At 43.5% G+C, this 66,138-nt stretch overlaps 1 protein-coding gene across 4 annotated transcripts; it reads right to left on the bottom strand.

The window, feature by feature from the left end:
• Nucleotides 1-13,071: 13,071 nt before the first annotated feature.
• LOC146191200 (uncharacterized) lies at nt 13,072-64,797 on the bottom strand. Of its 4 annotated transcripts, XM_084601686.1 has the most exons (26): nt 64,566-64,796; nt 64,476-64,507; nt 64,246-64,400; nt 64,034-64,117; nt 63,490-63,540; nt 63,340-63,386; nt 62,323-62,395; nt 62,177-62,258; nt 61,963-62,098; nt 57,671-57,716; nt 57,487-57,616; nt 56,527-56,585; nt 54,972-55,084; nt 54,611-54,663; nt 51,206-51,283; nt 45,968-46,020; nt 45,384-45,520; nt 40,378-40,515; nt 38,767-38,872; nt 36,996-37,062; nt 35,733-35,779; nt 33,540-33,734; nt 24,936-25,224; nt 22,815-22,855; nt 19,988-20,165; nt 13,072-15,750 (listed from the first exon to the last, which is right to left on the bottom strand). In XM_084601686.1, exons 3-26 carry the CDS (start codon nt 64,360-64,362, stop codon nt 15,626-15,628), a joined length of 2,445 nt encoding a protein of 814 aa, XP_084457812.1. In that variant the 5' UTR covers nt 64,363-64,400; nt 64,476-64,507; nt 64,566-64,796; the 3' UTR covers nt 13,072-15,625. The 4 variants fall into 4 exon arrangements, with proteins under 4 accessions (XP_084457812.1, XP_084457813.1, XP_084457811.1 ...); XM_084601687.1 differs by lacking the exon at nt 64,476-64,507 and having other exon boundaries at nt 19,994-20,165; nt 64,566-64,797; XM_084601685.1 differs by lacking the exon at nt 64,476-64,507.
• Between the last annotated feature and the right edge of the window lie 1,341 nt (nt 64,798-66,138).

Raw genomic sequence — 66,138 nt, 5'->3', positions numbered from 1 at the left:
GACCTCTTCTCCTAGACGGGGCCGTGTGGCCGGGTGTCCTCCGGCCGCGGTGCGACAGACTGCCTCCACGGACGCCTGAGTGCGGACCGGGAGGTGGCTGCCGCGCTATATTCGGCGGAAATAAATGTTCTTCCTCCTCCTCTTCCTTTTTGCGTTTAGCTTATTTTATTTCAAGTCAGGAAGTAACTTGAAGAAAAAATGCGCATAAATGTATACATAAAAAATGGGCAAGAAAGAGGTGAACAGAGAAAAGAAAAGTAATGATAATAACATTAGTAAATACTGTATGACAGATTTAAAAAGAAAGAAGAAAAATGTTATGCAATTGATCTCATATCAGAAAATAGTCCAATGCTGCACAAGCAAGAGCCAAGTGTAAAATATGGATGAGGAAGGCAGCAGATGCGCTGTAAAGGGCATGCCCATTAGTAGCCTGTACCTATCCCTCGGGCTCCATAGCCTTGATGAAGAAAGGTGCATGGTGTCGGTGTGACTCTGCCACAATCAAGCAAATTCGCCAGGCGGGAATGGCTAAGATCTCCACACCGTAGTCATGAATTGCTCAGGCAAGTAAACACAGTGCCTTATACATATCCGTTCGGCAGAATTGCCTGAAAGCTCCACACCGTAGTCATGTTGCACCTCAAGGCGAGCAGATCGGGCATGCCCAACGCACTCATGCTCAAAAAAAGGAGCACGAAGCCCTCCCCTGAGCAGAGCGTGGTAGGTGGTCTGCAGGACCCTCCGGCGAGATCCTCGCCCCTTCCACAGTCGGGCTTAAGCACAGGATCAACGAGCCTCCGCTGGTGCTAATGGAAAACAGAAGCGGAAAGTTGGCTGCAGCAAAATATGCCAGCCACGACGTGGATAATGTCCAAAGTGCTTGCCAGACGAAGCAAGCAGAGAGGTCGCACAACAAATTCTATGAGGGCCTGGGTGGCGCAGTAGTTACGGCGCTCGACTGCTGTTCCCAAAAATACGGGATCGAATCCCGGCCTCGGCGGCTGCTTTTCGATGGAGGCGAAAAGAATTGCGCTCGTGTGCTGTGCGATGTCAGTGTACGTTGTACGTTAAAGAACCCCAGGTGGTCAAAATTTCCGGAGTCCTCCACTACGGCGTCTCTCATATCCTGAGTTGCTTTGGGACGTTAAACCCTACAAACCAAATCAAACCAAATTCGATGAGGAACAAGGGCTGGATCCGATAAAAATAATAACAGAAGACAGGCAACCCTAAAACAAACACCAAACGTATATACATAAACCACATTTTCCAATAAAATATTTCTTAATTATTTAAATTACAAATGGAAGATCAAAATTGAGGGTGTAGTACAAATTACAAACAAAACTATTAACATAAATAGAATATTTCTAAGATAGCGAAGAATGTTCACAAAAGACTCGGAACAAAAAAAAAGGGGGGGGGGGGGGTATAAAATCAACGTGTATAGTGTAAGAAGTGTCTGAGGAGTGAGTCAAGCCGTTCTGGAGCATTTGGTACATTTTTGTTTTCTTAAATACCCTGGCGCTTGGTTACAAACACACGACACTGGTGCGCGTAGGGTGTAGATGCGAGGGCCTATATGTGTCGATGTGATGTGTGATAATAGAAGTTTTGCCCGGGGAATTTCTATAGGAGTCGAAAACGAAGTGGAAGTGGCGAAGTTGACAAGCTACGTCGAAGCAGAAAAGATCAACGTTGGCTGAACGGGGAATGGGCCTCTAGAGTAGGAAAGAGGCGCAGAAAACAGAGGACTGAACGCAGTTGTGACGAGACGCGAAGTATCGTCAGGCTCCTCATGGATGAGAAGACACAAGAGGGCTGGATGCTGCTGAGACATGGAGTCCAGTAGAAATAGTGAGCACAGCGTAAGGAAATGCACTTGCGGCGCATAAAAGTATAGACCGGAGTGGAGATGAGGATAACTGATAGCCGAGTCACAAGAGAGGCGTATACAATAACGGAATAGTATATATGGACGAAAGTCGATGACTTCGGCGACAAGGGTTTTAACAAAGAGACTAGAAGGAGCAGCGTCTGGCAATGAATCTGGCAGAGCAGAGAACCTGACTCCAGTGCGACAGCAATCAATCATAGCGGCATGACGTGATAGGCGGTCCCAGCCTAAGATCACAGCATGTGAGCGAGAAGGCAGCACGGCGAAATCGGCAGTATAGAGTGAGTCGTGGATCAAAACTCTACACGCTGCTAAAGGTTTTATGTACTGAGCTCTGGCGATGTGCAGTGAATCTTCCAATTGGCATCTTGAATTTCTTTAAAGAGAGATAATGTTTTGAGTCCATTACCGAAACTGCGGTGCCGGTGTCCATAAGAGCTATGCCGTGTCCTCGACCGAAATTTGAATAAGGTTGGCAGGTGACATATGAGGTCTTTGAAAGTTCAACGGGGGCGTGTTTTCGCCTTCGGAAATGTGCCACATATAGTGTACTATCGCGCTCACTATGGCATATACCACACGATCACGTGGGCCGAGCGCTCTTCAAGGTAGTACAGTAGCACTGATAGTGCCGTGTTTTATAGTTATATGGAGAGGGTGCAGCTGTTTCATCAAGCGCGCTGGAACCCCTCGTTCCCCTTTATCTGAAGGACACGTCATTTGTTTCTTGTTCACTCTGCTTTCATCGAAGCAGAAATTGCAAGGCCATGCAGCACGTTTGCCTCCATCAAGACATGGCATGCGAAAGTTATCAAAGAGAGAACTTTCTTTGCCCAAGTAGGGCTATGCGTTTAGACACGATTTCCGCACTGATTGAGCGTGTTGGTGCCCTGCGCAAAATCAGAAGCAGTCACGACGTGATCCATGTAATGTTTTCAACAGTGTTAGCATCTACACCTATGCAAGCATCCACTTTGACGCATATAAATCTTCACCGCTCCCATCCAGCCTCCCCCGTTCATTAGCACGACATGAAGCGTAAAGTGGCATACCAGATAACACCTAGGGCGCGGACCGAGACGGGCCCATTCGCATAAAATTTGGGCGTCAACCGGTGGCTACAGTTATCGTTTTAGAAACTGATATCTAAACAAGACTAAACGAGCGTTAAGGTGGAAGCAAAAAAGTAGAGGTGATGTCAGCTTGCTGGAACAGCTACACCCTCTTCAGATAGCCCGAAAACAAGGCACAATCGACGCCACTATACAACCATGCCTAGCGCTCGGCCCCATGCTCGTGCGGTGTAGCTCATACTGATCGCGATAGTTCCTCTTTAGAAGTATTACGGCAGAGCTGAATTGGAGAGAGAAAGCGGCATGGCATCGAAAGTGAACGGCGGCTGGAGATGGGCGGAGCGGTTGAGGGGGAAGGGGGAAGGGTCATTTGACGGTTACTCAAGAGAAGTGAAGTATTTTTGAGTAGGCGGCTAGTGTTCGGAAGCTTGAGAAGGTGGCGCTGATACTGAACCACGGAGGCGGAATGGCGGGTAACATGACCAGATACTCCGTAAGGTTAGCAATATGACGGTTATCAGTTGTGCTCCAGGAAGTTTTTGCTCCTGCAACCGGTTTACGGTCGGTCGGTCGGTCGGTCGGTCGGTCGGTCGGTCGGTCGGTCGGTCGGTCGGTCGGTCGGTCGGTCGGTCGGTCGGTCGGTCGGTCGGTCGGTCGGTCGGTCGGTCGGTCGGTCGGTCGGTCGGTCGGTCGGTCGGTCGGTCGGTCGGTCGGTCGGTCGGTCGGTCGGTCGGTCGGTCGGTCGGTCGGTCGGTCGGTCGGTCGGTCGGTCGGTCGGTCGGTCGGTCGGTCGGTCGGTCGGTCGGTCGGTCGGTCGGTCGGTCGGTCGGTCGGTCGGTCGGTCGGTCGGTCGGTCGGTCGGTCGGTCGGTCGGTCGGTCGGTCGGTCGGTCGGTCGGTCGGTCGGTCGGTCGGTCGGTCGGTCGGTCGGTCGGTCGGTCGGTCGGTCGGTCGGTCGGTCGGTCGGTCGGTCGGTCGGTCGGTCGGTCGGTCGGTCGGTCGGTCGGTCGGTCGGTCGGTCGGTCGGTCGGTCGGTCGGTCCACAGGCTGCCACAAGAAGCACAAGAGGTTTGTCGACGGATTTATTGGTGTTCATAAGATCCCGATGTCACGTGGCCATTTTTACATCGGCGAGACGGGACGCTGCACCGATGATCGACTACGTGAACATGCGACAGATACAGAGAACGGATCACCCCGAAGTCAGCTTGTAATGCATTGCGCAGAGTGCAAAGACTATGAAGCGCGTCTCAATCATACCACTATATCCACACAATATAAATATGAAACCTCGAGGCTCATTTCTGAGGATTTCAGTGCAAAAAAGCTGCGTCACCTGCGTCAGCAGCCCATCGATAACTTTAATCCTTAAGAAGCATGCATATTTTAATCAATGATATTACACCATTTCAATTGGTGATACGGTTGTGCGGTTTCCTTTCTTGTTTTTCTCATGTTGTTTTTTTTATATGCTGCCTCACATCCAGCAATGAACCATTTGGTTGCTAGTGAGCGCGTGTATCTGTACTTCACTCGTCCCGCCTTGCCTCACACTGTTTTATTCTCTTACTCAGCCTAATCCTGCCAGCGACGGGGGCCAGCACAGATAACAGCGGGGTCCGCTAGCATGACTTGGTGTTGAAAGCCCTCAGGCATCGTAGGCTTCGAGAAAAAACGCGGCTAAGGAGCTGTATGGCCGATGTACCCTTCACTTCCACCAGATATTATATGGCAGTTTACAGATAGTACTGAGACCACCGGCAACACGGCGAGAACCATCCATGGTCAGCGAGGTCGAGCACACGCGGCGATACCGTGATGATAATGATGATGTCCCAAAGTCGTAACGGCACATACGCATAGAGGAGTATTGGTCAGGGTGCATTGCCGCGGTAGAGAATGTTCAGAATGTTCTTCCTTTTTGCATTTAGTTTATTTTATTTCAGATCAAGAAGGTTTCAGGCACCATCACGCCTGAATGGCTGAGTGGAAGCTCTAGTAACATTTCCTTTCTTTTTTTTTTTCAAGAACCAGACCTTATTAGCACGTTCGCAAAGTACGCCTAGAGGTGATACTTCAATTACGAATAAAGACCGCCAGCTGTACGAGCAAGTGATTGCAATACGCATTGTGCATCCTTCTCTGTCATATATGGCGCACTGCTCGCTGTTTTCGCACCAGATCTGACGCAAACAGCCGAGCAACTTCGAGAATTTTTAGGGAATTAAGTAGATAACAATTTAATTTCTGTGTGACTTTAGGGAGGGGCTGGAGGTTGGACGGCAGCCAGCTCCTGTTCCACGGCATCCTCCATAGCCCAGGTGATCGTCCTCGTTTTAGCGGCGGCTTTCCAGGACCAGTGCCTCCCGCTGTTATAATTTGTTTTACATGAACGGATGCGCGCAGTACATGTCACACTTTTTTCTGCGGACACCTAAACCGCGCTGTAAGAGAAGGAAGGTTGGAGTGAAGTGGAAAAAGAAAGAGAAGCCGTAGTGGAGAGCTACGGAGTAATTTCGACCATCTGTGAATCTCAAACGTGCACTGTCAACGCACAGCACTCGGACGCATCTCCATTTCTCCTCAATGGAAAGCAGCAGCCGACAGTCGGGTTCTAACCCATGTACTCATGCACAGTGGTCGAGCATCTTAACCACTGCACCACCGCAGTGGGGCTCCCGCTGTTCAGTTGTTGTGATTCTTGGGAATGTAAAGAGTAGGAATTAATACTGTCAGATGGAGTGTGATACTGGGGCTTGTTGTGAGCACAGGGTTCATGTTAGTGGGTGTATTCAAGCGAGTGCACGTGAGTGCTTGTGCGTGCGTGGACACAGGGTGCGCAACAGTCAGTATACTGATGTAAGTTCATTGTAAATTTAAGCTTTATCGTTGTGTTAAGACGCCATTTTTTTCCCAGTAATTGAGACTGTCAGTTTGGGAGGGGGGGGGGGGGGGGGGGTGACTTGATAGGCACGGTTCTCTATTTCCCTCGCCCAGTAGGCCAAGTCTAGGGCTAAGTTAAAAACGGTTTAGATTATTCGCCAAAGCTGGCTTTCCCACAAATGCCTTCTTAGTGTGGCGAAAACACCTTTTCAAATCTTTAGATTTCAGGTTTACTGAAGTCTTTTGTTATTGGCGCTGTAACTTTTCACTCGAACAACAAAAGGCTGAAACAAGCCATTGTGGCAGAAAAACAATGGAGGAGCGGAAAACACGCTTAAGCTCCGCTTTTAAGGTTATAGGCTTCGTCTGCTGGCTCCTATTGTAGATCCTAGCTAGCATATATATACACTTTGCTACTCCCCTATCATAATGCATTATACCACTCATACTGAGTAGCACACACTTGTAGGCTACAAAATTATATGAACAAGCACAAGACGTAGATTTAAATCCGAGCTTTAACCAGGACATACGAAGGTAGCCGAGTAGCCTTGAAGCAGCAAGTGTAACTCGGGATCCGGGGTCCTGAAGAGCTGCTTTCCGATCTCACCAATATATCTCAAAAGGCGGAACCCGAGCTGGCATAGCCTGCCAACCATAAACCCTGCTTTGGTCAAGCCGTACGAGCGTGCCTGCGCGATGTAGGGGCAGGGGCACCCTGTCTAACTCAGGATCCATGGGTCCTGGAGGGATGCATTTTGATTTCACCCTCCCATCTCAAAACCGAAAGCCGAACTGTTAGAGCCTGCCAACTCAGATATGCCATATGGTCTCGAGGAATCGCACAGCGGTGAGTACTGGATAGTTATTGCACAGCCATGTCACTTGCGGACTATCACCTGCCAGAGCCCTGTCCGTGATGTTTCGCTCCTTACGTCGACAACGCCGATACCGTTTTTTTAATCGGGAATCGAACATTTAATGCTGTCGCAGTAGTATTTGCATGTTATTTTATCTTATCTCATCTTATGTATAACTTTAATGAAATGCCGGCAAACGACGGCTTAATGCACCGTGACGCTGGCCAAGCGTCGAGCCAGCGTTATGCCCTACTCTGCATTACCTCATTTTGGCCCGTCTGTGGTGGGCCGCGAGGCTGGCGCTTTTCAAGCGCACCCCGGGCCTACTGGACGGCCCAAAAGTCAGTCGGTTGGTCGGTCGTCGGTCGGTCGGTCGGTTCACAGGCTGCCACAAGAAGCACAAGAGGTCTGTCGACGGATTTATTGGTGTTCATAAGATCCCGATCTCACGTGGCCATTTTGCATCGGCGAGACGGGACGCTGCACCGATGATCGACTATGTGAACATGCGACAGATACAGAGAACGGATCACCCCGAAGTCAGCTTGTAATGCATTGTGCAGAGTGCAAAGACTGTGAAGCGCGTCTCAATCATACCACTATCTACACCCAATATAAATATGAAACCTCGAGGCTCATTTCTGAGGCTTTCAGTGCAGAAAGGCTAGGAGACACCTGCGTCAGCAGCCCATCGATAACTTTAATCCTTAAGAAGCATGCATATTTTAATCAATGATATTACACCATTTCAATTGGTGATACGGTTGTGCGGTTTCCTTTCTTGTTTTTCTCATGTTGTTTTTTTTATATGCTGCCTCACATCCAGCAATGAACCATTTGGTTGCTAGTGAGCGCGTGTATCTGTACTTCACTCGTCCCGCCTTGCCTCACACTGTTTTATTCTCTTACTCAGCCTAATCCTGCCAGCGACGGGGGCCAGCACAGATGACAGCGGGGTCCGCTAGCATGACTTGGTGTTGAAAGTCCTCAGGCATCGTAGGCTTCGAGAAAAAACGCGGCTAAGGAGCTGTATGGCCGATGTACCCTTCACTTCCACCAGATATTATATGGCAGTTTACAGATAGTACTGATACCACCGGCAACACGGCGAGAACCATCCATGGTCAGCGAGGTCGAGCACACGCGGCGATACCGTGATGATAATGATGATGTCCCAAAGTCGTAATGGCACATACGCATAGAGGAGTATTGATCAGGGTGCATTGCCGCGGTAGAGAATGTTCAGAATGTTCTTCCTTTTTGCATTTAGTTTATTTTATTTCAGATCAGGAAGGTTTCAGGCACCATCACGCCTGAATGGCTGAGTGGAAGCTCTAGTAACATTTCCTTTCTTTTTTTTTTTTTTCAAGAAACAGACCTTATTAGCACGTTCGCAAAGTACGCCTAGAGGTGATACTTCAATCCCGAATATCGACCGCCAGCTGTACGAGCAAGTGATTGCAATACGCATTGTGCATCCTTCTTTGTCATATATGGCGCACTGCTCGCTGTTTTCGCACCAGACCTGACGCAAACAGCCGAGAAATTCGAGAATTTTTAGGGAATTAAGTAGATAACAATTTAATTTCTGTGTGACTTTAGGGAGGGGCTGGAGGTTGGACGGCAGCCAGCTCCTGTTCCACGGCATCCTCCATAGCCCAGGTGATCGTCCTCGTTTTAGCGGCGGCTTTCCAGGACCAGTGCCTCCCGCTGTTATAATTTGTTTTACAGGAACGGATGCGCGCAGTACATGTCATACTTTTTTCTGCGGACACCTAAACCGCGCTGTAAGAGAAGGAAGGTTGGAGTGAAGTGGAAAAAGAAAGAGAAGCCGTAGTGGAGAGCTACGGAGTAATTTCGACCATCTGTGAATCTTAAACGTGCACTGTCAACGCACAGCACTCGGACGCCTCTCCATTTCTCCTCAATGGAAAGCAGCAGCCGGCAGTTGGGTTCTAACCCGTGTGCTCCGGCACAGTAGTCGAGCATCTTAACCACTGCACCACCGCAGTGGGGCTGCCGCTGTTCAGTTGTTGTGATTCTTGGGAATGTAAAGAGTAGGAATTAACACTGCCAGATGGAGCGTGATAGCGGGGCTTGTTGTGAGCACAGGGTTCATGTTCATGGGTGTATTCAATCGAGTGCGAGTGAGTGCTTGTGCTTGCATGGACACAGGGTCCGCAACAGTCAGTATACTGATGTAATTTCATTGTAAAATTAAGGTTTATCGTTGTGTTGAGACGCCATTTTTCTCCCAGTAATTGAGACTGTAAGTTAAAGAGGGGGGGGGGGGGGGGGGTGACTTGATAGGCACGGTTCAGTATTTCCCTCGGCCAGTAGGCCAAGTCTAGGGCTAGGTTAGAGACGGTTTAGATTATTCGCCAAAGCTGGCTTTCCCACAGATGCCTTCTTAGTGTGGCGAAAACACCTTTTTAAATCTTTAGATTTCAGGTTTACTGAAGTCTTTTGTTAATTGGCGCCATAACTTGTCACTCGAACAACAAAAGGCTGAAACAAGCCATTGTGGCAGAAAATAATGGAGCAGAGGGAAAAACGCTTAAGCTCCGCATTTAAGGTTATAGGCTTCGTCTGCTAGCTCCTATAGTAGATCCTAGCTAGCATATATATATATACATTTTGCTACTCCCCTATCATAATTCATTATACCACTCATACTGAGTAGCACACACTTGTAGGCTACGAAATTATATGAACGAGCACTAGACGTAGATTTAAATCCAAGCTTTAACCAAGACATGCGAAGGTAGCCCAGTAACCTTGAAGCAGCACGTGTAACTCGGGATCCGGGGTCCTGAAGAGCTGCTTTCCGATCTCACCAATATACCTCAAAAGGCGGAACCCGAGTTGGCACAGCCTGCAACCATAAAACCCCGCTTTGGTCAAGCCGTACAAGCGTGCCTGCGCGATGTATGGGCAGGGGCACACTGTCTAACTCAGGATCCAAGGGTCCTGGAGGGATGCATTTTGATTTTACCCTCCCATCTCAAAACCGAAACCCGAACTGTTAGGGCCTGCCAACTCAGATATGCCATATGGTCTCGTGGAATCGCACAGCGGGACTACTGCACAGTTATTGCAGAGCCATGTCACTTGCGGACTACCACTTGCCAAAGCCCTGTCCGTGATTTTTCGCTCCTTACGTCGACAACGCCGACGCCGTTTTTTTTTTTTTTGTTTTTTTTTTTTTGTACTCGGCAATGGAGCATTTATCTCTGTTGCAGTAGTATTTGCATGTTATCTTATCTTATCTTATGTATATATTTAATAAAATGCGGGCAAACGACGGCTTAATGCGCCGTGACGCTGGCCAAGCGTCGACCCGGGGTCATGCCCTACTCTGCATTACCTCATTTTGGCCCGTTTGTGGTGGGCCGTGTCGCTTGTGCTTTTCGAGCGCATCCCAGGCCTACTGGACGGCCCATAGTTGACTGTCCTTGTCTGTACTTCGCACAGCACTTTGAAGTTCGGGCGGGTATGTCTTGGATGTAGCTTCGGTAGGGAACCTGGCACAGTCCCACATGATGTGCCACTGGTCCGTCGTACCCACTTGACATACACTGCACATATCACTCGTGTAGATGTCTGGGTGAAGAACGTGTAGCACTGTCGGGCCAAACACCGCGAAAAAAGAATTCGTGATGATCTTTACCAAGCGCTTTTACAAGGTCAATTTGAAAATAATTGGCTAATCTCGTTTTATCCAAGTAAAAATGTTCACGGAACAAGTGTGATAGATACTGCACCTTACATTCCTGTGAACCAAAAAATGTTATTATTATTATTATTATTATTATTATTATTATTATTATTATTATTATTATTATTATTATTATTATTATTATTATTATTATTGATAATAATAACAATAATAATAATAATAATAATAATATTATTGTGTCCCGCCGCGGAGGCTCAGTGGTTAAACGCCCGACCGCTGGCGGCTGCGTTTCGATGGAGGCAAACGGAGAGGCGTTGGCGTGCACTGTGCGATGTCAGTGCGAACTTCAGTTGGTCGAAATTTCCAGAGACCTCTAATGCGGTGTTTTTCGTAGCCTGAGTCACTTTGGGACATTAAAGCCCACAAACCAAACCATCACCCGTAGCCGAATCAGGTCAGTGACCGTGTACGTGTGAAGGCGGATAATGCCCGAAAGCGCGGTCGGCAATTCCCGCTTTCGACACTCTCAAACTTCTACACTTTGTCAAAATTGCCGTTTTTCGTAATAGTGGTAAATGGCCCTTGTACAGACGTCCGCAAACCTGTCTAAAGCAAACTGTTCGTGCGCTCTAAATTCTATTTGCGGACGTCGGTACACCAGTTTTCAGTGCTCTTCCATTCTCGTGATTACATTGATGGCATCTTCCCAACGGCATTGCGGCTAATGTGCGTCGGACGGACCGTGTACATTTTTTTTTTTTTTTTTTTTTTTTTTTTTTTTTTCAGATACGTCGGTCGAATCCGCCCGCTGCGTTTTCGTGCTGTGGCTAAATATAGTCGGACGGACCCGGTACTTTCTTTTCTTTTTTTTTTTTTTCCCAGGTATGTCGTTCTTGAAAGTTCAACGTATCCACGAAGCTTTCGCATAAATTCGGTACCACGGCGGTGTTGTTGATCCACTATTTGTCGTAACTACATGGCAAATCCAGGTTAACTGACACAATTGCACAATTAAGTATGTGTCGCGTTTTGATAGCTTCAGCTACTATTTTTCTCGTGTTACGCACAGTCCGAAATGGGACGATTGGTGTCCGATGACAAAATAAACTGTTAGTTTGTGCACGTATATGGGTGTGAAAAACAAGCGCGTCTTTTGGTTGCGATTTTCCACCAGAAAATCTGGATCCGCATCTCTTTCGCTCGTGCGTGACGAAGCGGCTAATGACGGGGCGGTTCGATCGGCGCATGCTAATTAACTACGAACCTAAAGAGGTTTAAATTCCATACGAAAACGAAATTTATCAAGATCATAAAGCTGCATGCTGAGCACTTGTCTTCCCATACCTTCTAATACCCATGAGGCCTTCCCTAAACACTAGTGAACTACAATAATTTATTAAACAGCCAAAGAGCATCGCTGTTCGTACGGAAAGGGATCATTCGCGCTTCCAGTTGTACGGTCGTGCACTGCGGTGCAGAGCCTTCTTAGCATCGACAGGCTCGGCGACCTGATGCATGGTCATTTAATGAGAAATATCGCCTTCTCTCTGTCTGCATCCTGAGAAGTACTAGCATATAGCATATTTCATGCCTATTGCAACGCACTTACGGTCAGCCGGACGTGTTCTCAAAGTACGGTGTAGTGCATACCTTTTATATGCCGACGCCCGATCTTCGGAGGTCGGTGTAGGACCGAAGCCAGCGCAAATGCTAGAAGTACCTAGCTCGCTTATATTAGCAGATAGAAGTGACAGTATAGTGCAAGGCGAACTGCCCATGAATGAGCGGGTATCTGTGCTGGCGTATGTCGCGTCGCCAAGCCGCCGCTTGCATGCAATATGGCATCATGAAATGTATACCTTGCACCGATTTTTAACCGTCACCACCGACATTCAGACATTTGTCATATCGTGAAAAGAGTTTTAGGAACCCACTCTGGTAAAAGTCTGTGCCCTGTAATGATACAACAAAGCTACACGCAGCAAGGCTCACACAAGATCAAATTAATCGCCTGGGATTAGAGAGACAAGATCCCCCGGCCTACAGCCCAGATCTTGCCCCACAAGACTTTAACCTGTTTCCTGCATTGAAAGCCGTACTGTCTTGAAACTTCCGAAACAGTGCTGAGGTGGAACAGGCTGTGCGACAATTCCTTGCATCACAATTGGCACGGACTTTTACCAGAGGGGGTTCTTCAAACTCATTGCATGCTATGACAAATGTCTGATAGTCGGTGCCGACTGTAGAAAAATTGTTCCAAGATATACATTTCATGATGCTAGCCTATATTTGGGGGCAATAAAGTTTCCGCATGAAAATAATTGACAAAACTTACTTTCAGAACATTCTTAGTATATTGGTTTACAGGAAAGGAAGGGCACAGCAGGCGTCACATTTTCTTCGTGGACACTTGAGCCACATAGCAACTCCCACCACTCCTCCGCTTGAAGGTCAAATCTGGCCAGCCTATGACCTTGGCTCTCGCTAGGCCAGTAAAGCTTTTACTTTAATACATACTATCTAGAGGCAGCTATTCTTGTTTCTAGCTTAATTTTATTGCTTAATTTGCAAGAGCAAGTACTGAAAGGCTATATCGAGCTCATTTTTTTTAATGCATAAAAGCTCTAATGGACAATAAAAAAAGTTGTACAACCAAATAAAATACATTTCAAATATCTAATGTTTCAAGTATGTTTATTTCCAGAAATGTGGCATAGAAAACCTGAATACTGAAAGTAAGGCAATCTTTCACAGGGAACAAGATGCTTTTGCAGGCAGTGGAGCTACTTTGCTTCTCTCTGAATAGAAGTCTGGACACCCCCAGGCACCACAGGTTGCAAAGCTTCAGTGCCAGAGATGAGAAATGCAATAACAGATCACAAGATATAATTAATGAGAAGTGTATACAAATAAGGGGTAATGACATTTAAGCCTCTATGCCTGAGGAGTGTAAAAAAAGACAGAACAAGAACAGTTATGTAATTATTGCCTCAAAAACAAGGCCACACCTTAGGCCTGTGACAGAAAAGATATAACGTGAGGAAAAACACAAGTACAGTATGCAGGACATGAGGAAAATGTGCACTCACAGTGCGGCCAAGATCACAGAATAATTTGAAAGGAGTCTTATTCCCTTTTTCGATGCACAGGCAAGTGAAAAACACCATTTCGACCAGCTAAACATGACATCCTCAGTATGAGCACTGAAGCACAGTTGCACAACACAAAGCAAAAAGCTCTTGTTCAATGAACCCCAAGTACCAGCCACCACACAAGCAAAATCATAAAGAAAATTAATAAGGTGGTTTTAAAGTGTAGCAACATGTCAGAACTAGCCAATGTGAACATTAATGTAATACAAAGACCATTAGACCACAAAAAGAAAAAAGAAAATTCCTGAATGCAGCTGCTACTCTACACAAGATATGAAAAATAACCCAGGTGTCACGGAGGAAAAAACATTTTCATGCAAATCTAAGATTGCTATGAGGTGTGCACATGAGTTCTGAATCAGCTGTGAGTATGCAATGTCCCAATGAATAAGCTGTGAGTGCTCAACGTTCAAGTATACATAAAACATCAATAAAAAAAAAATATGCCACAAGTGAAATGAGCACAGACAGATGGACTAGATTTCAGTAGCTGGTCTACCCAACAATCAAGCTGCCATTTCTAGAACTTGATACTTATATTATACATGCTAGGTTCAATTTTGGCCACTTCTTTCACCAGCATATATAATCACTCACGTCAAAACTGCACTTTTCTCTGCTTCAAATCGAAACATTATTTTTGACTAATGAAGCTAGGTAAATAAGCTGTAGTGTGCTCAATGTTAAAGTAGAAACGAAGCATCTATAAAAAAAAAAAAAAAAAATCCATGATTGAAATGAGCACAGATGAATGGACTAGATTTTTGTAGCTGGTATGCCTAACCATCAAGCCATCACTTCTAGTATAACTTAAGGCTGATATCATGCAAGTCAGCTTCAATTTTGGCCATACATTTCACCACCATACATATACACTCAGTTCAAAATTTCCTTTTCTGTTTGAAACCAAAAACACCATTTTTGACTAGCGAAGCTAGGTGGTAATGCAATAAAACTGTGCACTCAATGTTCAAGCTACATGAAACAACAAAAAAAGACACCACGATTAGAATGAGCACAGATGAATGGACTAGATTTCAGTAACTGGTCTGCCCAACAATCAAGCTGCATATTTAGCAGAACTTGAGGCAGATATCATGGATGTCAGCTTCAATTTTGGCCATACATTTCACCACCATTATAATCACTCGAAGACTCTACGACCAAAATGAGCACAGATGGACGGACTAGATTTGTGTAGCTGGCCTGCCTAACAATCAAGCCGCCATTTCTATTAAAACTTGAGACAGCTATTATGCACGTCAGCTTACAATTTGGCCGCGCATTTCACCAGCATATATAATCACTCAGTTCAAAATTGCACTGTTTTCTGTTTGAGATCGAAAACGCCATTTTTTATTAATGAGACTAGGTGGCAAGGCAAATGCTGAGGTTCTTTAGAGAAGGAGATTCAAGCATTTAATGTTTACATCAGCATTGACGACTAGAAGCTTGCTTTACTAGAAAACTCAAAATGAGCAGCAGTGCTATAAAGGCACAATGAAATTCGACTAGGCTACAGCCTGTCAAGGCACACACAACTTTGGACTCTGTAACAGCGTGAAAGTAGATGCCAGTAGTATCACAGGAAACTTGATTGCACTCACACAAACTAGTGGTCCCCCTCCCCCCCTCCCTCCTCTCCCACTGAAAGCTTAAGCTCCCAGTTGGAGATTTTAACACATGGCCAAAAATTTAAAAAAAAAAGCAGGAAGCCTTAGCGCTAGGCCCAGGGAAGAGTATTTCTTTTTTTGTTCCTCTCCAAAGCAAAAGAAGAAAACATTAAAATTAGGTCCTGAACGATTTTCTGAGACAGACCACTGCTTGTCAAATCAGAAATGTAATAATCACTGATGCACATCACAATAAGCAGTGTATAAGACCTTATTGAATGTGGTGTTCGGACCACAATCAGCTGCATCTGATAACTCACCACAGACTGAGTTTACAATGTGTTACGTCATGAGCTAAATAAATGCAAGCTGGCATGGCTGACTAGGGTGCGAGAGGTTATGCGGCAACCTACTGGCCTTAAACCAGAGATTAATGCCAGCAAGATGCCACGCACGGCACTTGCAGTCAATTCTGGGGCTGTGCGACAGTGGGTGGTGCCATGTTGTAGCCATGAGGTGGTGAAGGACCAAAGGAGCCGTTGTTCACTGGAGTCCCAAAGTTGTGTGGTGAGGAGGTCATGCAGCCGTTTCCTAAAGGAAAAAAACAAGCAGACACGGGCAACTTTTACTTCATTTCAGTCCTTTCAAAATGCTATGCATACAACTGCGCAATACCGCTTAAGTCGCATGAAGAACGTGCCATTAACTAAGATGCACACATTTTGTTAAAAGCTATAAATGAGAATACCGAAATAGCTTCAAACAGAGAAATAAATCTGGTGATGTCTGCTGCAGGTACCAACAACCGTTTTTGCTTACAGCAGTGCTCCTGACAGCAGCGCAGCTTTAACCCTTTGACTGTTGAATGCTACGGAAAAAAAAACTCACCCCCAGTGTCGGATTTCAGTGTTTAGCGTAGTACCCATACGGCAAAAAATGCTGTGGGACGGAATGCGGCCGCAGTACCAGTACAGCAAAAACAGTGAAAGGGTTAAGTATGGTGACATCTTTGGTTGTGAGGTTTTCTGTTTTGAACGCATTTTAAAAGCAAATCAAATAATATTGAAGAATAAACGTAGCTGTAATTTACTGAAAGAGAAAAAAAAAGGCTTTGAGTTGATATGAACACAAATGCTAGTACTTGTCTATAGACGCTGTGGCATAGTCATAAAATGTAGTATATTCACTTCAGACGCTCCGAACAGATGAGATGTTAGTAGCAGCGAAAGGACACAGGATGGCAGCATCATCTGCTACAACTTTCCTGCTCAATTTAAAATATAAATTCCTGATTAATCAGCGAGTTCTTCCCTCAATACAGTAGACTCTCGATGCGTTCCTGGTTCATACGATTTCCCGTTTCATGCGCACGAAATTGCAGGCAGTAAAGCCTCTCCCATAGAGTTACACTATTTTTCTCCCGGTTAATATGTTCCTGGATAACACCAATTCCGAGTTACTGTGTTCCAAATTTCGACAAATTGTGGTCGTATAATACGTTTTGCGATCAACCGGACATGTGCTAGCATGCGTTTTGAGACATGGAAAGCTTATCGACAGTGTTCACCCGCCACAGTTGCTTTCCTGCAGTGGCCAGGTGCAGAGGGGCGAAGCACCAAAGAAAGCCGACATGTGAGGTGTTAGTTCCCGCGGAAACGCGATATCATGAGGAGGAATGCGGTGGCTTCTTTGTGGTGCCTTAGGGGAATAGGAGTGAACCATTTGATAATTACAACTATTCACTTGCATACAAGCGGCTGTGTCTGGGGGATGCAGCATGAGCAAAAACATGGCAGCTGCAAGCTATCACGATGGCTTCTCCACACGTAAATGTTGTAAGGAGGTGAAGCATCCGGAAACGATCCCAACTCTGCTTTGCCTTCTACGAACCGGATTTGTTACTAAATCTCTCCCGCGCTTAAGACAACGCGATTACGGACAGAGTTCTGCGAGAGATAAAAAAGAGGCTATGAATACTGGGTGTCTATCAATGCTAATCTATACTTCTATGGAGTGAAAGCTTCAATGCCTTTCTTTGTACCTCAGTCAGCAGTAAAAAATTTTCAAAATCAGGCGGTTCAGATCAGACGTTTCAGAAACGTATCAACGAGGTTTTGCTGTATTGCCATCAAGTGGTAAGATCTATTAGAATAAGCCAATATGCTAATACTCGTCTCCGGCAGTAGACTGCCTCTTTAAAGGACAAAACAATTCCACCTTAGCAGAGATCTCACAAAGAAAGAAATTAGCATAAATCCTCGTTCTTGTATTTTAAAGTTATGGTCAGTTCTTTTAGACGCTCAGTGCTGTTGTTAACATATCTGAACTAACAATTTCAAGTGCAGTTTTCTTTGCCGTGAGGGGAGTGCTTCCCATCCCCTGCTCACTTTTCATCTTAGAGCAGCTCTCCCCTCGCTTCTACCGCCTTAGAACAAACTTTGCCACTCTATTTTGTACACTTTCGGTCTGGTCAGTTAAAGATTTTTGGTGGGGGTCTCACACACAATGAGCTGTGAACTTTAATAGGACAAGCTGTCTGGCTAGTTGGTGCTGATTTACTGTGGTTGGCAGTGCTCAGTTACACGGACAGAGCACAGAAAACAGAAATGACGACATAGGCGCTGAACTTCTAACTTTATTCCAGAACCACCTCACCAAAACACTGTTTATATACCCGAAAAAGTGCCGGCTAGAGGCAATTTTCGACGCTCATGGTGACAATAAGTGACTTCACAATTGGAAAAGTAAAAAATCTAAGAAAAAAAAAACAAAAAGATCCGGAAGGAACAAAACCCGAAGAAGGTGAGAACGACATAGGCAAGTCATTTCTAAGATGCCAACACGTGAAGCAGTGGAGTAATTTGACCAAAAGAATTTTTAAGAACTGGTCCGAGAACATGTAACTAAAATCATACATACACACAGATCAGGAAGGAGCACTGGCAGTAATGTACAATGGGAACAAAATGGGGAACAAAAAAATGAGCAACAAATGAAGCCAACAGCCAAATTCAAAGATGAAGAACACTAAAAACAAAAGATGAAGAAGAATTGTCAATTGTTGGCTTCATCTTTGTTGCTCATGGGAGTTTTCTTTTTTATATTTCATTTTTTTGTGCTCTTGACGTGCACTTTCTTCATTTTAGCTTCTCATTTTTATATTTTTGCCTTGTTTGGAAGTTGGTTTGTTCCATTGCGCATTATTTCCTGCCATTACTTATATGTGTATGCATGATTTTAGTCACATGTTCTCGGAACAGTTCTTAAAAATTCTTTTGGTCAAATTACTCCGTTGTTTCACATGTAGACGGCTTAAAGATGACTTGCCTATTTTGTTTTCACCTTGTTCAGGTTTTGTGCTTTCAGGTTTTATCTTTTGGTCTTAACTTTTCCACTTGTCATGTCACTTTTTGTCGTCGAGTGTCAAAAATCACCGCTAGTCGGCGCTTTTTGGATATATAAGAGATGTGTCAGTGGTTCTGGAATAAAGTTAAAGTTCATCGCCTGTGTCATCATTTCTGTTTTCTATGCTCTGTCCAGCATACTCCAGGATTTGCTCAGCAAATGAAACATAAGCAGTATTCTTTAGAGCAAGAGGCGAGTATTTCAGATGTCATTGAATGAAACAATGCCCTCTGGAAGCCTCTACAACAAACATCATTGACATAGGCAGTACAGGAACGATCACTTGAGTAGTGACACTTAAATATTTATACTATACGATATTGCTGGTTAATATCACCATTCAAAAAATAATATGTTCGTATTTTTTTCTTTCTTTTCATGAAGGACCGATGGATATATTTTTTTATTTAGTTGCATTTTCCACTTCTCTCACCGTGAGACAATGCCATTAAAGTCAGCCTGTAAATCAAACACATTCCCATTCATTGCTTATTGTTTCGTACACAATGCAATCTATGGCAAACAAATATAAACTTGAAAATATCTTAGCAGGAATGTCGTTAATAAAAACTTAAATTTGCATCCACCCAAACGCAACCATATGGCTACAAAGGAAAGTGATGACCAGCATTAGGATAGTTATATAGCATTAGCATAGCCATAAGATATGCTAATCAATAATCTCTCCCTTATTATAAGCCTACCCTATCTTGGGGGATTCCTCTAAACTTTGGACTAACTAGCAGAGCCGTCTAGCAGCATGTTTTGACTATAATCAGGTAAGCCTCAGCTCCGCAGTGAAGCTGTGCCCTTGTTCAGGACTGCCACACACAATTTCTATTGTGATTAAAAAAAAAAAAAGCCAGTTTTCAACGTGTTTAAATAGGCTTAAGTTGTCAAGCTGACTCTAGGGAACAAGGTCCATCTTGCTGTAAACTGATGTCATTTCAGCTGGATTTATGGTTTCCAGCTGGAAAGCTGAGATTTCCAGTTAAATAATCCAGCTGGATACGTTTTTTTTCTTTCACCTGGTCGGCACTTGCGGCATCACAAAAGACCGAAGGCACTATCTTCCAGTGGTGACTTTGTTGTCAGCCTATCAGTTTGTTGGTGGATAACATGGCACTGCACAAATCAGCACGGACAAAAAACGAAAAGTGCCTCATAGTGAGACGACATGCAACTAAAAGAGCCACTACCCAATCTATACATGAATTGAGCTTCCCACCCACATGCATACCACCTAAGTTGACGCCCTCCCACCCGATCTGCTTATGCTTCTTTTCCACTCTGACACTGGTTTGCAGGGCACAACAATTCTGAGCACCTTTTCCATCACCTCTCTCAAGCCAAGCAACAACTTAGCAGGCTAGGCTTAGGAAATGGCCACCCAGCAAGGAAGACAAAAAAAGAGGATCAAGACCTTCACCGAAGCCATTTGTAGGCACGCCGGCATCTGGCACACTGCATCTAACATCAGGCACAACAGTGCTGGAATCGGGCATGTATGGCACACAGGCCACGCTGAAGTTGCCATTGTAGCCCTGCACTGGTGGGACGACACAGGTTTGCATGGAAGTGCTGCACATCCGGTAGTAGTACTGGGCACAAAAGAAAACACAGCATGTAAGCCGATGCGACCTGGAAACGAAAACAGCATTGAAACGAACAAGATATGTAGCAGAAGCCAAGAGTCTTTCAAACCAAGAAGATCATAGGAGAGCACAAAAACGTTTTGCGATAAAGTTACGAAACACCTTCCATCGCTATTTTTTGTTAGATTATCTGCAATCCAAATTTATTACTCAATCAATTCTTTTGCAATTAATGCTTCAAACACTAGAAGTACCAATATTCTCTTACAGTCTTCATTGCTTTTAAAGGCAGGTGGCTTTTTTGTGTATGTACCTTCATGAGAAGAAACAAAAAAGAATAGACAGAGTCCTTTAAAGGGCCTTTGCGATGAGGGCACCCTGGCCACGACTGCATGGCTCCCTAGCCTGTTGTATGAGCAAGCCTTCAAGAGGTTACAACAAAATGGACATCCAAGTTGTTAAATTTCTGTTAAATGTTTCTGGCATTTGAATGCATGTACAACAATGTGTGCATATGTAGGATTGCTGCATGCAGCAATCCTAAAGATGCTGAGGCAAATAAATGGCTCAAAACAGCATCAGACGAAGAGCCACAACGAAAGTCAATAAGAAAACCTACTTTTTCCCTATTTTCATTATGCAATATGTGCATGAATGAAGATGTTTCCTTTGATGTTAAACATCAAATATTCTTTGCAGTCTCAGAAGGTCACATGTAGGGACAGCTTGTAATATTACGATGGCATGCACCTAAATGTCAACATGATTCCTCAGCTCCCCCCCTCCCCCCCCCCCCCCCTCCCCACCAAGCTGTGCAAAAATTCCTCTTCTCTGATTCTGTAACAAAAGATCACGGAAAGAAACCTCTATTTACGCACGCACATATGCTGCAAGGAACTGAACAAGAGGCCTGCCATGTTTCAGTTACTAAACACATAAGGGAAACTAATGCAAACAAGCATTCAGCCGGAGATACTTGCTAAGTAGCATTCTGCATGGCTTGAGGAGTAAATTTAGCAAAGAAAGAAACAAAGTCTGCAGCAGTTATACATAGAGAATTCTTGGGGCCTTCAAAGCAAAGCCAACTCTGATCAATACAGTGTCGAACTAGCAAGTTATGAAACCGATGAAAACAAGCTGAACAAGTCTGCCATGGAAAAACAGAGCTATGGGAGATCTAAGAAAAGCATGAATCACAACTATTTCCAGAAGAAACAAGTTACACGTGCAAAACAACATTAAGTTACCAACAGTAAATATTTTGGGCTTGCGTCTGCCCAGCAATGTGCTAGTACAACCTTCAAAAGCAGTTCACTGAGGTTAAATCTCCCCTCAAATTTTGTATGTAAACTGGATGAGTGCTTCAATGTATTGCCCTCCTTTATCTATGATTAATACCTTTAATGCACCAGTCTTATTTGAATACCACACCACTAAGCCACAAGACACTTGCAGTGAAACCAGGGTATAGCAGCAAGGCAAGGAGACAACCAGCAACATCCCACAGAAATCATAATGCGAAAGTAGGCAGGTTGGTTTACAATCAGGCAGAAAAAGTGATTTAACCAAAAAATTCACCAGTTTCACTACTCAAGGAATGAAGTGAGAAGAGAATAATATGAACTGAGCATAAATAATATGAAGGGCCACAAACTGGGCTACAAATACACAGTGAGCCCCATGAAATCTCACTCGCACTGCATGTCATGTGTGCATGCTGCAAATACTGTCCCCAGTAAACATGCTCACAGACAGAAATTCTTGTGAACTTGCAAATGGCTTTTCTGACTTTGTATATAGTAAAACATAAGACACCAAGGATAAACCTCAGAGTTTGAAAAAATAATCACCAATGTCTAACATTCACAAAGAATGTGCATGCAGTTGTATCTTTTTTTTAAGTGATGTTTATTGCCCCGAGGCATAAAAGCAGTATGTATTGATGGATGAAAGAGAAAGACAGTCACAAAAATTTAAAAAAAAAAGAAAAAGCGAGCCGCTTTAACAAAGCTGAGGAGCGAGCTGTGATCAAGTCCCTGCATGCAAGCAGTACCCATGATGGTTAAACAAAAAACTGCAGGCATATGAAGAACACAAGGATAAAGACATCACTGTCCTTGTGTTCTTCACGTTCATATTTGAACCACATAGCTTTTCCGACAACACTGCATGACCGACCTATCCAGAAATGTGCGCTATTGTACATGGTGGACTAATATAATAGCAGTAACATCACCCCAACTTGTCCATTTGTCTCCTTCTAACACAGTCCACATATAAATGGACATTCCTACTTCTAAATAATTATTATGCAGGTAAACGTCACTAGGAAGACAGCTACATAGTATGACACACCATATTATATACTGTAAACCTGCACAAACTGTTGCTAAGACCACATTAAGGCCGGACACAAAAAGTTACATACAAATACAAAACTAGAAAGTACTTTGCTGCCTCTTTCAGAGGTGAAATGAAAGACCAAAAGACATTTCTTGAAGAGAATCCAGGACATTTCAGCGAGTTTATAGCAGCCTGCCAAAAGCTACAAGAGAGAAATGTAATAATGCAAAAACAGAGATTTGCAAGAACAAGCAAGGAAAATACCAGCAATAAAGTGGCTTAAATAAAAAGATGCTGAAGACAACAACATACGTCACAGCCAATGTTGTAGAAGAACCGCAGGGTCGGGGTATCTGTAAATTGAGAGAAAGTAAGCAAAGTGGTAATTTTAGCACATGAAAATAAAGTGGCACTCAGCAGGCTATTACATACAGTAATAGCAAAATATTACACATCACACACTACAAATTAACACAGTATAGGACTCTCTTACTTAAAACTGCGCAGGTTTGCACTGTGCGCAGAAAACATCGGTCAAGAAATGGCGATACCTCCCCAAACAACACTACACAATCTGTAATCAAAGCTGCTGTGACTGTGTTTCAGCACACATAGCAGCAAGCTGTGGTGCACCCACTTTGATTGCTTAGACACAGGTGACTTCACGAAGTGCGGTTGTCACCAATCTTTTCATCCTAATAGCAGCTGGCCACACTGTTACAAAAGATCACTGCATACCTGTTAGAAGACTAAAGCAAACCGCAAAGCAGTTGGCCGCTGTCTCAACAAGCTGATAGTACAGGCTACCTTGAAGCAAGAAAGAAGGGGGATATGTTGGCAGGATATGTTGCGAAGCACATTACACAGCAGTCACACCTTAACTTGCCAACAGTGGAAAGTGTTTCAGTCCGTTCCTAACTTCATCACTGCAGCATGGCTTTCCTCCAGCCATTTTGAGCAACAAAAAAGAAAAAAAAAAAGCACAAGCTTGCTTGTAGCTTGTCTTGTCGTCCCTTAAATCCTTTGATATGGGCTGTGTTCTGCTGACTACCGAAATAGAAGGAAAAATAAAAGTAAACACTACAGTCTATCCCTGTTATAACGAAGTCAAAAGGGGAGGGGGGGGGGATCGAAAATGGATTCACAGTATTCACAGTATCCGCTATTTCGTTAGATCTGGACTGCGGGAGAAAAAAAAAACACCGAAAATTGTGACCCTCAATTTTTTAGACGCTTGATTATTCGGACTTATTCGCTGCATCGAGACAGGCTCCACAGAAGTGACGTATATAAGCACCTGAAAGAAATGCTCCAAAATAGTGAGTGCCTCCGTGCCCTGTATTGCAGTGGCGACGCAGTAACAATGGTACCTCTTCACAAATGGCACCGCCGCGTTTTGAGGATGCTTCACTACATCGACAATGAGGACTATGCGAAAAGCATCTTTAAACTGCGACAATTCAACAAATTCCTCATGGCAGGTTCGCTTCCGCGTCTGTACTTTGTCCAAGCTTGCATGTTCGTCCGCCAAACGCCGACGGCAGTACAGCCATAGGACGTCAGTTGTCGCCCGTCATTTGTGTAAACACTGCACGGCTTAGAATGGGCACACAGCTGCTGACCCCCATCCTCCACTATGTGCCAATCATAAGTTTGTGTAAAGTGACTTTTTTTTTAATTTTGATTTTTTGGGCATTTTGCAGTCCTAGTGAGCCCGAAAAATCTGTCACGACTGTTGGCAAATTGATTTATCATCACTGGAATTAAGTGGTGCTGTGTTCCCTGACCACATTTCGTGAGCGCCGACCTCTGCATAGTGGCCTCCATGCCAAATTCGAAGTCAAGTTTTGCTCCGAACTCCCAAGGAACATCCACAGAGCATCAGCCGCTGCGGTGGTCACCAGCTCGCGACTCGACATAGCCGAGAAATCAAGGATCAACAGGGGCAGCAAGCCAAGCTATGCAGTGAAGCAACCTTTCACTCCGCGGCAGTGCAGACGACTAGGAGCATGCGGCAGTCAGCTGAGTTTTGCTTTTATTTTTGCAAAGAAATTTCTCTGAAAGGCGCAAAAGTGCTCCAACCGATAGACTATTTTTCACTTGCTACAAAATCTCTTACGATGCTTTTACTTACTTCATTAAAACCATACCCAAATTGCATTGAAAATGCAAAAAATGCCAGTGGGAAATTGAAGTCCCTTCGTTATAACCGCTATTTCGCCATAAGTGGCTTTGCTATAGCCGGGCTAGACTACAAAGTACACTTCAGAAGTGATGTTAACACAACTCACAGAGGCATACTATTCTTTTAAAGCAACTGATTCTCCAGCAGCTGGCAGCAAATGAGCGTTGAAGACTGTCAGAATATGGTGTAGAAATTTCGAAATGTACTAAGTTACACAACTTCCAAGGTAAGATGTAGAACACGCTCACCACTGGGAAGGTCTCTGCCCTCGGAGTCATTCGATCGTTGGGCAGCAAGATTAACAGTGGGTGCCGGCGGGTCGATAGGAAGCACAATGCTGGCGAGGGGCACTGCCGAATAGGAGGTGACCAGTTGCACCTGCTGCTGCTGCTGCTGCTGTGGCTGTTGCAGCTCTGGCTTCTGCTGCATCATTGAAACTTGGCAGCTCGGCACAATCACCTCACTTGCGCAAGTGTTGGGAGCTGTTCCTGGGTTCTGATGGGGGCTCATTCCAGGAACCCCCGGTGAAGGAGCACCCTGAAAGCAAGAGCAGAGCGACAACAGTACGAAAAGTTTTGCTTGGTTAACATACTTGCAAACACAACCCCACTTGTGCAGTGTCTTGAGTCTCTATAATAGAGGCTTAGAAAAAATTTACCTGCCTCAAATGGTGGCTTGCTTGCTGTGAGACTGCAAACAAAGCTATCACAGCAACTTTTCTCTCACTGCAGGTCTGACAGCAGTATACTTACCTTATTCGGCTGCATGGAATGCAGCCCATAATAATAGGAGACCAAAGGCTGCCAATGCTGAGTTGCCACTGAAAGATACTGGAGGTGCCATCTTTGTCCACAGAAGAAAGTGCCATGGCACAAAAGGTGCCAAGGCGAGAGTTGCAAGACGAGGTCCTTAAATATGCTTTATTCTACAGATAACAAACAGCACTGCCACTGCCCTTCAGCAGCAGCCTGGTGTTGACAGCCTTCAGTTCCTCCATATCAGCTGAGCTGACCTCAGAACAGCCTGACACGGATTTGCATCATGCACAACTGAACCAGGTCAGTACCGTTTCCAAACTTTTTACGCGACAAAAGTTGGTACGGTATGTGAGCTCCGTGGGAAGTTTCACTAAAAACAAGCCAGCTGTTAAAGACTTTTTAGAAACCTCTAAAAGGTGCACAGAACACTATATTTTATGTCTAGTTAATTTACTCTTCTGCGTTTTCAAATTTTAATTAAACAAGAAATGTCAAAAAATGCACTTACAGAGCATGCAAAATAGATAAAGCAGCATATACTCCTTAAAATGTGTCCTATTTTCCTTTGAGCAATACACTGAACAGGAACACAGCAAATATTGAGGCATAGGGAAAAAATGAGAGAGAAAAATGTTCTTGCTCTTTATCTCAGCACTATTTTTGCATTAAATTATCTCGCACCCTTCCCAGAGTACAGCCACCCCTCAACGACTTGACCTTGAAATAGAAATGTGCAAGTCCAAACTATCAAGGTCCTTTTTAATACACGTTGTTCAAATCAAGAAAGTTCAGATTAATCGAACTTGTAAAAAAAACTATACTTATGCTCAGTGGCATCGCATGCACCTTCTTAAGTGCTGCTTTTCAAATAAAATCGGCGTGTTCATTCCTCCTGAATTTTGCATATTGTCTACAAATTTTTTTTAGCCCTTGATTACAGTTGGTATGAAATGGCCGAGTTTGTTATAACCACAACATTTTTGTTATTCTTCTTGTGCGGACTCCTTCCACATTATACTTGTAGCCATGTAATTTACGTATAAATACGGCACTTCAGAACACCCACTAAAAATCCTCTTCCTATATTTGGGAGAGGGAGAAGAGGGAAGGAGAGCGAAAGGCAACAGGTGAGGTAGTGGGAAGAGCAAGGAATACAAAACCGGAAGGTGGTAGCCACAGGGATAACCCCCAGGCCGCATACTGCGGGTGGAGGAGGTTATGACGAGGGCTGAAGAATGTGAAACCAGAGTATGGCACTACCAGAAAAAGCCAGAGGGTGGCTACTGTGAAAGCAGAAGGTTACGGCGAGAGTGGAAGAATGCACAACAGGAGGAAGAGAATGAAATGCAACGGAGGATGCGCTGGAGAGTGAGAAGCGCAGCTGTGTTAGGACCCGTGAACCCAGAGTAAGACACGCTACTCCTAGGTCACACAGATTCATTCAGACAGCACGGCTAAAGCTCGGCTTTGTATCTATGCTAGGTAGTAAAGGCTCTCCAGAAAATCGGGCATTGGTGTTGCCAGAGTTGTGAGCAAGAAATCCCGACGATGACTCTTAGGCCACATGCTGCCTTTACATAGGCCAAGTCTGTACTGCTTTTATAAAATTTGGATTTATATCTCTGTCAGGGGGGTCTTTTCAATAATGTGGTATCTTATGACTGTATGCTAATGATGGTTGGTTTGGCTGGTTTTGGGGCTTAACGCCTCAAGGAAACTGAAGGCTATGAGACTCCATAGTGGAGTACTCCGGAAATTTCAACCACCTGGGGTTCTTTAACATGCACTGCCATCGCACAGCACATAGGCGCCTAGCTTCTCGCCTCCATCGATAAGTGGCCGACGTGGCCGGGATTCGATACCGCATCCTTGGGCACAGTAGCCGAGCGCTCTAACCACTGCGCCACCACGGCAGGTGCGTATGCGAATGAGTGTGTATGCTAATGAGTGTATGGGATAATGGAGGCAAAAAGTGCGAGCAGTGAAGTGAAAGGACATGAACAAGAATCACCAAAAGGAGATAACAAATAGGAGCGATCAACATTGGTAAATCAAACTTTATTTAAAGGTGGAGCTAAGTGTCCACCCAGTTTCTTCACCATAATGTGGTAGCTAACGACTGTATGCTAATCTGAATGAGCGAGATAACAGAGGCAAAGAGATTGGTGACTCAAACTGCAGCAAAATGCATGTAGTACGTGAACCAGTATTTGCAAGGGGAGCCACAGAGGGAAGCCATTACCATTGTCACCTCACACCTTTAGAGGCACGACTAAAGCCCCTGAAATATTTCTGCGGTGAAATAAGTCTGTGCAGAAGAGAAATGCACTCTTGTCACCAATGCGCGGCTACAGACGAGGCCACCGAGACATCATGCTGGCGCCTCCTTTATAGCAGTTAAGAACTAGAAAAGGAGTGAGAGTCAGTCAAAGGTTAGTTATTTGTGGGAAAGTGTATAGAAGCCTGTAACTGCACATGTGCACATACAGTACAACCTCGTTAATTCGAAGTCATCGGGACCGCGAGAAATCTTCGAATTAAGCGGGTTTTCGAATTAACCGAACACACCAAGAAATAAGACTTAGGCAAAAAAATTCGTTGCAGGAACGCGTTACCTTTATTCGGCATATTTTGAATTACTACTGAAAGTAATCAGAGATGCTGGTTTGCCGCGTCCGGTAGTTTGCGGCTCCTAAGGTCATGCTCTCGAGTTGGTCAAATAGACGAAACATCTCTGAACTTCCACCGCGGCACTCAACAAAACTGCGGATAACTGCGGATAACGACCAGTAGCGGCAGCTTGTGTTTACCGCACATGTTTGCGCCGAACAGCACAGTAATCCTGTCCTTGGCCTGTTTCCTACCCTTGACGGCGGTGTTCTTCACTGCAAATGTTTTTGTTGGCAGCATCTTATAAAAAAGTGCAGCCTCGTCAAGGTTGTAAACGTCGTCTGCACCGTACTCGCTAAGCAGCGGCGCCAATGTGTGGTTTCTCCAATCCTCGACAACGCTCTCGTTAGTGCTACCACTCTCACCACAGACGGTGAGAAAGGTTAAATTATTGCGTTCTTTAAAACGGCAAAACCATCCATTGCTGCACTTAAATTCCTCGTGCCCAAGTTGTAGAGCTAGGTCGTTGGCCTTCTCCCGCAGTAGCGTTCCACTGACGGGAAGGTGGGCAGCGTTTGCTTTCTGCAGCCAGCGAAGCAGAGCAGCTTCTACATCTTGATACGTGGGAGCCCGCACTCGTCACCACTTCAAAGAATAGGTCTTGCCGTAAGCCTCTAGTATTTTTGACTTGTTGCTCAATATTGTGGACAACGTCGAGAGGGGCACGCCATGCCTTTTGGCCAACTCGGTCTTCGAACAAGCGCTCTTGCCTGCTTTCTGGATCAAGCAGAACTTCTGCTGCAGCGTTCTGCTGCAGTCTTGTACTTTGGCATTTCTGCACCGCTACGGTCACAAAGCTAGCACTTCTTCACAGTCCCGCCAAAAAAAACGGCACAGTAGCCGACCCCTAACCACAGCGCACAACACAAAGAAATGGCGCAGGCGAGACCGGCGCGGCGGTGGTGGTGGCGTACTTGCAGCGTCGGAGGCACGGGGGAAGAGTGGGCGAAGCACACCAAGGGATGGAGTGGGGGTGAGGTCACGTGATAAAAACCGGTATGCCCGCCGTGTTGCAGTGAAGCATGTCTTCTCCTCTGCAGGCGCGTGTTTCGGCGGTGCGCGAGGCGCACTGTGGACCGATTTTTGTGCAGAGAGTGCTCCGGCTGGGGCTCTTCGCCTATAAATCATCACCATTACTATGTGGCTTTGCCTCGCGGCTCCGTAGGGCCGTCGTTTCGCCGGGTTTGCGGCGAAACATGGATCAGGCATTGTCACATAGCAGTCCAAATTTTCGAATTAACCGGGCTGGCGCAGGCCGCCTGTTCGAATTATCCGGCCAAATTTACATTGGAAAATACGGGACCGCAGAAAACCTTCGAATTATCCGGGATTTCGAATTAACCGAGTTCGAATTATCGAGGTTGTACTGTATGTCTCTCCAAAATTCTTTACCTCAGTATAAACCATTTTATGACCCTCAGAGAAACCTGTTTGACTGGGCTGTTAAGAGGGGTGTCGTCAACTCTTTCCTTTGCTACAGAAGCAGTCCAGTGCCCCAAGATGGCAGCGCTCTTCACCCTTCTATAAAATCGTCCATATAGCAAAATCAAAATACCTTAAGTGCTGTGCTAAAATTTAGAATTACCGAGTATCGTAATCCTCGGCCCATTTATTTTAACGTTCTGCCCCTTTGCTTTGAAGCCACGACAGCGGGTGGCAGACACTGCATTCTAGCATAATGCAGTGTGCCTATTCAAACATTTGCACAAGTGCGACTGATGACAATGTATTTTATGAGCAGAATTTGCCAAAACTTGCAATCCTCTAGCCAGGAATCCATTGTATCTAGTAACATATTAAGCTAAAGAAAAGGCGTAGCTCAATCAAACATTTTATTTTTTTGCAAACAATTATGAGCCCACAAATGGGAAACCATATGAGCCAAGAACATAGTAATGACGTTCTAGTTTAAATATCTTGGCACTGCCATAACCAATAACCTCTCCAGGAATGAACATCCAGAACCTATATTTAATAATGCTAATGGCTTGCTTGCTAGTAACTTGCTGCATTTCCTTGAAAGTGCTGCGTGGGTTCCCCATGGATTCTGCTGCACGGGCTTCACCACGATTCACAGCAACTGAGAAAGTTCATCTTATTCAAAGGGGATGCAAAACAATTCTCTCAAGCCATTTTTCTTTTTTTTTGCATTGAGTTCTACATGAACTGGACGGACCACATAGTCTCATACCATTAATATTATCTGAAATTATGTCTTAACCAAGTTCACTTTAAAAAAAAAACTGGCTGTATTCATCCACCTTGTCTGGCAGTCATACTCAACAGGAGGGCATTCTTCCTTAAGGGGAGACGCGGGTCGAAAAACGGCGATTTTCAGTAAAAAAGTCACTTTTGTGATTTTGACTGTTTCAGCAACACTGATCCTTCCTCTTTAATATATAAAAAAATCAGAGCCGAAAACAGTCGCGAAATCATTTAAAAAGTCTGTTAAAGCACGCAAGGTGGCTAAAGAAGGGGCAGATACGACCCATGTTCAAGCGCGTGACGCGTCAAATCGCGGCGTCGCACGCCACTGAAATTTTGCAAGGCGGCAGGCCTACGCTTTTTCTCCCTAAAGCTGGCTTTGCCGCTTCACAAACCCCCAGCAAGTAATAAAAAAAAAAAAGTTTCGCCGCCCAAACCTAGCATTTTCACTGGCCATTTAAATCACGTGGTGCGATTTCGACCACGCCATTGGCTGTCAGTGTTGGAAGCGGCCATAGCTCGTCTGCTCTTCATGCGACGCGTAGCTCGCTGTCACGCTTGCCCGCTAGTTTTCTTTCGGCGTGTTTTCAAAATTTCATGCATCTTCGTGCTCGTCGCTGCGATAGAATCCGAGAAGAAACGTGACTTTCGGTGTCGAAAGTACTGATCAAACCACGCGTTCAAGGGAAGTCACCGGCAAAGTGAAACGGCGTGCAGTGGAGACGTCCGCGGAAGCTAGGCCTAACCTCGGCGGAGGCGACACTTTTGACAGCTCAAAGCCGGCTGGGCACTGAAGTTTCAGTGACAGCTTAGACGATTTCATCAGTGCATTGGATAAGAAGATAAGGATCTTCGAGCGTTGAGGAGACCTAGTACGGCGAGTGCCTTTATCGGCGAGATCGGTGCCGCGAACGCACTGGTGAGCGAGCAGCATGTCGGGAGCGCGGACGCTGCTAACTTTCCGTTCGCGAGTTGGCCAAGAAGTGAAAAGGACTCTCGTCGTTTCTAGAGCTGCGTTGCAGCAGTGCAGCGTGTGCCACGTCCGTTGTGTCGTAGTCGTGCGCGGTGTGCAGCTCCGGTGGACGACGCCCTTCAGCCAGCCCGAGGGAGATTTTTGCCGTGAACGTCAATGCAGGGGTTGCGGCGCTCGTTATTGGTGCTGGATACAATCAACTTTCCCGATTTTGTGTGGTTCTTGGTTTGCCGAAACAAGTGCACCATAAGGAGTTTAATGCCATAACTAGAAATGTGCACCTTGTGGTTACAAAGCAGTGGCTGACAGAAGCAAGGTCTCAGCATCACTAAATAGCCAAAAAAGCACGCCTTGAGAATGCTGCTCACAATGTCACTGTGGGAGCAACATATGATGCTGGTGAATTCTAAAACTGTGCACTGTATCATAATATCCTGGCCTGCATTGTGTGCAATTTTCATGCAGATAGTGCTGCTACAACAGCAATAAACAGCTTTTGTATCTTTAAATCACATTTTTCTCGAATTCGTATTTTGGGCCGAATATGAGTTTTGTGCACAATATTTTATGTCGTTATTTTAGTTCAATCAACACCAAATTTGGCATGCATAATCTTTAGGATGTGTAGAATGCAAGTATCTAGGTTTAAATGCAATCAGCAGTATTTTTGGGCATGCAAATTTAAAAAATTATCTGGTGCTAGCCACTAAAAACAAGGCACCAGATATAAAATTGTCTCAAAACATTGCATACCAAGGGAATGTTGCTATGTTGCTTATTTGCACTCAGTGGAGTGTTGGGGACGAGAAGAACTAGTTGGCTCTGCCCTACCATGCTTGCTGCTGTGTACAGCAGCTGCACAAACATGCATTGTTTTTCACTTATACATGGCATTTAGAATATGAAAACATTAAGCTATTTTAAAACTAAAAGCATATTTAGAAAGAGGAGATCAATCTCTATAAGTGGTGCAATTTTCATTCACCTAGCATCAATATTAAGAAAAAAATGTTTTCGAGTAGCATCTCCCCTTAAGATCAAGCCAGCGTGAACGTAGCTATAATAAAAATTAGTATCATGCAAATGACAAAATGCTTCATTGTGAGTCTGAAACAGGACAGTGCACCTACTTAGCAAGCCATGCCATGGACAGTACAGTCATGTACTCTAACCTGCAGACTCACCCTCCCTGTTAATTGTAGTGTGCCCCTTTTGCACATCAAGGCCAATTTACCATACACCACTCATCAAAATTTTAGTGCTAAAGGTTGGTACATTTCAAAAATGTGTGTACTGAATTTCAACTGTATAGCACTGAGACAAACACCTTGGCTTAATTCCACTAGATGATCATGAAACTGCAATTGGCCCTAGCATTGGCCACAAGAGGCTGCTCCTTACTTGCTTGAGCACAGAGCATGGAAAAGCCAACAGCCACAATATTTATTTACTGTGGTGCAAATAAAAGGGGTTCTATACAGTTCCTAAACTTGTCTCTCTACGTGGCCGTCCTTAAGTGATTATGATTCATCTTGCAAATATTAGGCTGTTCTGCAGGATATTACCCAGCATGTTCAAGAGTGCAAAGTGTTTTGGTCTCTCAATATTCTCACATTTACCCACCACGGTTGCTCAGAGATTAGGGCCTACTATGCAGGAAGCCAGGATTCAATATAGGCTGTGACATACATATTGTAACAAAGGCAAAACATAAAAGGAACCCGTGCGCTGTGCAATGTCAATGCATGTCAAAAGTATCCCCAGTAGTTCAAATTAATCCACAGCTATCCACTATAAAATCCCTCAAAGCCTGAGTAGCTCTGGGACATTAAGCCCCTCATACCACATACCTCCCTTCTATATGTTAAAGCACATACACACAATTTAGCATTTCTTCTTGCCACATCTGATCCAAATCTGATTTCAGCCAGGCACTGTTTGCACACTAGATACAAACTATGCAACTATTATTTTTAACTTTCCTTTTTTTTTTTTCTTTAACTGATTAGATATTGGACATTCGATTCAGTATTCAAAGGGCACTTTTTTCCCATATTCATATCGATTCGTATTTGAAAATTTCACTATTCGCGCACCCCTAGCAAATCCCTAACAGCAAAATTTACTATCTCATCCTCATCATTTACAAAACTTTGCAATGTGCGTGCTTCCAAAAGAGTACAACCAAGTCCTTCTATTATTATATAAATGGTGGTAGCACGGGGAGAGATGAAAGCAGAGCTCACATATGCATAGGGAGGAGAAGGGACATATTCGTAATGTGGTGACACCGATGAACCCAAGAGTGCTGGCTCTGCAAGTTGTGATGTTTGGCCCAGCAGCGATGGGCCAAAGACTGTAGAGAAGTTGCAGAATGGATTCTCAGTCTGCTGGTTGCTTGGAGGCGGGCTTGGGAAACCAAGTGCAATTCCATTCGGATCCTGAAGCAAAAGACGATAAAGATTAAAAAAACTGAAAGCAAACAACATACTCAGCACAACACGTACACAGGCGAAAAAGAAAAAAAAAGGCCTTTCTTTTTCCACGTTTCCTTCCATTAAAGAAGTATACACACCAAATATATGCACGCATGTTTTTTTCAATGCACTGAAATGATGCATCTGACACTAGTATATACACGAATTAGCCCACGGTATTCGCCTCTGACTGCTAACTAATTCATACTTGAATTTCTTCTAGGTTTAGTTCACTACAAAACATCAGTCAGGCTGCTTCAGGGGCACGAATGGCAGCAAATGCTGTTATCAGCATGCCGTTATACAGTCGATATCGGATATATCGAATTATTGCTTATATCGAACTCCTAGAATGTCCCCTTGAAACTTGCCAGGCAAGATAGGTATAAAGCCCTGCTTTAACCATGCTGTATGAACGTGCCTGCATGAATGTGCCGGCAGCACGTCCAACTCGAGATCCAAGAGCCTGGATTCTGGTCTCGCCTTGCACCACATAATTAGCAAGGCTTCAGTAGATGCTGCTAATTCGGACCATTTTGGCAACGTATCGAATCAATGAGCCGGTTAGACCTTGTGAACTAGTCCTTTCGCACTGAACGCAAACAGCAGAAGCACTGGGCTCAAAGCTAGACCACGCTACCAGACCGCATACACTACAGTGTATGCGGTAAGAGTCGCACTATGCGGTAAGAGTTGCAGGCACTATGTATGAGTCGGGTTCGCCTTCGCAGTTTGCAACAGCATTAAGGTGGTTGGTGCCCATCACGAGGCTTACATTTCAATGAAGTCGATACGCGAGGGTCAAGCGAGCCACATGTAGTCATGAATGTAGAGTTTCAGCAGGCATTCTACTACTAACGTTTTGTGTCCACTGTGACAAAGCAGCATGAAAGGAATGGTGCCATGCTAACATTGCTGCTCAGGTGGCTGCTTTGCTGTCTATTCAATGGGTAGTCTTGTTGCATTTCACCAGTGCGTTGTCGCACCGGGGAATAAGCTATGCTAGCAATAGGTGAAATATTTTCTGTGACAGTTATGCGGGCTCCGTGTCACAGAGAGCTCTGTATCACTGGCATAGCCAACGAATGCATCATTTGATTGGTGACTGATTAATTCAAGGAAGTCTGAATGGTCCGATTTTATCCATAATTTAACTTGGCAGTACACAAAAAATATTTTATTTGAGCTGTACTCAGTTTTTGATATTTGAATTCTCCTTACACCAAAATTTTGTTATTTGCATAGCTCTGGTTTTGAATCACCATGCAGTTGATGCAACAAGACAGTGGCCTGGAATAAGGTTTTCGTGCAGCGCAACAGCCCACATGTACTGCAGCATTGGTAACCTTGGCGAAGGCGAGTGATGTCAGTGTAACAGTTAATGCCATACCGAAATTGCATCGCTCGTAGTGCAGCATTGAACTAATGGCGAACAATTGCCCTTAGAGTTCGCACTTCGTGCATTCATGCCCACTCACCTGCGCACTTGACAATTCAGTTCCACGCCCAGAACATACGGTCCAGCTTTGTTTGTTAGGCAGCACATTATGCTTCCGAACTCACACAAACTATGGTCGCATATGTCACATTTCATTCTGATAATAAGTACACTGTGCGCTTGAAATGCCAAACTTGATAAAAGAATTTCTTTAGGCAACTACAGATTGGAAGAGGTCAGCAGATCTCGGCACAAAAACTGCAGTATTTTCAACAAGATGCTGCAGCTCCGACTCAATGAAAAGCCTTTAAAATACTAAGGCATGCACATGCTCTGACGCATCATGCATCACGCTTCAGAGTTCTATTGTAAATGTAGATACTATATATTCCCAGTTTCTAACTGCAGGCATCAAGAGTAAGTGCAGTATTTAATTCCATGCAGCTTGTATGTACAAATAGCAGCTTCTATGGACAAAAAACTAAAAAAGAGAAATAAAGCCAGCAGATGAAGACAGAACTCACATTGATGTCATTCTTGAGGGGGGAATCAGTGTAGCTCGGAGTCATGTCTGGTAGCCCAAAGAAGCAATGTTTAGGCATAAAAAGCAACTTTTCTGCAGCTCATTTGAGGCAATTCATTTCTACAGGCTGAAGTTTAATGTTGGGCTAATCTCGTCTTTGAGGTAAAAAATACTCAAATTACAAACATGCATTTATAAATGTAAAGGGAAAAATGCACATCAGTGGTGCTCAAGTTTGTCGATGTCAATAAACTCCTTCAACTCCTTCTTTAGCATAAAGCAGATGAGTGAGCACTGCACACATATTTTCAATTTTTATTAGGGGCATGCAATCATATTCGAAATTTTGAATAAGATTCAGATATGTTTGTTATTCAAGTTGTATTCGTATTTGAGAATATCTGAGATTCAGAGTTTTTGAACATTCAAGAATTATCGACTACACAGAAAATTTTCAAATTCACTGCACTATACATGCTTCACTGCAGTGGCTGACCATGCTGATAGTGCAGTGAAGCATTATCATGCGGACGGCCCCTTTTGTGAAAAAAGGGGCCGTCCCCTGAAAAAATGAAAACATCATGCAGGTGTTCATCAGATAAAATTACTGTGATGCAAGCGCTTTTGGAATTTTTTTTTTTTTGAAGTTTATTCAATAATTCCAGCTTTCGGTTAATTTCAGACATTATTTATGGTCACTTATAGGCCAGATTAATGAGAGCTTTACTACATTTAGCTGCAATATGACAGCTTAACCCTGTTTCATGCAGGTCCTTCCTGTACAAAAATATGATTCATGGAATCCTGCACGTAAACTTCTGTGCAATTCTAGCTTAAACCTTTCACTGCCACTCCTGAGATAATTTGAGAGACCCCCCACATAAGCACACCGAAGCGTATCATGTTGCCTCTTTAAGGAACTCCTTAAAGAACCTGGCAAAAAGCCTGGCAAAGAGTAAGGAGCAGGCAGAAAAAACTACAGTGAAAGGGTTAATTTTATTCACAAATACCATGTGAATTATGATATAAACAAGACAAAAAATGCTTGTAATTTTTTTTTCTAATCACATACTCATTTTCACATACAAGGCATTTTCTTCCCATCTTTGTATTCAAATTTCGATTTTTATGCGGCTGGAGGCTACCGGCATTCTCAACATGCATTATTTAGAAAGGGAACACCAGTAGTGTAAGGAAGACTGTAATAATAATTAAGCACAATTTACATGCAAGGTCGCGAAATTTAAGTATCAAAGCCACTCACCAGCATGAAGCTTGAAGTCAAAGACTGCATGACCTTGATACCTTGAGTTATCTTGGTAAATGATTGGCTAAAAAGATTTTATGCATTTCAGCACATTTATGAAATTTACGCTACCGACTTAACTCTTCAACAATAAGAAGCAAAGCCATACTCTGAGAACTACTACAGTGTGCTGCCATGATAGCAGGCCAGATCTGAGGGATGCACGACAAAAACGCCGCTACTGTCATCTGCCTCACCTTTACACACAGAAATTAGTTTGATCTTGCCACTGTTGTCAACGAAATGAATGAGTTGCAAGGTTCCTTCCTAAGGTCAATTCAAATGCAGGCTCATTCTGTCAGCCATAGAAAAAAGCTGTTGAAATGCTGCGATCCCACTTCCGTGGCTCAGTGATTAGGGTGCTCGACTAGTGAGCGAGGAGACCCAGGTTCCGATCCCAGCAGCTGAAGCAAGGCACCCACGTACAGCCTTGTCAAAAGTTTAGAGCCTGTATATTACCTTTTTAACAACCATGGATGTCCTAGCCATTGGAGAGAGTAGGACGAAAAATCTCCTTGCCTTCAGCAAGTTTGGAAGCCTGGGAATGCATTAAGAGTCACATAGTATGGCTCAGAAGTAGACCCCTGGACTGTAAACTTTTGACAAAGGGTGTACTGTTCCCAGGTGGTCAAAATTATCCGGTGCCCTTCCCCAAGGCCTTGCTCCTCATAGCCCGACTTGCTTTGGGACGTCAAACTGCATAAACCATGACCCTTATGCCACGGAATACAAATCGCAACTTTTATGATGTGAAAATCAAAATAAATTTATTTTCCTCTCATTCAACAGTTAATTTCCAAAATTGGGCAGTTTGAATCACACATACATTTTCATGTATTTTCTTCCTGCATTTTAAAAAACAAATGCTCCGACCAGCTTTTACTATAATCCTGTTTAGGCAAAAAAACAAGCTCTCTCTATGTTCCCAATTCAATACTCACAGAGTCCAACTGCATCTCAAATTCAAAGCAAATTCTTAGACACTTCTAAAATGTTAAACTTGGGCTTTTTTTTTTTTTTTGCCATTGGCAAAAACACTTTACAGCCACCAGACAACAAGGCAAGAGCGGGGGTTAGCTGGTGTTTCAGACTGAATAAATCACACTAAAAGGTACAGAAAGATGTGAACACTTCGAACTATTTGTGTTGAAGGATGTGGTGCTTTCATATTGATTACTTTATCAATACCTTGCTTCATTTTTTCAAGTTATTCTTCTCTATACAAAAAGCGCCACATCCTTCAAAACAAACAAGTTGAAAGTATGCTTCATCTGTCTGCCTTCACGCCTTTCTGTACCACTTGGCGTGATTTCTTCAGTAGGCATAAAGCAACATCACAATGACTTGTTACTTTTTAGCAACCATGAACTGACTTCTAATCTGTGTCAAACAAGTACGCCACAATGTTCTTTGCCATAGCTATCCCCACGGGTCTCGTCCACTGCTTCTGGCAGAAGATACACTGCTTATGTCTAGCAAATAAGAAGTTTCAACCCATGAAAGCATCTTTTAACTTATGTCACTTAGTACGCACTAAAAAAACACAGTGGTGCAATCAAAATGATGACACCTTAACAGGACACCGAAACCTGCTTAAATAACTTAATAACTGCAAGGTGAAATCAGCCCAACATCAGCAACTACAAAGCGGCTGAAGCGCATGAGCTGCTTGTGTACGTGCATCCTTCTGTTCAGCGGCCAGGCAAAAAACTACAAAATACACAGACACCTGTGGAAGGGCGCAAGGGCTCCCTGGAGGCAATATCTGTGCTTGCTGGCCCCACATTGTTTGACTGCTGTCGCCAGGAGGTGAAGGGCTCAGTGGGAACCTCAGCCTGGTGGAGAAAGCCAAGCAGAAATGAAAAGCTCCTAAAAAAATGTACACTTAAAAAAAATAAATAAATAAACATTTAAGGATGCGTGCCAGGTACGATCGAACTCAAAACTGGAAAACTTCAAAACCGAAACCGAAATCTCAAAACCCGAATGAAGGAGCTCAATAAGCCATGGCTAGCCTTATTGGTATCAGCAAGTCGGTAAGCTTCCGATGAGCTGCTCTATCTTTTTAGTTGAGCGTTCGTCCAGCCGCTCGATGTATGCATAATAAGCCTATAAAGCCGTGAACAAGCCCGTAAAGGATCGTGTGCGCATAGCGTACAGCGACTGGCTCTGTGAGCAGGCCCTCAAGCCAGCAGGTGGTCTCAAGAGAGCGACGCTCGGGGACATTGCCAGATGGATTCACGGAAAATGAAAGGCCCTCCAACTGGCAATGGTCATACGTGAATTTTTTTAAATGTGCAATTTTCAACGCCTTAGATGGCACTGAAGATGTCCTTTTATGGTCGGTGGACAGCGAGAAAGAGCTGTCATCCGACTCCGATGCCGAGTAGCCTATGACGCCCGCATTTCATGGTTGTATGTGTGTGCCAATTTTGTTCCATCAAATGTTCTAAGCAATTTTCAGATGCTTGTTCGCAGCATTATTTCTTTTCAGTGGCAGAAGCGATGCCAAGTTATTTTGTGGTTTCTAGGCTTTTAATGTGACTACGCACAATCAAGGGCGCTTTAGAATTGTGCAAATACAGTACTATGAAGTTCAAGTATGCCAGCAATAACAAAACCGAAAATTAATTGTTCCAGAAGAAAGACAAGACACTGATAGATATTAGAGGAAAAGGGAAAGTTCAACCGAACTAAAGAGTCTGCCCGTTCACAAGAGCCACAAGGCAGAATTTTACAAGTTAGACATGGACAAGAAAGGAAAGACGAGACACGGACAACACTTACGATGAACCAACTAGCACAAGATGTGTAAAGTTTTTCACAACAGCCCTAGATGTAGGACTAAGACCCAAGCCTACAACAACTGGTGACATGCACATTTCAATTTTGGCTATGGTTAAAAAAAGGTTAACAAGAGTTTTTACTTTTGTAAAATAGCATTGGTCTAGACACCTTTTTTAGTGCTTTTTTTCCCCTCGCTGTATCCCAACAGCAGCTGCATTTTTGTATACACGATTTTTGCTCTCTATCCTGCTCCAAATGCTTCAACAGTGCTTAGCGTCGTAGCTGTGCATCTTATCTTGTAATTTAGTTGAGCTGCTAGTAGAGCTAGTGAGGTTATTACTGAAAAAGAAAAAAAAAGCTCCTACTATACCTACGAGCTGGTGCGCCGCGCGCATTTCTGCACACTGCATGCAATGCATGCGAAACCAATACCGGGTCAACTCTGCACCGCGTTATGACATGTTTCAATGGCGCGACACCTGAAAATGCAGACCCTGAGTTTTTAAGCCCCAAGCTTACGATCGTAGCGCGCACTTCGCACATGCGTACACACCTGTTCATCTGTGGGAGACAAGAGATGGCACTTGACGTGCTTGCGATGCCGAGATCTGGGCTGCACTGACTCTGATCCAATGGTGCTTCGTTTTTTGCGCACCAACAAAGCATGTTCCCGCACGACTGCTCCACAGTTCTGCGCAAAGGTGCGTAGAATCCATCTTGTGAGAGTTTTGCTTTCTGGCGCAGAATCATTTGATGTACCATGTTCCCTGCCTTGACAGTGCCACGTGGACACTGCTCGAGGACCGCTAAGTGGTTTTCCCGTAATTTACGGTCACTGCAAAAGTTCATCTTAGCCAAAGAATATGTAAAACAGTTATCTTAAGCAATATTTTCTACATGAAGTCAAATGGAAGAACCAGCCAAACGGTCACATTTTTCATCCTATTCATGGATCCGTCTTTACTCCACTAGCAGTCGTGTCTGCATGTAGATCGAAGCTCCACATTTTCAGTGCATAATAGAAATAAAGTTGGATTTCATGCAGTGATATACAGTAATTATGCTCTAAAATGCAGCTGCAAGTGAATGACTAGACAGAGTTTTACAGCAAGTGCTCTGAGATGCACTGTGACGCTGCCACCCCTTAAGTACACTGTAGCGAGTTTAACATTTCAAAGTAACATGTGGCCAATGAGGAGGGGTTGCAGTTACCAGCTTTTATTTTCTGAAAATTTTGCACACTTTTTTTCAGTGTTTCTCTTCGAACATTCTTTCTTGTATGGCTAGCGCCATACCTTATACTTTACTTTAGCCCATACTAGCCATACTTTAAGTATGGCTAGCGTTATAATTTGGACAGAGTTGTGGCATCGTTCTAAAATTCAACAGATAGAAGCGGGACTAACTGAATAAACACCCAATTATTACACTTTTCCTGCCGACAGGACAGCCCTGCTCGCAGCAGATGCTGCTAGCACAAGGAGTAGTAACAATATGACAAAACAAACAAATAAATAGGCACATTGACATACATAAAACAAATAATCTGGGACAGAAATTTAGGCGAAAGTATTTAACACAATAAATGTTTCGTGAAAAACCAAGTAACAAAAGCAGACGTGCAACAGGAACAAGTGGGCAGCATGCACACAGCAGGCATATGCTTTTTAAAAGTTGAGCAATGCACTTCTCACTTACCGCCTTCACAGCCAGCTGTGAGGAAATGAGGCGATCGTTACGACATGCATATGAAGCAAGCATATATGAAGAAAGAATAGACGAATGTTTAAATTTTTTATATATGCATTATTCATTTGCGTTGCTGATGGCAAATTATGCATGTTATTACCTTATGGCTGTAAAATATGCCATTGGAAAGTAGAAGACAGATGCCTTCGTGCCGATCATTTCATGTTCTTAGAGAAGTGCATGTCCATTTCTTTACACATTCTTTCACAAGTTATTAACACTAATGCACACACAAAGAAAAACGTTTCCTCGAGTCGCTTCAAAATCAATATTCATGCCAGACAGACACCGGCAGGCTCAGCAAGTGAAGCAAAGCACACCACTTATCCAAGCGCAAGCGCCAGAACTCTACTGACACCATATTCCCCAAGAACTGCATAGTTTTCGTAGTCAAGAAGTTTCGGCTAAAGCAGGTAATGACAGCCCCTAAGCAGACTTGTGTGCAAACGCCAGGGCCTTCAGGTGTAAATAAGCAAGGAACATCAGCTAAGCTAGAAACCGGAGACTTGCTTGAAAAGTGGAAACGGGCTAAAGTTTTTCCACTCCACAAATCGTACGACAAGCAATGCCCCTTTAATTATCCCTCCATAGCTTCGACTAGAATTTCCTCTAAAATCGTGGAGCATAATATCTCCCAAGTTAGCAATTAAGTTTTCTCGAGTCATTTTCATTTCTTCATGTCTTTGAAACACAATTTTAGGAAGCTATTTTCTTGTGAGACATGGTTTAAACCTTTATTGATGAAACTTCCTCCATTCTCGAACAAGGCTTAGAAGTCTATGTCACTTCTGTAAGATTTCTGCAGAGCGTTTGACAAAGTGCCCCTAGTCTGTTTTTGTATAAACTAGCACACCTTCCCATCTACGCAGATGTTTTTACACGGATTCAGGCTTAACTAATCGCTCACAGTTCGTCTATACTAACGGCTTTTCACCTTCTTCATTGCCTGTGACGTCTGGGGTACTACAAGGCTCAGTGCCTCGTCCTTTATTGGAAAAGTCCGCCACATGCACGCACTTAAATCGCACGCAAGTGTCGCAACAATGAAAAACAGTTATTAACTATGCTTTCAATGTGCGAAAAAAAAATTCTAGAGGGCACTTTGGACTACTAAAGTGCGATTAGGCGAAAGCCACTATAATGCGGTGGATCGTAGCCCTCCACTACGACACCTTTATCTCTTCATTCACTCCCACCTTCCTCCCTCTCTTTACGGCGTGGTAAATCTGTCCGCTCATAATTGTGACAGATGCTGCGCCTTTTCTATCCTGTAAATCAATTTTAAATGTCGCTGGTGCCTGCTGTACTAATGCCTCCTAGACATCTGGGTCTGCTTCTGTTTGCTGTGTGGTGCGGCGTTCGAGGAAGCGGCAAATGAAAGGCGCTGCACGGACGCCTGGATCAGACGCCTGGCGGGGTCAACTTCGCATAAGCATGAATCGCCTGGTGACGTCATGACCTGTTGCGACGGTGCATTGCGCGTGCCTTGTCGAACACAACCAGCATTTTATTGAAGGCATCAAAGTTCCCCGGCGTTCTACATTTCGTTTACAGGAAATTAAAGGCACATTATCTATCACTCGCGGAATCTCGCTATCATCCTCATGGTAGACAAAGGGAATTATGAAGTGTTTCCCGACCCAGGGCGCGGCGTAGTTGGTAAAGTGCTGGGTTGGGGATCCAAGGGATGGAGGTTCGATTCCGGGTGGAGACAAGGTTTATTAATTCATTTTTAATTCTCGCTCTCGAAAGCATGACACCTCCGCTGACAACCTTCTCCAGACAATGATGAGGCATAAAAGGCTTTCGCCCTAATAACACACCTGTCTTTTCTTTGAGATCTACAACACCAATTCTGCTTTGAAAAACGCATCACTCATTCCACCCACCTATGTTTCATTATGCAATGATCATCCGTGCAAAGTGGGAATCCCACTTTGTCACACTACTTCTCACCTGAATTCTTGCATTCCAGCTAGATTTTCCAGGTGGAATCATTCACCAGCAGATCCAGCACTCGCCAATGATTTCAAACGTATAAAGAATAAGTTTAATGCTTACTTTTTGTGCCCGTGAATCTCCATTTCTCTATCTCAGTGCCACATGAGTGCCCTCTTTTTCTGTCATTGACATCTGCTTGTTTGACTCTTTATTTTGCCACTTTTTGAAAGTGGATATAGAACAGTTATTTCTCCTTTCTTTAGAATACAGTTGAACCCCTTTATAAGAGACACGTACGGGAGAACAGGTTTTGTCTCTTATATGAGAGGTCTCTTATAAGCAGGGTACCATGTTTTTATTTTCTGATCAGCCCTTATTTCAAAGTAGGTACTTTTAGTAGGGACAGGACACCTGTGATTCTTGATTGGGAGCTGTGCGAACGAGAGTGCCCACCTCGCGCTCCCGGTATTGCTGCCTCGGGCAGACGCCCGCACGTGCGGTCGCACTGGTACCCTTGGCGGTAAGTTTGAAGTGCTTTCCTATGTTGCATTCCCATTGCAGGGGCTTCTCGTCGATATTTTATAGCTGACCGACCAACTCTGGCTTTGCTGAAGTTATAATAAATAGTGACTGCGCACTTCTATCGTCCCCCTTTGCTTCCACAATCGGCGCAACTGCGGTTAGCGACCAATGACACTGCATCGAAGGTTAAAATGTCTGCTACAAGCGAGATTGTTGACCAGAATGCAAGGATAGCTTGTCCTTTATAACCAATTGTCTTCTATGTCCGATGTCTGTTACAAAAGAGGTCAAATTAATGGGAGAGATAGGGCAACCAACCAAGTGGGTGAAGAGTGTCTCCTATACCCGATTGTCTCTTACATCCGTGCCTCTTATAACGGGCTCAACTATTGAGCCGTATGTCTTTTTTTTACAATGTACTGCTGTATTTAAACTACATGTGTTCTGTTCGATCTATTTTTGTTCCACTTGACTCAATAATGCCTAATGGGCCATAAGAATAGTTAAATAAATAAATAAATAAATAAATAAATAAAATCCAGTTTCTTCAACAACCTTCGCTGTTTTCGTTGAGCATGCGAAGGCTCCGATTGCGACTGCACGATGGCATCAGTTTTGTATCGCAGGCTGCCTGCCGCTAAATGTTACAGCTCTTTCTCGAGTTGCAAAGCAAGAGATGTGGCTCTTAGCTTTCGTTATTTAGTTTGCTTTGCTTTTAAACACCCTGAACCCGTGGCTTTTTCGTGCTGTTTCCTCACACTTCTCTCAGCATGTGTCTAAGAAGCATCAAGTGTCAAGACACTGGTGAACACTGGGCCTGCCAATTCCTAGCACTGTTTGTGGTGGGAATGTTCTGGCCTGTCCTCCGCCCCTCGAGTTGGTGGCCATGCCGCAGATGCAGTGGAGACTGCTTAACCAAAAACGAACCCTTTTTGGCTCCTCGACAAGTTTACGAGTGTTGGGAATCGCGGCTGTTGCCTCTTGAGCCATGCGATTTTCATCGAGTCCGCAGCCCTTGGGCTCCTTGCCCCCTTGGTGCCTTAGGCTCAACTAAAAAACGTCACAGCAGGTCCCCCATCAATCCTCAAACAGCAGCCTGTTAGACCATCACTGACTGGAACCAGATAGCACATTTCAAGCCCCACCTTAACTAAAGTACAAAAGGGCACTTTGCAGATGTACTGAAACTCCGCTTAGCACTGCCAACTGCAGAACAGGCTCAAATAAACATCAAATCCTTCTTCAGTGCACAGTTGGAGCCAATTCAAAATAATGCTGATCAGTGCATACACATGCTATGCACTGCCATGCGCATAAATAAAAGCAGGCAAGAACAGCGTAGCTCACTTGTTGTCAGCTGCAAAGATGTCGCTGCCTTTGAACAAATGAGGCGATGGACTATTGATGTCAGAGTTCCGCGCCACAGTGAAGTCAAAGGGCAGGCGAGTTCCATTAGCCTGTGCTGGCAGCCACAAGGAGAATTCCTAAACAGATGCATGCAATGCAGTCAGCAACAACTAAAGTAGCTATGCAAGACTTTAACTGAACTTCAAAGAAAACAATCAAGACAACAATGCTGGTCTACTGTGCATATAAAAAAAAATTCAATAGTCGATAACTTGGCTGGAGCTAACAGCTACTACTACTCCTTCGCTAGTAATGAGCTTTCATTCAGCGCAGTAGTCATCGACCTGATACATTAAACATAGCAAAACGCAGTCAAGGTACTACAGCGGGACCATCCTAACAGTAAGACACAAGTAAACAAGTGCTCATCTCGGGAATGTAACTCATGTTAGAGTAGCCCCTTAGCTGCACCTTTTCCTCCTCTCTTGAACAACAAGAAGCGTAACTCTACTTTCACATCACAACCACCTGCAAAAAATAACCAAGTACATTCTGCATGCCAGATTATACACAGCACAACTCACTTTAGCCGCCGCCTTTCCTCTGCGCACAATCTTGCGCTGTGTCTTCGTCATCTCTGCACAAAGAACAGCAGCAAGTTTCATCACAGCTCACTATGTACCTTTAGATGCGACTGCTTACACACCGAAATGGTGAAAACTACGGCGATAAGTAATCATATTATTCGACATATTTATTCATTTGTTACCAGTTCGCCAAGGACAAGGTCAAGTTATTTAACCCTTTCACTGCCGAGTTTTCTGCTGTCTGCGCCTCACTCCTTGACAGGCTTTAGATGCTGTCCATGCTCGTGCTCTATATTTTAGTTCTGTGCTAATTTTATACTATTAATGCTCTACGATGATCTGCAAGGCATATAAACATTCTTTATTCCGCTCGTCGTGTTCCTTGTATTCTTAAATGGCAAGGACTCTTCCTCGCTGTCTTCGCACGACTAGTAATTTAGCTGCATACCAGCCGGAATTCATGAACAGTTCTTGGATATGTATTCATCCGTCAAGGCGCGGACGCTCCTGGCACGCCTACTCGCTGCATCTACAGTGCTCTAGACTATGGCCACTAAGCTCCACTGGTGAGACGAGAACGAAACGAAGATGACGATGATAATGCGGATCTAGAAACATCCGCACTATTTGTTGTTTGAAATTTATGTGGTCTCTCATAGATGGCGCGAGATGCCTGTTTTTATTTTCTTACAGGAGTAGTTACGGAAGTAGCAAGGAACGAGTTAAAATGGCAACACGAGTATACTCGGGAATGCTGAGGGGTGGGGCGTGCATGTGGATTCTCTTAAGTTCTCGGGAATGGCAGCGAAAGGGTTAAAAGAAATTGAACTTCTTCCAGTCTACTAGCCACACTCTACTGCTCACAACAATTTTCTGGAAAAAAAAAAAAAGATAAATAAGTACATGCCGCACCTGTGCAAAGAGACATCTGCTCATATGGAGATCAATATAAAAATGCACTGATGATTCATTTGTTTGGCAGTGAGATGAGAAGTGGCTGCGAGATCCATCACTTCTGCCCAAAGTATAGTGGCCAGTGTAGTAATCTGTGTAAGCTCCTATCATTGTTCATGGCCCTTAGTTCTCACAGCAGTTTGATGTTTCATCAGCTTTTCTTTTTTTGCAACACAGCCCCTTTGGTGTTGTTATATGCAACCTAAAAACGACATACCTTTCAATGCAAGGCATAAAGTACCCAAATGTGGACACAACAATAAAATAATGCTTTGTAGAAAAGCAAGTTAGAAACACGCCAAGTCAAGCATAATAAATGCATACAAAGAATTGCTTTCAAAATGCGAGAAGTTGTTTTCCAGGCATGGCTACTGTACGAGTGTTGGTTTTTTTGCTTCGTTTGCAAGCACCAAGGACTTCATTCTTTTTCATCGCACTGCATAAGCCTATTTTTATAGTGCTCATTATATGAGCAGACGAGTTTTTATATAGGTGAAACTTGCGCATTTTTTTTTTTTTTTTTCATTCAAAGAAAACTCTTAGCAAAATGTGCTTTATAGGCTGGAAAATATAATTAATTTCTCCTTACATAGAACAGCACCTTAGGTGTACTTTTTTTTCGTTCGACGATTTGGACAACAAAAATGACACTGGTGTAGCCATAGCTAAGCGAAAGTTGTAATTATGAAAGCGCATAACATGTTAGGGTTAGGCAAGCCTATTATTTGACTTAACAACCTTAGCTTTGGCTTAGCTAAGCCCAATACACTGAATTTCATTTAGGAAGGCATAATTATAATGTATGTTCAAACACGCGCAAACTTCATTTCCTAACCTGTGCTGTTATTAGGCCTAAATAACTCTGCCCTTGACCTTAGTCATGGTAACTCAGTAATTCACTGTACAACCATGTAAGCCAGGATAGGCTTGGTTGTTGTCATAGCAACGGTCTGTTAAGTGAATGGAATCTGGAAATGGGCAAAATCCACCATGCTGGGCAGAAGTGCAAGTGCTTCCGCACTAAAATAGCATAACTCCACCTTCATATTACAACCACTTGAACGTGTACCCAAATGCATTCTGCACACTAGATTATGTGCCACCGGTCCGCACCATGAGGAAGGGCCTACTTACACTCACACTGACAACCGATGACATTCAACTTCACTCTCTCACAACCACACCCATGCCAGCTCACTTCTACACACATTCAGCCACTGGCACTTATACTTCTAATCCTCGTTCACACTCACACTCACATGCACTCATACTCATGCCCGTTCACACCTACATCTGCTCACACACACATGCACACACATTCATGTCCCCTCACCTCCACTCAATTGCATTCACAGTCATGCCCACCCACCTAAGTATACATGCGCTCACAATCATGCCCTCTCACGCTCACGTCCTCTCACTCCCACTCACATCCATGCACTCACACACAATCCTGCCAATATACATTCAAGTACTCACAATCATGCCCTCCCCTCTCGCATCCTCTCACTCCCATTCATGACCACTCACAGTTACATCCACTCATTGACACTCATGCCCCCTCATGCTCGCCATCCACTCACTAGAACTCACACTCATGCCCATGTGCAGTCACATCTGCTCACTCACACTAAAGTTCATGTACACACACTCACACTCAAGGCGACTACGTCCACTCAGTCACACTTATATCCACGCATCCCCGTTCACATACACTCACGGCCCCTCATACTCTTGCCACTCATGCATGTCCACTCACACTCATTACCACTAACTGCACACACCCACTCAAGCTCAAGCTGATCTCCACTCTAACTACTATTCACTCCCATATACACTCCCATACACTTACACTCACAAAAGCTTGCCCTCACATCCACTCATGACCATTCTCACATCCACTCACACACATGACCACTCAAGGTAAAATTTTGACAGATGCTTATATGCATGTTTGTGCATACCTATGTGCAGTTACGAAGCACTATTTTTCTCGGAGCCACACAAAATTTCTCAGAAGAGAAAGAAGAGTCAGGAAGAAAGAGAAGGAATTTGTGGCTCTTCTTTCTCTCTGGCTCGTGACTCTCTGAGTTACGCCAGCAGCAGCACGGACGGCAAAGCAGTTCGACCAACAAATAGGTGCACAAGAGCACAGAGAATTTCTTAGAAGAAAAAGAAAAGCCATGAGCAAGTGGCACAGAGCTCGTGGTTCTTCGCCTTCATCTTAGAAATCCTCTTTTCTAATGACACTTTTGTACCTCACGGCTCTCTTTGCGAGGTTTCACTGGTAGGAGAACCAACAGCCATGCCGAATGGGCACATAAAAGCTGCGCTCTAAAAGGCTCGCAATGCACTTACTGTCATCAGTATTTACGAACAAAATTTTTATCAACCTATTGCTGATGTGCTTTTACTTTCTGTCACAACTAGGTGACATTGCACTCCATTCGAGGGATGCCCAGCATGGCAAACTAAGCTCACATTCATATATAGACTAATTTCTATTCACATACATTCATTACCACTAACAACCACTTATGAGCACTCACATGCACCTCCCTATACTACCATCTGCTACCACTCACATACACTAACACTCACAATCACTCGCTCTTGTATACACTGGAATTCATGACAGCTAGCACTTACATCCACTAATTATTATCCACTCACACTCCACTTGGTTGGTTTGTGGGGTTTAACGTCCCAAACTCTCACACTCCACTTATGCCCATTCATACTTGCACTCCACTCATACCCACTCATACCCACTCACATCCACTTCCACTCACACTCATAACCACTCACTCGCAGTCACACGCATGCTCACTCATATACCCACACCGCCTCTCTCACATTCACATTCATGCTGCTCACACTCGCATCCCTTCACTCAAACTCACACTAATGACCACTCACATTCCCATCCAGTCATTCCGTTAGTGCAAGTGGGCTGATATGAGTGTTCACTTCTGTGATATGTATCGTCTAAACGTGCCTAAAATGTGCTGGCCTGTTTAGGTGTCAAAGTGGTGAAATTGCAAAGTTGCAATTTGAAATTGAAAAGTTGCAAAGTTGAAATTGCAAGTGGTATTGCAAAGTTGCATAATATGCATTCATTTCACCACTCCTTTAAGTTGTTCCTATTGGCCTTTAAAATATGTATAAGAAATGAATAAATACATCAGCAATGAGCCTAAAGAAGTGAAACTAAGACAATGCAATCAGTAGAGAGTTCCAACATGGGGATACACAAAGACCTAAGAGAAACTGGATATATTTATTGTTAGAGAAGGTAGAAATTTTAATGTAACAATGTTAACGCTCTCATCCAATGGAAAATTGAGCATCGGCATTATAGTAGTTGGCATTTTGAGTGAAAAATTCAGATTAGGTCTAGTAGTTACAAAAGAGGAGGTTGCCAAGGGGAATGGCGTGGACTGTGATGTCCTGTGCCACATGGTCAGTGGCAGCTGGTAGCTGGCCTCTGCTTTGTGCGGATGTGCAAAGCTCAAAGTTGACTTGCAGTCAGAAGCAAAGCCCAGTAAGTCACATCGAGGCACTATATACTTAGCATGTATACATATAAATGCTACAGTTGTGTAGTCTTTCGCATAAAGATTGTGATTGTAAAAGAGAAAACAGTGTCTGCATTTGCATGGGCTAGATAAACTGTTGCCAAAACCTGTTAACACTGACATGTTCACCCTTAAAGCCCCCAAAATCTTACCTGCAGTCATGGCATGCTTTTTGCAAAGCCTTAAAATCTCCACCCCCTAACCCTACCGTCCCTTCCCTGAAGGCAATAGTTTAGCATCTGAAGGCAATAGTTACTGTGCACGGCATATCACTGTGCACTACCTTTTTTTTTTTTTTTTTTTCGTAAATTTGTCGCCCTGTTACATGTGAGGCACCAAAGAGATTTGCTGGGAAAAAAAAAAAGTGACCTAACACCAGGGAATATAATAAAACTGGAAAAAAAAAAACATATGAGCGTGCACAGCAAAACAAAATGAAGCACAAAATGCAGCAAAAGCACAAAACAGCAAAGTTCAAAGCTGGCACACACGTTCCAATGAATGGGAACCTAATGTGATTCAAAACAGGCAAACAACTAAGTACAGCACATAGCTTCAAAGCTAAAGCTTACCAGTTGCTTGTAAATTAACTGTATAGTATTGCTAATCTCAAATGAGAAATGTGCCAAGATGTACCACGACAACAGTGCACCTAAGTGAGCTTGGTAGCACATAAAAACAAATGAGCAAACAAACGAATTACCTTGCAGGCTGGACAGCAATGTTTCCTTGTAAATGCAGTTCCTCAGCTTGTAAGGGAGAACTTGGTGCAGTGTCAATGCTGCAAGGGGGATTAATGGACAAGAGATTCCATAGCATAAAAATAAAAATACACACTCCAAAAGGAGTGAAAAATACAGCCAATCACACTCAAAATGACCTTGACCATCCTGAGTCGCTCCTTCGTTACATAAAAGCGCTCATGCTATGTGGACTAGGCAGAACACAAAAGATGTCTATGTGGCTGATCTGTTCATCATTTTTCCTAACTTGCAAGAAATACCATTGTACTTTTCCACCTCAACTACTATAAAGTAGTGTGAGCTGCGTGCCTGCTGAAACCTGCCCAGAGGTGCGTCCTTCTTTTAGAAACATCATTTTGGAGTGCTTTGCAGCCAAACTGCGCAGCATTTACGCCCAGTGTTTACACATACTATCCTACGTCAAAGGCAAGGTTCTCGTACAACTGCCCATTTTTATGCCCAAAGCACTTCGTTTTAGTCAGGAATTCTACCCTCTACTTAGCAATGCCCAAGAAGCAACTTTGGAGGGTGAGTACTCCGCCACATGTTACAGATTCCACATATTTCAGAAGGACGTTTTCACGTTACAAAACACTCAACGCGCTGTCTGTGGCCTTAAATGCCTCAAAAGCAGAATCTGGTCATACAAGAGCATAGAGACTGTTCAAGTTTCACAGACACAGATGAGAGTGTGAGTATGTGTTCACAAAGAAAGGAATTACTAAAGAAGGTGGCGAGTTTATTACAGACCTAATATGGGATGGTATCTGGGGCTTAAGATCCTGAAGCCACTCAGGCTATGAGGACGAATTAATCTAGATCATCAGGGTGCACTGACATAATACTGCATACCTCCTGCTCTCATTGTCCAAATAATGAGGGTGTGCGAATATCTGAAATATCGAATATGAATCAAATATCTTTTGTTCCACTCATATTTGAAAAACTAATACTATAAAAAATTTTCTGTATATTAAAAATTTTCCAAATACACCGAAAATTTTCAAATTCACCGCGGTTTCCCCGCACTGCACGCTCCACTGCAATGCTTGGCTGCGTGGACTGCGCAGTGAAGCACTCTCGAAAAGCGATGGGGCCTTTTTGTCAAAGGGGACCTTTCCTTTGGAGAAAAGGGCCTTCCCAACAATGTGCCTAAAGTGAAGTAGACCATGAAAACACGAAAAAACATTGTTCTGATTTCGGTTCTGTCTCAATGCAGACAACTATCGTGGAGGTGCTCATCAGATAAAATTACTGTGACAAAACGGTCTTCGCCGATTTTTTTATAGCCCCATTCGATAATTCAAGCTTTGGTTATGTAGGCATTTTTTTACTAGTCTCCTGAAGGCCGAATTAACGAGAGTTTATTCAGAAACAGTATGCAATCTCCGCCTAGTTTCAAGCATGTCCTTCCTGTGCAAAAAAGAAAAGCGGCATATGGAATCCAGCATAAAATTTATATCTTTCAGTAGGGTATACTCTTCCGTGCAATTCTAGTTTATTCAGAAACAGTATGCAAGCTCCGCCTAGTTTCAAGCATGTCCTTCCTGTGCAAAAAAGAAAAGCGGCATATGGAATCCAGCATAAAATTTATATCTTTCAGTAGGGTATACTCTTCCGTGCAATTCTAGTTTAATTTTATTTGCAAATACAACGTGAATTCTGAAATAAACAAGAGAAACAATATTTGCTATTTTTAATCTTCCATTCATTTCCCCCATATTTGCATTCAATTCATATTTTAAAATTTCAACATTTATGCACCCCTACGAAATGATAAGCAAAGGCAATTGCGGTGTCAAGCTCGCATGATGCGAGCCCAAGCATAGCTTTTTAATGCACTCTCCTATGTATGACTACAGAGCTACTCATGGCTCACAGTAACGTGTTGCACATTTGGTCCTTGACACCAGGAAAAAGTTTGGAGTCATATGGAAGTGGAACACAACAGCAATTAGTAACTAGAGCACAATAATTCTTGCTGGCAAAGTAGTTATCAAGGTTTATCAAGGTTCCACTGACTGCACTCTTTTACTGCAGTGATAAATGGTGTTAAGTCACTGCACCACATCACATGGCGTAGCGTAATGCAACTTCATTCGTAACTGCATCTGGTGTTCGGAAAGAGCAATGAATAGTGCAATTTTTGATGTCCGCAATAAGAACAATGGCCATGCAAAGTGGCTGTATGTGGGTGTCATAGGCACTCACATGGCCAGTACAACAAAGCATAATTTCTTGGCCCAGACTCAGTACTGTAGCTCTAGTTCAATGATAATGTCACATTCATCTGTATTAACCAAGCCAAAGACTGTGTTCATTATAAGTGAGCCTATTATAATGGGGTTTGACCACACTGTTAATCAGTCTACTTATGTGCCATGAATTATTCATGCATGAATTTATAAAATATGGTTTGGTTTATAGGATTTAATGTCCTAACACGACTCAGGCTATGAGAGACGCAATTCATAAAATATGTCCATAAAACAATGATGAGTAATTTATGAGGTCAAATATGAGTAACTTTTAGAGAGGGGAAGTTGGATATGCAAAACGCAATCTGAAGACTTTAAAAGAAAAAAATATATATTTTTGTGGTTTTCCCAAATAAGATTTCTACTCCCTTCCTCCCCCTTCTAATGTGCGAGAGTGGTAAATGGTTACAGGTGTAAAAACAAAACCCCTCTCAAAAAAGCCCGTTCACACCAAGGTAAGATATCAAAATAAGCACACAGTCTTAATATAAATCTCATGGGGATGAAAGAGAAGTCATCCAAGGCAACATGCAAAACAGCACGGGAAACACATTCAGAGAGCAGCTAGTGTTTGCAGCTGACAGCATTTATTTACCGCGCATCTCAGAAGTCTCTACATGCGATGCATACGCATGACCAGCGATTGGGACTTGAGCAACGTGCAGGCCCCATGCCCATTCTCACTCGTAATGCTAGCGGTGTGCGAACAGCCCCACTGCTCATTGGTCATGGTGCAGACTGCACGACTAGCAATTGCGGCATCAGCGAAGTACAGGCAGTGTTCAGTGTTTGAGGGTGCAGTTACAGCTCGCATACTTATATCCTCCGTAGTGGCAAGAAAGAGTGCTCCGAACATCTGAAATGCTGCATGTTGTATGCAACACATTCCATCAAGAGAACTGTACGAATTCGTAACATCGCGAAATTCATCCCATGTCTAAATCATCGACGTTTACTGCATCGTCGTCAGCGAAACGTATAGGCTGTTTTATGTCACTAGCCCTAATAAAATTACATGGATTAGACTCTAACACAGTTCACAAGCTTTGTGCTTCAAATACTATTCCATAAGAAGGGCAAAGACTTGTCATACAAGAAGATTCTTACCTTTGTACATCGGAAGGGGCAGTGCTTGAACACTGTCATAAGGAACCGTGCACCTTTAAAGAACAAGAAATATATATTACTGCCGCAGCCTTTTATTCAACTTTTTTTTTTTTAATAGTAGAGAATAAAGTCCACCTTGGTTCTGCCAGACACTTTTCATAAAAACTAGTGGACATAATTTAACGTGTTTCATGCTCAAGTTTAGAAAAGGCCTGACAAGCCAGGCCACAGCAAGCCTCTCTTTAAAGAAGCTAGAGCCAAAGATGTACAGCTCCCCATATGACAGAGGTATGCATTTCCGAGCTTCACAGCATGCAACACGCATGCAGCTTCTGGTCCCTCGAATTGCTCACGTACTCACATTTTCCCCAGCTTTTCGATGAAGACTGTGACTGGCCCTTTGTTGGGCTCCATTCTCTGAATGTGAGCATGAAAAGAGGCACTGTGACCTTCATTTTCATTAGTGAGGCGTACCTGCACAGAAACCGACCATGAAGCACCCCGGTAATCAATAGAGGCTAGCATAAATGACTTGGCAGGCTGCCAAAAAACTCGAGTGGTTACTAGGCTAACTTGTGCCCACCAACAAAATAAAACTGCTTGGTGGCCAAATAATCCTAACAGTCTCTGGAATCAGAATTCCCACTGCTTTCGGCCATGCTCTACTCAAAGTAAATGCAAACTTTCGAGTGCTGCAAAAACCCGTAACATCCGATTGCATTTGTTTCACAGCGTGTCTTGAATGGCAAACAAAAGAATCAACTCTTTGCAGTGTGAGAGCATGGGTGCTGCTATATCTGGTCATGTGACTGTTCGGCCATCACTGGCCTTCAGGCCTTCTGGTTTCTGGTCTCCACTGCTCCTGGCGCACTGGCAACCTAGCTGTGCCCTCTCTCAGAGTGGACAAGAAACCGGCAAATGATGCAGGAACTTTGTGTGAATGCGCATACTAGTATGTGTTGGTGCTTCAAAATTCCAGATTTAACCGCCTAGCTCATTTACTCGTGGTCTTCCGATTTCTCCAAACTGGCTCAAACATGTCGGCAAACCGGTCAGCAGTCGGCGCATCCTTGTTTTTTAAATACCATCTAACGAGCTTGGTGAATTCAACAATTTATACTCACACTGCACGGATTACAAGCCAAAAAGCTTGTGGAAGGGAAGGCTAGGGCAGGTTGGTAATTCATTGCAACTCTGGAAGCATTGCATGGGAAGAACAAAGCATGAAGACGAGATGGGACAAGCGCTAAAAGGTTTTTGTGTTGTGTTTTATGGCACATAGGCAACTAAGGCTATCATGCGCCAAACTCAGGGTAAAGCAGTTTTTGTTAAAAATAACTCAGAGTTCGTTTATTAGCTTTACTTCTTTTAAAAAATTAAAAATAGAAGAAATTTCAACAATGGCATTCTCTCCTAGCAAAAGACTTGGATGAAATGGAATGTGTTTATTATAGAAACACAAAAAATTTTTCCTCCTGATTTCCTCATATTTCGTGCATGATATTAAAATGTGGTTTACTGTCAGTTGTTCATTGCATGTCTCACATGTAGGTTTTTCTTGTCTGAGGAGCATGAAGTTGTGTGTGAGATGTGTATGTCCAATGCGGAGGCGACACAGGATCACTTCAATAAAGCGCTCTTTATGACTCAATGACTTCCATTCTTGAACAATAGGCTTTACTAAGTGTAGCTTGTTATTTGTTTCATTATCCCATGAAGCCTGCCATTTAGCTCTTAGTTTAGTCATTATAAATTTTGTGCAGTCTTTACGGGGTACGTTGACCACTACCATTCAAGAAAGTAGAAAGCAATTGTTATGTTTTTCTAATTTCCTCTTCATCACTGACCGGTATGACAATGTGCAACAATAACCAAAGAGTATATGAAAAGTATTCAAACTGAGCCCTACAACTCACCATACACTTAACTCCGGGCTCCAAGTCGGGTGTCACAAGCTGCTCGGAACGGATTCGATCTGCGGAGTACAAATATATGAATGCCTTATGCTAGGTACAGTAATGCAAAAGCATTTATGAGTCATTTTTGCTAATTTTTATTTTAAATATTTTGAAGATTTTCATCTTCAAATTAGTATTTTTTTATTCATTTCTTATTTTTTCTTAAAATTTTTTATCAGTTTTAGTTTCCTCAATGCTCTGCAATGTCCTTATACTAAACAATAACAATTATGGACATGCTCGCAGAAAGTCTGTGTAGAGTTAGAGCGCTTAGCTGAGACACAAACGGGTGGTGGTTCAATTCCTGGCATTGACAAGACCTTTTCTGACGTGCCAGTCCAGTGTCCTTATGACTAGACACATTCACAGGAAGTCGTTATAGAGCAGTGTTTGGCATGCTCAGCAGAGACACAGAAGAAACGTCGTTCAATTCCTGGCATGGACATAACTTTTTTTCTTAAGTGTCAGTTTGTGCAGACATATATGATATGATTACAGGCTCTGCCGACACACTCTCATGATGACACTCATGAGACAAGAAATGCTTTCGCATTATCAACGCCTTCAACAAAAAGAGATCAGTGCATACAGCTCCCTAGGCTTCTAGCAGACTTAGATGAGCCAGGCCCATCACAACATGACTCATTTATGACTGCTGATGAGCCCAGCTTGTTGTGTCTTGTGGAATGCCGTGCCTATATAGCTTGCAATGAGTGCGATTCATCCAAAACAGTTTTGTTCAGCCAACGAAGGTAATAAGATTACTAAGAGACCACTTAGGCTCAAATTATGCTTTAAAGTAGTATCCACTAGGAGGTTCAATGTTTATCACGAATCATGAAGCTAGTACATGTGCATCTATTAAAATAAAATGCATGCAATTTCATGTGAGGGCCTGCTACTACGAGTACCACCTACCTTTCTCCGATTCATTCCAGAGGTCATATTCAACATTTCTGTATATGTTAGGGTCCAGAGCCTTGGCAACCTTGAACGGGAATGGTGGTATCTTGTTGGCCAATGCAACCATCACCTCAGATGCAGTAGCCTGCAGGAAAGACATGGCTAACCAAGAGACATCAACAAACAACACAATGCATACCTGTTCTTCCTCAGACAGGACATTGGTCTCTGTTCCAAACTTTACACTGAAAGGTAAAGAAAAGAAAATTACTTTTTTTTGTAAGCCGCACGATGACGGTGTACTTCACATTTCTAGCAATGCCGCATAAGTTTCTTCGTTAGGAAAGCATTCAAGAAGCATTACTGGAGAAAATAAACTGACTTAGACTCTTCCTTTGAAAGCATGATGCAACAAGATTAATGGCTCCCGTCTGCAGCTTCTTTTGCAGGCCCTTGTGTTGTTGCCTTGCGAGACACTTGGGTGCTAGATTGTGTATGCCAAGTTTTTTTTTTTTTTTTATGTTTATTGTATTTTCAGTTTCAAGTTTTTGTGGCTGGCTTTTATTTTTTTATTTTTTGTAATTTTCTTGCCACATTGTAATATCTTTTTTTCTGGCTTTTTAAGTATGCTGTTCTCTTCCTGGTATCAGAAGAAGTTGAAGTGAGCATCTGTTGTGGCCATATATGGAGTAGAATAGTCAGCTAACGTCAACAACAACATTGTCGCTTACTGTGCCTCTGTGTCCACATTTTTTTGCGCCCTTGTTAGTGATGTTTTTGTTCGCATACACTCAACCCTCATTGGTCTGACTTTGGCTCAAAGCTAACTTCTACTCCCTAATTTTTGCCTCTATTATCTCGCCCATACTCAATGGCATAAGGCCGTAAGATCCCACATTATTTGAAAGGCCAACCGACATCTATACAAGCCCTGCTTTACCAAGCAGTACTTTTTTAAAAAAGCCTGTGTGGCCTAAGGACACAAGGTCTGACTAGGGATCCAAGGGTGCCAACTTCAATTCTCATCTCATCATCCCATCTCGAAGGCTGGCAACACAACCCACTGATCCATCAGTATTCTAGTATGCAGAGGTGGAAGCAGGCTGGAGCATTTTGGCGCAGCTTTGAAGCAGTGAAACGAGTTTTGGACCACTCGAAGTATGCTTTGAAGCATGTCAAAAGTTTTCAATAATTGAAATTTTCTATTCCAGACATACAAAATAATGCATTTGAATTCCTTTTTATTCAAAGCTGAACCCTGTGTTGACTACACAGGCATCTCTAACAAGACAGGACAAACAGCCAAATATGTATAGATTATAGATAACGCCAGCTGTCATTAGCAACAATTTGGAACGGACTAGCAGCAAACAGAATGCTTGCTTGTACATTTCATTGTAGGACTTGAAATTTGACTAAAACCCTGCAACTACTTTGCCATGATAGATTCAAAGGTGGAGCCCACCACTTTGATGCGCTGACGCACCACCACTGATATGGAGTTCACATCAATGAGCAGCATATTTCTGCTACCTTGTATCTTGGTATAACATATATCGAAAATTACTAGGGTGGACTTAAGTCTGCTAACGTGCAGAAATGCAAAACCATTGAGAGTTCCGTGCCTAGTTCGGTTATGAGATCTGTATTTCACTGCTCAGTCCCCATTTCTAATGGTCATAATTTGAAGTCAAATTTTGGGGGTCAAGGAATCAAACTTTGGGGGAAATTTGGAAGTCACTAATGAGATGGCCAGGCTCAAATTAGGTTAGACACCAATTTTGGTCAAAACTGGGACGCAGTAAAATTTCAGGGGTCCAGGGTGACAGAGTTTTGGGGTGGCCCACCTAAATTTGCAAATCATCACTGAGCTGGCCATGTTCTAATTAGGTAAGACACCAATTCTGGTCAAATTCTGTCAAAGTTCGGGGGTCCCAGGGAGCCAAAATTCGAGTGTACCCTACCCAAATTTGCAAGCCACCACTGAGTTGGCCATATTAAAATTAGGTGAGACGTCCATTTTTGTCAAATTCAAAGTCAAATTCAGGGGTCCAAGGGGAGGGGGGGGGGGGGCAAAATTTGGGTGCGGCCCACCTAAATTTGCAAGTCACCAGTAAGTTGGTCATACTAAAATTAGGTTAGCCACCAAGACAAAGTCAAATATCAGAGGTCCAGAGAGGTCAAGTTTCAGGGAAGTCCCAGCCAAGTTTGAAGGTCACCTGTGAATTGGCCACACTTGAATTAGGCTTGACATCAACTTTAATTCAATTCTGCCAAACTGAATTTTAGTTACAAAATAAGGTTGCATTTTAGTTGAATTTAGGCCAAATTTTCCAAGCCCAAGGAGCCAAATTTTGGGTTGGCCCTTCCCAATTTGGAGGTCACCACTGAAACGACTATACTCAAATTCGGTTAAACACCAGTTTTGGTTCTATTCTGACACAGCCAAATTTTGGGGGTAGCCAATCCAAATTTCCACCATCGTGTTGGCCATACCCTAATCAGATTGGATGTACAATTTGGTATTATATTCCTTATCCAAGCAATGGATAATTGACTAGTTCTTGCAGACATGTTCTGATGACAGGTTCTCTCCACACACACACTGCTAACACGCTCTGCTCATGCCAATCATGAGCCAAGAAAGACTTCCGCCTTAAAATGCAGCTGAATAAATGGGCTTTCACGCACACCAAGAATATAAATGCTTTGAAATGTACAAAAAAAAATGTGTTAAGGGAATAGTTTCTAACAAAATAATTTTTAAACAACGCATTTTTATACATCAAAATGCAGCTAAATAAACGGGCTTTTATAAAAAAAAATAGAGATGCTTAGAAAAAAGACACAAAATAGCAAGTGCAAAACTTTTTAAAAGAACATATTATATTTCGAAATGCTTGACTATGACGGTCAAAAGTCGTAATAAAGAAAAAGTTCCAGTAGGAGCAAAATGTGATACAATGCCCCTTTTCTAACTTTCGGGCAATAAAAACCGACAGGCTTATTTACAACCTTTTTTGTGTGTTTTCCTGCAGCAGTGCTCCCTGAGACAGGCATTTAAGCCAAATGTCTATGTTTTACTACAAAAAGAAATAGTCTGGACCTCTATTTTTTTTTGTTTTTAGCATAAGCTTGATGTTTTTGTTTTTTAATATTTCGCAGCTCGTGGAGCAGGTATTGTGCAGTCATGAGTGCAAGGTTGCTTGCCATCATAAAGACTGAGTGCCCCAAATATTCTTCTAGGCATATTTGTCTTTGTTTTCACTAATATCTCACATCAATTAGTACAAGAAGAATGTTTTATTAAAGTTCAAGTCAGTCAGAGTCAGTAAGAACGCTCCCTAATCAGAGTCTGAGTGCAGTGCATATCCCTTCATCTCAGGTTGCACATGAGGTTCCTGTTTCAGTGCAAATTCATCGAGCATCTACGCTGATGGCAAGATATTTTTACCGCACTTTACTGAATCCATACCGAAAAGGGATAACATAGGGGAAACAATTAGCAATCACGTGGATCTCCTCCAGAGCAAGCCGAAACTAAACAATTTTGTCATATATGGCCAGTCGTTAACGGCTTAACGTGTTGTGCACCTTAAACACTGTAGAGAAGTCGAAGCTTTCAAAGTTGTGTTCCGACTCTTTAGTACTGGTATCGTAAAAAAAAATATCAATCCGGAGCAAAAGTGGCGGCTGAATGGCGTAATTAATGCCAATGTCGCGACCTGAAAAGAATTTCACGCTCTGTTTCGCCAAGTCAACCAAACTCCCTACCAAACCCCTACCAAACTGTGGCTTAAAATATCTGATGTGTCGCCGCCTCACTTGTAGAAGGCAACACGTGTTCCAGTATGCAGAAATTTCAACTTGTCAGCGCATGAAAAATCTCATTGCATCTTTGCAATACGGCTATAGGGTGGTGTCAAAAAGGTTAAGAGAAACTACGCAACAGTAGTTGAACGACTTGTGTTGACCAATCAGAGAATTACGCTGCAACCCCGGGGTTTTTGGCAAACATGCGCTCTAACACTATTACATCAGAAAAGCATGCAGCCCCCACTCAATGGCCGTTGAAATCCTCATCAAGTTCAGCGCTGCTACACTAGCCCAATGGCCAATGAAGCCACCTGGGCCACATTGCTAAGTAGCAAATTACTAGAAAAGCACTTTGAGGATGTCTGAAATTACCACGTAAAATGTGTATTACACTTGAGGACAGCTTTTCATGGTTCTGCAGTGGAAGCTAGACAGGAAAGGAGATGCTTCTTTATCACCCTGCCGTGGAGTGTGAAGTGGACGGTGGAGTTTGAATGAGGTAGCCCGATCTCCGCTACAGGGGACAATAGCCTTTCACTTTCCCCTTCCTGCCCAGCCTTCGCTGTAGAGCCACAAAATGTTGTCCACAAAAATAGGCAACAAACATTCCTGAAACAAGCCACCCCACTATAGCCTGAACCCACGAAAGTAATAAAGGTTTAAGTACAGCCTTACCTTTCTTTCCACTGATCAAAGGTCATGTTCTTCTTGTGCTTGAAGTATGCCTTGTCATAAAGCATCTTTTTGACTGCCACGTCGACATCATCTCCGAGTTCGAAGACGTTCTTGTACAGGACCTCGTACACAATCGCTGTGAACAAGAACAAACCGCAATGCGCACAAACGCAGGAGATGGCACTAGGTAACTTGTGGCATTTCCAACACTTACACTGGCAGAGGGCTGCAGCACTGAGCTTTGACTTTGGGTAGACAATGTCATAATGGCCTCCATGTGTGTAGCACAGCATCACCTATAGAAAGCATAGAAAAACGGCATTAAAATCACAAACGAAAATGATTCCGATAAGCTCGCACCACATCTTGGTATCCATATTCTGTTGCATAGTATGGATCCCTGCATGGCTTTTCGAATATGAGGAAGTCTCTCCTGAAAAGAAGAAAAGGAAGAATAAGGAGCTAGTGTCTAGTGTAGAGTGCCAGAAAAAAAAATATACCACTGACAAAATGTCTAATTGCCTTCAAAGTTAAAACAAGCCTTACCTCAAATCATAACTTAGTGCAGTCAAATATGCAAAAGGCATGGCACAAAAAGTTAGGGCAGATAAGGATAATAAAAAATCTAACTTTTGTTTCTTGTCAAATATGTGCATCAGAACTAACTCCACCTACATTTATGTCCAAACTCTTGACACTCTCGACCAACCAGTGTGTTTAAAATGCAGCAGCAGCATGAACAATATGTGCAAGTTCATTCTATAATTCCACGACATAACATGAGGTCATAAGTGGGCCAGAAGTAACAAAAGCAGCAGCCATTAACTTGCAACACCTGTGACTATCATGAAAAGTCATTTTTTACAAACCCTACAGCCATTCACACCTGATGACACCCCAGTAACTGAATGGAAATAATTGCAGGAACTTTTTTCTTTTTTTAATCTATAAAACAGTGATAAAATATTCAGCCAAGCCAGACACCACCCTCTCAAGACAGCACATTCATGATTTAAAACACAAGCAGGGAAAGGCAACTGTGCATCACCTTTCTCGCAGTTACGTTCACAGCACTAAACTCGTCCGCATCGGACTAGTGCATATCCCTTGCAATAACAACCTGTCAGCTTTGTTCAGCCTATTCATTGCATGTGCTCGAGACGTAGTACCAGCACCAACCATTCACCACAGAATTGCTCACCACATGGCAGGCACTGTTACTCTTGTAGTAAGTTTGGTCCCTTTGCTTCTGTGTATAAACAGTGTGCACATGCTTCAAGGAATGCTTAATAAATCTGTGCATTCAAACATGCAAAAGACATGGCACAAAAGTTAGAGCGGATGAACATAACAATAAATATAATTCTTATTTCCCACCTGTAGACTGCAGCCATTGCATAAATCTCGATCTGGCCTCCCCAGGTCTGGAAAAAAAAAAAAAAAAAAAAAAAGAATGACATGGTGTCAAATATCTTTGAAGTCGTAAGCAAATCTTATGATTAAAATAGGTTGATAAGATATACTTGCCTTCGCATTTTCCATGTTCGACGCATACATTTCAAAGTCCGTCGAGACGAACTAAATAAAGGAAGAAAGGTATTGATGAATCCAGCAAGCAAATTTACTTTCAATTTAGTTTTGTGAAGCCATAATCAACATAAATGTGACAGATTCCGTGCCGACAAACCAACACCACAGTACTTCGACTTGGTTTCGACGGTCCTATCTCCGATAAAAGTGACGAGAGAACTCGTGTATGTTAAGCCTAAAGTACATTCCCTTCGTATATCTTCATATTGATTGTGACTTTCCGTTTGCCGTGCACCCACGGATACCCTCAAACACATTAAACTATTAACGACAAAAAGCACTGCACACATTCACAAAGTAATGTAACGCGACGATAAGACGATCGGCGCCACCACCATCATCCCTAGAAAACGAGGAGTGCACACGAACGGTCGCAGTTCCCGGCCACATGATTTTATTGTCTTCGCTATGCAATATATGCGAAACACATATGCATAAAGAGAAGACGAAAAAGGTAAGACATAACGAACTAAGAACTCACCTTTTTATACACATGACTGTTTGCACGCATGTGCTGAACACACGTTCGGCGTACCACATCATGGTGCGACTGAGTGTCGTAAACCTAGGTCACCGGTTAGAAAAGAAAAAAAAAAGCAATAAGTCAGGTTGCATTCGGCAGCTATCATACTCGAAAAAAATAATCTTCAGGCGCAGGTATGTTGCTGACGGGGGTGAATGGGTGGTACTCACGTGTTCAGAAACTGCTCTGAACAAGCAGGAGCCATCCGCAGCGACCTGTTTCCTCCAATATCCCAACGAGTCCAGATATTCATCCATTTGAGGAGCTGCACCTTCGAGGCTAGGCATAATGCAAATGATGTTTTGCCGAAGCTTGACAGGACTACCTGCACCCAAATGACACCGAGCGAAGTTAAATCATAAATTTCAATTTCCGTGCACGCTAGTCGCTTTGAGGGTACCCGCGTGAACGTGAGATTGTGTCCATCCGCATCTGAAACGACGTGAAACCACTTCTTTTTAAAGACACAAAAACTAATTATTCCGAGTACCTGTCGGGGCTGGAAAACGGCTGAAGTACGCGATACTTGATATGGTTCACGTCACGAGGAACAACAAAAGACCAACGCCGCAACGCGCGAGCACTACTTTCACACGAGAGACGCTTCCCGAGCGCTAGTGGAAGGCGCCGAAATCCCGCAACGGTAGCGACGGTAGGGTTAGCTTCGCACCCAGTTGCGTCGGCTTCTGCCGCGATTTGCAAGATTACGTCATTGTAACCACGTGGTATAACAGGTTGTCGGATTGTCAACACAAGATTGAACGGGATTGAACTATGGATGGTAGAACTCATAAAGAATTGGTTGAGCTGTTTCTTTTTCTTCTCAGACGGGAAGGCTCTAGGGTTGTTTGTCAAACATACTGCAGCGGCATTTAAAGGTGATTTGAACGCAGTATATAAACAATAACCGAAAAAAATATATGAATGTGCACACTCTTTTCGAAAACCGGAAACTAACCGCAGTATATCACAAGCCAAAATCAGGTCATTTGATTGAGGGCTGCTGATGGCGGGCGTTACGAATAGATAAACAAGCATCGTGCTTAATTATACTAAAAGATATAGCTGGCGCACTTAAATTAATAGCTTTCAGTCACTTATCTTTGCTAAATGGCTGAAGTTACACGCATTAGACCAGCATGATGCTCTCCGCTCCGGTGTTACTGTCCCACAACGTTTTTATGCTGCCGTTGCAAACGGCGTTTTCCTCGTTAGGCGTACCGCTGCTAGAATCTACATGTCGGATACAACTCGTCAAGTCTACAGTAACCGCTACAGGTAATTCCTCCAGTGCAGGAAGTAAACCACTGTTAAAACTTTTCTGGTTACTAAATGAAAAGCTAATCATTAGACCAAATTAATTACAAGCTAAAGAATTAAATTTCAGTGCCCCCGGCCTGTTTGATGCAGTCTAATATTAAAGATTGATTTCGTTTACTGTTCGGCGAAGCAATGCACATGCTCCATACTATGGTTCATGGTTATAGCAAAGCCTGTTTTGCTTTTTTTTTTTCTTTTTTTTGCTCGTCAGTGGCGTGCGTGGAACGGCGTCCATAAAACGGTATCCGCAAAGGGTGTAACCTCGAATTGCATGATCCGATGTATTCAAATTAATGATTGAAAATAATTTATTACAAACAGTTGATTAGCTATAGTAAATACCAGCATAGTACCAGCATAGCATAACATAGTATGAAATGAATACCAGTGGTAAATGATGTGTTCTCCGGTCAGTGTCCGGGGCGAAACTGTTTATTACAACGAAAGCGTACAAGGAGGGCAGGTAGTCACGTGATAGAGATAGAGAGAGTGAAGAGAGTTCATTGTCCTCGCGTATCTTCGTACATGCTGAGACCGAGGTGCTCTAGAATTCTAAATTACTATAGCCCTGTTTACATAGAGCAGACAGCGGGGGTCGAGTTGAGTTGAGTGGACTCAATTCTACCGGGTTTACATGAACCCGACCCGACGAGCGGCGATTACGGCGGCGCCTCGCGTCGAGGCTAAAGCCCAGTTATTATTTTTTTTTTTTCGCGCATCCCTAGCGTTTTACGTTTTTCCTT

Source organism: Amblyomma maculatum, chromosome 4 (genome assembly GCF_055883805.1).
Source record: "Amblyomma maculatum isolate TAMU_Amacu chromosome 4, ASM5588380v1, whole genome shotgun sequence".
NCBI classification, from domain to species: domain Eukaryota; kingdom Metazoa; phylum Arthropoda; class Arachnida; order Ixodida; family Ixodidae; genus Amblyomma; species Amblyomma maculatum.
The sequence above is the reverse complement of the archived record's forward strand: the minus strand, read 5'-3'. Positions and strand labels throughout refer to the sequence as shown.

Bases quoted from the DNA above. Each gene is read 5' to 3' on its own strand.
- LOC146191200 (XM_084601686.1), bottom strand. From the start codon at position 64,362: ATGCCTAGCCTCGAAGGTGCAGCTCCTCAAATGGATGAATATCTGGAC. The intron at 57,617-57,670 runs GTATGCATTGTG...TCTTTCCTGCAG, and splicing joins TCCTGTCTGAGGAAGAACAG to GCTACTGCATCTGAGGTGAT. The intron at 40,516-45,383 runs GTGAGCTACGCT...ACCTTTGCGCAG, and splicing joins ATCTTTGCAGCTGACAACAA to AACTGTGGAGCAGTCGTGCG.